This window comes from Saimiri boliviensis, chromosome 13, assembly GCF_048565385.1.
Source record: "Saimiri boliviensis isolate mSaiBol1 chromosome 13, mSaiBol1.pri, whole genome shotgun sequence".
NCBI classification, from domain to species: Eukaryota; Metazoa; Chordata; class Mammalia; order Primates; family Cebidae; genus Saimiri; species Saimiri boliviensis.
Window position 1 is genome coordinate 18,385,232 of NC_133461.1, and position 72,089 is coordinate 18,457,320.

Sequence of the window (72,089 nt, forward strand, 5' to 3'; positions counted from 1 at the left end):
GAAAGCATTAGAAACATCTAAGAGACAAAGGAATTCTTTAATGTGTGAAATAACAACACAAACTATGAATCTTATTACCACTAAAAAAATTCCTACTTTGCCTTTTTTAGGCTTTAGTTTATCTAACAATCACTGTACTCCTTAGATAATTCATGTTGCGGGTGCAACTGACTGTGGGCAATAAAAGAATTTACCAAGACACTTGTGTATACAGAAAGGCAGATTTATTAGAGAAAGTGCCAAGATATGTTGTGAGAGTGCAATGGGCAGCACAGTACAGAAGGGGCTGTCTGCAAGGAGGCAGGGGCCGGGGAGGAGTTTCATGGGATAGTGCTGAGAGGGCTACATGCAGGTCAGCTAGTGTTTCTGAGACTGTATGTGGAGTGAGATATTTGGGAACAGGATATTGTGTCAGCAAGTTGCTTGTGGTTAGCCATCTCTCAGAACAATTGTTCGCCACTTGGGTCTACTTCCTTTTTGTTGCTTATTTTACCAGGACTCTACACTTCCTACCATTCTTCATTTATATATATATATATATATATATATATATATATATATATATATATATATATTTTTTTTTTTTTTTTTTTTTTTTTTTTTTTTTTTTTGAGATGGAGTCTCACTCTGCCACCAGGCCATAGTGCAGTGGTGCAATCTTGGCTCACTGCAACCTCTGCCCTCCGGGTTCAAGTGATTCTTCTGCCTCAGCCTCCCGAGTAGCTGGGATTGCAGAGGCACACCAGCACACCCAGCTAATTTTTGTATTTTCAGTAGAGATGAGGTTTCACCATGTTGGCCAGGATGCGAACTTGTGATCTGCCTGCCTTGCCTCCCAACGTGCTGGAATTACAGGGGGGGCAGATTTCTCTGAGATATAATTCACATACCATATTGTAACCCAGGGTCCCCATTTTCAGGTACACACTGTGAAGAATAACCCATTTGTCACTGTTGCACATTAAGTTTTTGTTGTTTCAAAAAGTCCCAAGAAGAAGCCCAACCTTGGAAAAACAAAAACCAGTTGGATTCAGAGATGCCTAAGTAGGAGATAAACTTTTGATGAATGCTCCTTGTTCCCATATTCAAAACCCAGCCCAAGTTGGAGCTTATTTACCATTTTCTATCCACATGACATATGTAGAAGCATAATCAGTGACGGCTGCGCCTGCACTGTCTTTACTGCACTTCTGCATGCAAAGGGTTAGCTATTAGCCCAATAAAAGCCCAGCTTTCACCTTTGTTTGGAGAGGTACTGCTTTGGGGAATTATTTCCATGTCCTCCTTAGTTGTTGCAAATAATACAGTCTTTTAAAATTTTTCTTGGTTGTAGTCACTGAGTGGATTGAACCTACCCATGTGTGAGTTATAGTACAACTTACCACTTAAAGTGTACAATTTAATACTTTTTAGTATATTCACTGATCTAATCAATCATTATTACTGTCATGGAAATTTTTGCAGAAACAAGGAATTCATACATTTTCACACACACAAGTACTTCACATTCAAAAACCCAGAGCCTCTATTGAATGCCTGCATAATATTAGGTATGCTGAATACCATACTTTTTTTTTTGCAAAAGTTAAAGATTTTAAAATAATCTCGGTTTCTTATGCTAAAGCCAAAGTTGTACAAACAGGTCAAGGAAGACTATTCAAGTCTATGGCAACATGAGAGAGAGAGTCCAGAACTCAGTTTGAGCTCACCTGTGATGAAACAAAGGGCTGGAGACTCTTCAAGAGATGGAGTAGGAAGATGATAGGGCATCTATGTTTGCTAATTGGCGTTACTCAAAGGAAAAAATAAACATTTCCGTATCTTCATGGCAGAAGGTAGTTTTACAACTTGCTGTCCACTAAGGTTGGACTTCTACCTTCTGACAGAAACTGGGAGATGAAGGAGCTATCTTCCCTTTTGATGACATTTCAAAGGAATGGTCCCAGGTTCTTCAAAAAGTCCTGCCACGTAAAACTGGCAAGGAAATTTTTAAAAGTTACATCTCAAAGGAGCAGAGAAAGAATTTATGTATTTTATAAATTAAATCTCATAAGCAAAAGAAGGTCAGGCTAGAGACAGGAACATGTCTATCTAAGGGTTAGTCAACCTTGAGGGGGTACACCTTCAGGCTACCACTTTATTCAAAAATCTAGTGTAATAGGGTACTGTTGTCCCCTTCAAGATGGAACTGACTGAACCACTGTGTAGCATTTTTATCTGTAAAGAGTCCTCTGAGTGTGAGTTCACAGGACCCGGTAAGACAGGTCAGAGCAATTGAGTGATTTGCAGGCCGATTGTTAATCTGGCAGATCAGATTCTTCTTTTCACTTCCCGCTATCCAATCCCACCCCCCAAAACAGAATTATAGATGGAGTCATTACATTTAGAAAAGTCAGATGTTTGAACTCTGACTTTGCTAATTGAAGTTTTAGTATCCACTACAAAATTCATATATCTCTACCTTGCCTTTTGCTGACACCTGCTGGCACTTTCATGAAAATATACTGAAATTGGGCTATTAAAAAAAGTCATCGTGGAAAAAGACAGCCGGGTGTCCACTTCTAGCCTGACAGAATGACGGGTACTCTTCTTGCCCTCCCGTCACGAGGAACTATAAAATCGTGCAAAATATGAGGCAGTGGTTTTCTTGCATTGAACAAAAGACAGTGCAAAACCCTGCTCTTTAAGAAGAATCTATGTATAAACCACATTGATCACCCTTTCTGCCTGGGGCACTTTCAGTGGACTTTGCCAGGAGGTGCAGCTCAAGTGGATGGGGTCTTGCTGAAGCAGCTGGGATTTGGCAAAGTAGTGTATAACAGAAGAGGCAGTTGCATAGAGGGAGGCTGGGGAAGTCTGAGTGTGGGTTCTCAGCAGGTCTCCTGGGCTGAGCTGTGTGGTTGTGCTGGAAGAGATCCTATGAGGCTTAACAGTGAGCTGTTGCTGTGAAGCTCCCAGGGACTGTGACTCCCAGTCCAGGAAGGGTGAAGCAGCTCTCTTGAGCACCTTGGACATTCAAATGAGACTCAATAAAGGAAAGGTTTTAAAACCAAGGATCAAGCTCCAAAATAAGGACATATGCCTAAGGATTAAGTTAGAACTAAAATTGATTACCATAATAAAGAACAAAATCAAGCCTGACAAGCTCAAATGTAGCCCCAGTAACTGAAATGCCTGCCAGAGCAAAACTCAGCACCCTTAAATGAAGCTGACATGATCCCTTCTCATACTCCAAGGCCTTGAGAATTTCAGGTTAAGTTATAAGGATTGAGGTTTAGAATGCAAAAATATTTGAACCAGAGGTGATTTTACCCTCAATTAAAGCAATAGAATCTGAAAAGGATTGAGAGCCCATGATCTGCTCACCCAATTGCCCAATTCCTGATAGGGAATTCTGAGTCTTAAGAAGCAATTTGAGAGAAGTGCAAAGTGAGTGGTATGCAAAGCACTTTAATTCTGCAGAGTATGGTACAGCTCAAGGTACAGTAATCCTTGGGGAATAAGGATGGTGCTATGAAAGGCCCAATAATGAAAGGAGCTTATGGAAATGCTGTATAGCAGGAGATTAAAGAATGGGTTGACTTCAAAATTGGGTTGCATTACAAGTAACTTTAGTTAGTTGAAGTCTCAGCATCTTTATTAAAATGCAATACTGGAACGTATATAATGAGTGAAAGGTCATGCTGTCTTTATTCTTTACACCAGGGATATTGTCAAAGCCTGCCCTTTTCCTAGTTTTAATTGATCATGCTAAGTAACGGCGTACCTGGAGGGCAGCAAGAGATCACTCCTCTGGTTAAGAGCATGGTTGTAGTAGGAGTATTATTTCCCACTAAATCCTCTTTTAACAGTCCTATCTGGTCATTATGTAAAGCAGACACTCTGGAAGTTGAGTAGAAGATTAAACAAGATGGTATCTTCATTTGCTTCAGCTGTATTCTATATAGAAAAGACTGTTCAGGAAGGGTGAGAGAACCAAGAAGGGGCTGGCATGTCTTTACAGACCTAGGTAATGCCTTCCTTTCAATACAGAATTGCAGTCTAGCTAGGATCTGTCTGCATTCTTTTGAATGGAAAGAAGTATACTTTTGCTGTTTTCCCAAAGGGATATGTGAAATTATGGGCATGTTGCCATAATTAATTAAGGATAAACTTGGAAATGACAACCATTAAGGACCAGTTAGCGCATTACATTGGAAATGACATGATAAATGCTTCCTTCTTAGAGGAATAAGTAAAGGGCGTTAAGAACTGTAGTGACTTATTTGACAAATAAAGGCTGACTGATAAAAACAGTTAAAATTCAAGGTCCATTAAAATTTCTTGAATTACACAGGTTGGAACAAACAGGAACATTGTCATTTGGGGTTTAGGGTATGGACTTTGGCTTTAAACTACAGATCTATTCTGACAGCTTTATTTTGTAAATGAGAAAAGTGATACTTAGACAGTGACATTTACAGAGATACTTGAAGGCTGAGGAGAGTCTAAAATTTAAGTGCTGTCACTACTGGTGTAGTAAATGAGTTTTTAATTAGTATTGTGAAATATTTCAGTATCATGGAGAAAATAATTTAACAAATACCCATTCACCAATTATGCAGATAAACATTTATTTTTCATATTTACTTAAGGTTACTTAATATAACATCCCACATGCTATTAAATATAACATCCCATATGCTATTAAAAATATCCTTTGAGGCTGGGCGTGGTGGCTCACACCTGTAATCCCAGCACTTTGGAAGGCTGAGGTGAGGGAACATGAGGTCAAGAATGGAGACCATCCTGTCCAACATAGTGAAACCCTATCTCTACTAAAAATGCAAAATTTAGCTGGGCATGATGCTGCATGCCTGTAGTCCCAGTTACTCAGGAGGCTGAGGCAAGAGAATCCCTTGAACCTGGTAGGCGGAGTTTGCAGTGAGCCAAGATCAAGCCACTGCACTCCAGCCTGGCAAAAGAGTGAGACTCTGTCTCAAATAATAATAGTAATAATAAAAGAAAGAAGAAAGAAGAAGAAGAAAGAAGAAGGAGGAGGAGGAGGAGGGGGAGGAAGTAGAAATGAGGAAGGAGGAAGGAAGAAGGAGGAGGAGGAGGAGGAGGAGGAGTAGGAGGAGGAGGAGGAGAAAATTGTTAATCCTAAAACTGTGTATCTTGTCTACCCACATTTTTTCTTTTTTATTATGTATGTGTGGATTCTGACTTTCAGTTCTAGTCATCTAGAGATTTGTTGACCTACACTTGTGCCAATATCCCAGTATCTGGATTACTTGACTTTTATAGTAAATTTTATTATTCTATAAGGCAAGTTATTCTTCTTTATACTTCAGAATGACTTGACTATTTCTGGTAAATCCTTTGTAAGAAGTTTGAAATCAAATTGTAAAGTTTCAAAAACTAAACACAAAACACCTGTTGATGATTGGATTAAAATTGCTTTGAATTTCTAGGTTGATTAAAGGAACATTCTATTGTAGATAGTAAGTCTTCTTTCAGTTGATCATAATCTGCTAACCATGATTTGATGGCATTTTCTTTTTTTAAAAAAAATTATTCATTATACTTTAAATTCTGGGGTACATGTAAAGATCGTGCAGGTTTGTTATGTAGGTATACACATGCCATGGTGGTGGTTTGCTGCATCTATTGCCCGTCACCAACACTACGTATTTCTCCTAATGTTAGCCCTCCCCAATGTCCTCACCCTCTGATATTCCTCCCCATGCCCCCGACACCCCAGGCCCTGGTCCATCTGTTCTCATTATTTAACATCCACTTATGAGTGAGAACATGTGGTGTTTGGTTTTCTATTCTTCTGTCAGTTTGCTGAGATCGATGGTTTCCAGTCTCATACATGTTCTTGTAAAAGACATGAACTTATCCTTTTATATGGCTGCATAGTATTACATGGTATATATGACAGATTTTCTTTAACATGTCATTGATGGGCATTTGGGTTGGTCCCCAGTCTTTGCTATTGTGAACAGTGCCACCATAAACATATGTGTGCATGTGTCTTTATAACAGAATGATCTATAATCCTTTAGATATATACCCAGTAATGGGATTGCTGGCTCAAATGATATTTCTAGTTCTAGATCCTTGAGGAATAGCCACACTGTTTTCCACAATGGTTGAACTAATTTACACTCCCACCAACCATGTAAAAGCGTTCCTATTTTTCCACATCCTCTCCAGCATCTGTTTACCAATTTTTTAATGATCACTATTCTAACTGGTGAAGGGGGTATCTTAATGTGGTTTTGATTTGCATTTCTCTGTGATGAGGAGCATTTTTTCATGTTTGTTGGCTGCAAAAATATCTTCTTTTGAGAAGCACCTGTTCATATCCTTCACCCACTTTTTGATGGGGTTGTATTTTTTTTTTTCTTGTAAATTTGATTAAGTTCTCTGTATATTCTGGATATTAGCCCTTTGTCAGATGGGTATACTGTAAATATTTTTTCCCATTCTCTTGGTCAGTTCACTCTAATGATAGTTTCTTTTGCTATGCAAAAGCTCTTAAGTTAAATTAGATCCCATTTATCTATTGTGGCTTTTGTTGCCATTGCTTTTGGTGTTTTAGGCTTGAAGTCCTTGCAATGCCTATGTACTGAGTGATATTGCCTAGGTTTTATTCTAGAGTTTTTATGGTGTTAGGTCTCATGTTTAATCTTTAATCCATCTGGTGTTAATTTTTGTATAAAGTGTAAGGAAGAGATCCAGTTTCAGCTTTCAGCATGTGGCTAGCCAGTTTACCCAACACCATTTATTAAATGGGGAATCCTTTCCCCATTTCTTTTTTTTTCAGGTTTGTCAAAGATTGTGTGGTTGCAGTTGTGTGGCATTCTTTCTAAGGCCTCCGTACTCTTCCATTGTTCTATATCTCTGTTTTGGTATCAGTACCTTGATGTTTTTATTATAGTAACCTTGTAATACAGTTTGAAGTTAGGTAGCATGATTCCTCCAGCTTTGTTTTATTTGCCTAGAATTGTCTTGGCTATACAGGCTCTTTTTTGGTTTCATATGAAGTTTAAGGTATTTTTCTCCAAGTCTGTGAAAGAAGTCATTGGTAGCTTGACGGGAATAGCATTGAATCTATAAATTACTTTGGGCAGTATGGCCATTTCATTCTTCCTAACCATAAGCATGAAATGTTTTTCCATCTGTTTGTGTCCTATTTCCTTGAGCAGTGGTTTATAGTTCTCCTTGAAGAGGTTCTTCACACCCCTTATTAGTTGTGTTCCTAGGTATTTTATTCTCTTTGTAGCAATTGTGAATGGTAGTTCACTCGTGATTTGGCTTCCTGTTTGTCTGTTATTCGTGTATAGAAATGCTTGTGATTTTTGCAGATTGATTTTGTATCCTGAGACTTCACTGAAATTGCTTATCAGCTTAAGGAGATTTTGGGCTGAGATGATGGGATTTTCTAACTACACAATCATGCAATCTGCAAACAGGAGCAATTTGACATCCTCTCTTCCTATTCAAATACCCTTTATTTCTTTCTCTTGCCTAATGGCGCTATCCAGAATTTCCAATACTATGTTGAATAGGAGTGGTGAGAGAGGGCATCCTTGTCTTATGCCAGGGAACGCTTCCAGGTTTTGCCCATTCAGTATGATATTGGCTGTGGGTTTGTGATAAATAGCTCTTATTATTTTGAGATATGGTCCATCAATACTTAGTTTATTTTTAGTACAAAGGGATGTTGAATTTTGTCAAAGGCCTTCTCGCCATCTATTGAGATAATCATGTGGTTTTTGTCTTTTGTTCTGTTTATGTGATGGATTATGTTTACAGATTTGCTGATGGTGAACCAGCCTTGCATGTCTGGGAGGAAGCCTACTTGATCGTGACGGATAAGCTTTTTGATGTGCTGTTGGATTCGGTTTACCAGTATGTTATTGAAGATTTTTGCATGAATGTTCATCATGAATATTAGCCTGAAATTTTCTTTTTTAGCTGTGTATCTGCCAGGTTTTGGTATCAGGATGATGATGGTCTCATAAAATGCATTAGGGAGCATTCTCTCTTTTTGTATTGTTTGGAATAGTTTCAGAAGGAATGGCACCAGCTCCTCTTTGTACCTCTAGTAAAATTCATCTGTGATCCTGTCTGGTCCTGGACTTTTTTTGGTTGGTAGGCTATTAATTGCTGCCTCAAATTCATACCTTGTTATTGGTCTGTTCAGGAATTCAGCTTCTTCCTGGTTTAGTCTTGGGAGGATGTAAGTGTCCAGGGATTTATCCATTTCTCCTAGATTTACTGCTTTATTTGCATAGAAGTGTTTGTAGTAAACTCAGATGATAGTTTGTATTTCTGTGGGATTAGTGGTGATTTCCCCTTTGTCATTTTTTTATTGCATCTGTTTGAATCTTCTCTCTCTTCTTTTTTATTAGTCTGGCTAGAGGTCTGTTTTGTTGATATTTTAAAAAAAAACCAGCTCCTGGATTTATTGATTTTTTTTTTTTTTTTTTTTTTTTTGAGACGGAGTTTCGCTCTTGTTACCCAGGCTGGAGTGCAATGGCGCGATCTCGGCTCACCGCAACCTCCGCCTCCTGGGTTCAGGCAATTCTCCTGCCTCAGCCTCCCGAGTAGCTGGGATTACAGGCACGCACCACCGTGCCCAGCTAATTTTTTGTATTTTTAGTAGAGACGGGGTTTCACCATGTTGACCAGGATGGTCTCGATCTCTCGACCTTGTGATCCACCCACCTCGGCCTCCCAAAGTGCTGGGATTACAGGCTTGAGCCACCGCGCCCGGCCCTGGATTTATTGATTTTTGAAGGTTTTTTTGTGTCTCTATCACTTCAGTTCTGTTTTGATCTTAGTTATTTCTTGCCTTCTGCTAGCTTTTGAATTTTTTTGATCTTGTTCCTCTAGTTCTTTTAATTGTGACCTTAGGGTGTTGATTTTACATCTTCCCTTGCTTCTCTGATGGGAATTTAGTGCTATAAATTTCCCTCTAGACGATGCTTCAAATGTATCCCAGAGATTCTGGTATGTTGTGTTTTCATTCTCATTGCTATCGAAGAATATCTTTATTTCTGCCTTCGTTTCATTATTTATTCAGTAGTCATTCAGGATCAGGTTGTTTAGTTTCTATAGTAGTTGTGCTTTTTTAAGTGAGTTTTTTAATCCTGAGTTCTAATTTGATTGCACTATGGTCTGAGAGACTATTTGTTATGATTTCCATTCTTTTGGATTTGCTGAGGAGTGTTTCACTTCAAATTATGTGGTCAATTTTAGAATAAGTGCGATGTGGTGCTGAGAAGACGGTATATTCTGTGGTTTGGGGGTGGAGAGTTCTGTAGAAGTCTATTAGGTCTGCTTGGTCCAGTTCTGAGTTCAAGTCCTGGATCCTTGTTAATTTTCTGTCTTCTTGATCTATTATTGACAATGGGGTGTTAAAGTCTCCCACCATTATTATGTGGGAGTCTAATTCTCTTTGTAGGTCACTAAAATTTGCAAACTTGCTTTATGAATCTGGGTGCTCCTGTATTGGTGCATATATGTTTAGGATCCTCAGCTCTTCTTGTTGCATTAATCCCTTTACCATTATGTAATGCCCTTCTTTGTCTCTATTGATCTTTGTTGGTTTAATGTCTGTTTTATCAGAGACTAGGATTGCAATCCCTCCTTTTTTGTTGTTGTTGTTCTCCATTTGCTTGGTAAATCTCCCTTTCTCCCTTTATTTTGAGTCTGTGCATGTCTTGGCATTTGAGATGGGTTTCTTGAATACAGAACACCAATGGGTCTTGACTTTTTATCCAATTTGCCAGCCAAAAGTCTGTCTTTTGATTTGGGCATTTAGCCCATTTACATTTAAGGTTAATATTGTTATGTGTGAATTTGATCCTGCCATTTTGATGCTAGCTGGTTGTTTTGCCCGTTAGTTGATGTAGTTTCTTCATAGTGTAGATGGTCTTTACAATTTGATATGTTTTTGCAGTGGCTGGAATTGGTTGTTCCTTTCCATGTTTGCTGCTTCTTTCAGGAGGTCTTGTAGGGCAGAGCTCTTTGTCACCTGGTGGTGACAAAATCTCTCAGCAGTTGCTCGCCTATAAGGATTTTATTTCTCCTTCATTTTTGAAGTTTAGTTTGGCTGGATATGAAATTCTGGGTTGAAAATTCTTTTCTTTTAGGATGTTGGATATTGGCCCCCACTCTCTTCTGGCTTGTAGGGTTTCTGCTGAGTGATCCACTGTGAGTCTGATGGGCTTCCCTTTGTGGGTGACCTGACCTTTCCCTCTGGCTGCTGTTAGCATTTTTTTCCTTCATTTCAACCCTGGTGAATATGACAATTATGTGCCTTGGGTTTGCTCTTTTCAAGGAATACCTTTGTGCTGTTCTCTGTAGTTCTTGTATTTGAATGTTTCTTGTATTTGAATGTTGGCCTGCCTTGCTAGTTTGGGGAAGTTCTCCTGGATAATATCCTGAAGAGTGTTTTCCAACTTGGTTTCATTCTCCCTGTGACTTTCAGGTACACCGATCAAACTAAGATTTGGTCTTTTCACATAATCCCATATTCCTGGGAGGCTTTGTTCATTTCATTCTTTTTTCTCTAATCTTGCTTTCTTGCTTTATTTCATTGAGTTTATCTTCAATTTCTGATACCTTTTCTTCTGCTTGATTGTTTTGGCTATTGAAAATTGTCTATACTTCATGAAGTTCTTCTGCTGTGTTTTTCAGCTCCATCAAGTCATTTGTGTTCTTCTCTACACTGGTTATTCTAGTTAGCATTTCATGTAACCTTTTTCAAGGTTGTTAGTTTCCTTGCATTGGGTTAGAACATGCTCCTTTAGCTCGGAGGAGAAGTTTGTTGTTACCCACATTCTGAAGGCTGCTTCTGTCAATTCATCAAACTCATTCTCCATCCAGTTTGGTTCCCTTGTTGGTGAGGGGTTGTGATCCCTTAGAAGAGAAGAGGTGTTCTGGCTTTTGGCAATTTCAGCCTTTTTGCACTGGTTCTTTTCCATGTTTGTGGATTTATCTACCTTTGGTCTTTGAAGTTGGTGACTTTTGTATGGCATTTCTGATATTTTCTACCTAAAACTTAAATCCAGATTTCATAGATCATGGTGTTAACATATTCGTTGTTCAGAGATAAAGCTCTTTTGGTCACTTGGATAGTTTACTTACTTCAAGTAAATAATCTTTCACCAGTTGTTGTGGTAGAACACAATGTTGTATCCAGTAAATGTGTAGTATGATGTCTTGATCTAAATATGTACAGTCTTTGAAAATATTTACTTATTTGTTTATTATTGTATTCACATTTTATTCTTCATTTATATTTATGTTCAACTACTTTAACTTGCATTTATCTATGAAATTATAATATGGAAGGAGTTGTTTATTGAAATGTCCATTAAAACTTAAGTCTATGTAATTTGATATTTAATTTTCACAACATAACATTTACTAAAATAGTGAACACACACACACAAATGTATATGTATATGTATATGTATATGTATATGTATATGTATATGTATATATAAAACTAAATGTATTGTCTCAAGAAACTAGCCAATTCCTTGATGGCCATTCTAAGGATAGAATTTAATGAGGTCAGGCTTTCCATTTAACTTTATTGGGATATAGACCAATGATTCAACTTTAAGTGCATTTTTGAATCATCAGGGATACGTAAAAAATGACACTATGATCACACTCTTAAAATTCTAACTTGATTTGTCTTTGAGAAGTCCATACATCTGTACTTTTTAAAATCACCCTGGAAGAAACACTGGGCTTGACCAACATGCAAGTATTATGACCCAGAGTTAACAAACTACCAACAGAAAAACAAGGTCACAACACCCAAAGCACTGAACCTCAGCCAAGTAATTTTTGTCTAATTGAGTACAGCAGAAAACTGCTAAATGATTGAGGAGAATGTCATAAAAACGTTGGCACCATAATGTGCTGAAGGTAATCAAAGTCATTATATTTTAAAATTCTGGTTTGCTTCCTAATTATACACCCACTTAAAACCTTGGAATTCAGTATATTACATGACTTCTTTAGGGCCATATCCAAGTAATTAAGAATGAAAATTTGCTTCTGATTACATGTAATTATGTGTAGTGTATGTACTGCATGTTCTTTGTATGAAACTTTCATGCATTCTCTACCATTTCTCTTGAACAGATGAGAAATGTCCCATTGCATAAAATGTAGAGAATAACTACCCGCTACAATTCGAAATTGTAACATCCTATATGATTATCAAAACCTTGATACATTACCTTTATGTAACCAAGCACATGAAACTCATTGATATACTGGGCATCACTATACTCTTATTATTACCAGAAATAGAATAAAACACCATCCCCAATCAGAAGAAATTATGGTGTAGTGAAAGAAGTAGATAGTCAAGCATATCATTTCAAGGCAATGTATTCAGTACTATCAGTGAACATATGTGAATTATATTTTTGATGCTCATGTCATTGGCACTAGTTACAAAGTGAAATTCTAGAACTATTTTGCCATTGTAGAGTGGAATATAAGAAATATATTTTATTGAAAGGGGAATTATGATTTGGGAAGAAATTCCTATGAGTGATCTAAACCAGTAATAGGAATATATATATGTAAAGACAATTAGGAGTCTTGGCTCAGATGACCGTCTCCAAAAGTCAACTGAGCAAGGGCTTTCTCTTTTGCTTTAGGTAAACAAAATGATCAAACTGGTAATAATTGTGTACTGAGCATTGTGTACTCAGTGAAGAACATGGTATGAATTTTTGTAGCTGGAAGAAACAATAGCCTAGAAGGGTCACTGGATCAAGGGCAGGTTGTTCACTAGGGTTTGATATCATAGCACGTGAGATAGAAGAAAACCATCATTCTCAGCAAACCAACACAAGAGCAGAAAATCAAACACCACATGTTCTCACTCATAGTTGGGTGTTGAACAATGAGAACACATGGACACAGGGAGGGGAGCACTACACACTGAGGTCTGTTGGGGAGAAATAGGGGAGGGACAGTGGCAAGTGGGGAGAGATAGCATGGGGAGAAATGCCAGATATAGGTGATGGGGAAGAAGGCAGCAAATCACACTGCCACGAGTGTATCTATGCAACAATCTTGCATGTTCTTCACATGTACCCCAAAACCTAAAATGCAATAAAAAAATTCAGGGAAAAAAAAAGAAAAGAAGGACAACTTACTTTAAAGGAGTGCTCAAACTGAGCCTTTTGGAGCAACATGTTGCACTGCCATTTTCTGTTAGATACATCATACTACAAAATATGTAATTGTGTTTCTTAAAAGCCATGGTTAATAGTTTTCCTCTTTCCACATTTTTGATGTCATGGCAACAAATGTAGAAGGCTCATTGATTGACCAATCACTTGAAATTAAGAAAAGAAGTATTGATCCAAACTTCACTATTTTCTGAGAAGAATCAGTCAGAAGCCCATCAAATGAGATCCTATTAACACTGATTTCGCACAGATTTTTGTAACTCAGCTATTTTCATATTTGAGATCTTGTGCCAAAACAGATGTGAAATTTTCCATGTGGCTTTTGTTGTAAAATATAAAACCCCTTTAATCATATTTGTAAAATCAATTTTTCTCTTTCTCTCCTTCATGCCTAATGAGCAGCTTCATTTATTTCTTTTCTTATATCTTATTAATGAGTCTACTGTGATGGAATATTTGTTTATCAATAGATCATTATAAATTTCATGTTCAGCAATAGAAGTAATTACAAATACCTATGCCCTGAACACAATGGAAATGGCATATAAAACCCATTTTTGGAGAACTTCCTGGAGAAATCCACCATGAATTTTTGGATTCTAACATGTTTGTCATCTTGGAGTTTTTGCCTATGGTACATAGTAAACATAAAGTCTGTTTATGTTATAAGCCATGACAATGAAAACATATGGTGTGATAAGTAACAACTGTATTTTCCTCTGATTTGCTGTTGGAGTCTCTGTCTCTGGAAAGTGGCTATGAACTCTATCCTTGCCTTGGCAGGGCTCCAGGGATTTGGTCAAGGATGCTTCCAGTATGCCTATCACTGGATACTTATTATCCTGGCAGGTGGCCCAATGACTGTGTGTATGACTTGTGACCATGTGCTCCTCTCAGAGGAATCTTGTATATACTGGCAGACATCTTTGTGGCTCTTGTCTGATCTATGCCCAGTTTATTCCTACCAAAATAGCCACTCTGTAGGAGATCCCTAACCAGGGAAGAAGTTAGGTTCTGGTTATGTCAGTCAGGTGAGATACAGAAGAGGCAATTCAACAAACAGAAGTAGCTTTTATTTATAGCTCCCAGAAAGTAAAGGACAGCATACCTCATAGAACCAATGGAGCAAAGGGAGGGCCATCAGGGATATGCCTGGTGAACCAGTAGGTGGGAAGTGAGAGAGAAAGAGCAAAGGTCCTCTGGGCTAAAGCGTTTGATCAGGTCCTGGGCATTACTCAAGCATGTTTCCCTCAGGGAGTTCTAAAATTGGTGGGTTTATAACAAGCAGGCATGAGTTCTCTAGAGTCATGCCATGACTGAGATGTGGTCACTGTGGCATATCTGTGCATCTCTTGCTGCATGTGGGGGCCAGTAAAGTTGTGTCTTGCTGTCCCATAGGGAAGTGGCCACCAGGAGGCAGGTGTATAATGCCATTATCTGTGTCAGTCACACTGAAGAACTGGGAGGTGGTGGAAAACTCGAAACCGTCAAGGGTGAAGAAGTCTTGCCTCTGGCATGAGAAAGTTAAAAATATATTTAAAATCAATGCTGAGGCAATATAAAATTACAGAAATTCACTATAAGCATGGTGAATCCCAATTTAGTAACAGAGCAACAGGATAATATGTTTTAAATATTTTCTGGTATATGTTATTTTGTAAATTTTAGTGTCTCTAGTTAACCATCTAAACATTGAATTAAGTAATGATATTATTTCAGAAAGAGGGAGAGTGCAACCTAGAACAAAGTCATCATTACTTTGAGTTTTCCTAAGTGCTTTTTATTTAATTTTAAAAATTAAAACAATAAAATTTACTTTGTGGAGTACAGTTCTATGGGCTTTGACAAAGACATAGAGTAATGTATCAACCACCACAATCCTGATACAGAATAGTTCCATTACCCCCAGATTGCTTCAGGCTGTCCCTTTAGATACAACCCTTTCCCCTCAACCTCTAGCCCTGCCCCTGGAATCTACTTATCTGATACCTGTCCCTATAACTTTGCCTTTTTCAGAATGTCATATAATGCGATCAGATAGTATGTAATTGTTCACATCTAATTCTTTCACTAAGCAAAATGCATTCAACAGTCATCCATATTGTTCACGGAATCAATAGTCTGTCCTGCTGAGAGTGTACAATGGCATGTGTACCACTATTTTTTTATCCTTTTACTGGTTGAAGAACATGTGGATTGTTTTGAGGTTTTCTATGATAAGAAATACAGCTATGATAAACTAACATTTGGGTCCAGGATTTATATAAACATAGCTGTGTATTCCAATTAGCTAAATAACAAAAATGGGATTTCTGGGTCATATAGTAAGTATATGCTCAATATTTATAAGAAAAGGTCAAACTGCTTTCCAAAACAGCTGCACTATTTTGTACTCCCACCAGCCACATGTGAGAGTTACAACTGGTCTTCATTCTTGTCAGTTCTTAGTATTGCCAGTTTTTTTTTTTTTCATTCTACTATGCAGTGATATCTCATTGTGATTTTAATATGTTTTGAGCTAATTAATAATTACATTGAGCATATTTTCATAGTTTTATTGCTATCCATATGTAGTCTTTGATAAATCTGTTAAAAATAAGCATATTTTCTGGTCTTATTGCTATCTATATGTTATCTTGGATGAATTAGTCAAAATCTTTTGCTTATTTTTAAACATCAGGTTCCGTCTTTTCTTGTTGAGTTTTGAAAGTTCTTACATAATCTGTAAACAAGTTTTTGTCAACAAGGGTATTTGTAAACTATTTTCTGCAGTATGTGCCTTGTCTTCTCATTCTAACAGTGTTTCCACAGAGCTGAAGTTTTTAATTTTGATAAAGCCCAAATCTGGGGAAGATTATACTAAGAATTTTTTTTAATCTGACTTAGAGTCCTTTTTTCTAGATTTTCTTCTAAAAGTTATAATTTTATATTTTACACTTAGATTTATGGCCCATTTGACTTCATTTTTGCACAAGTTGTGAGTTATGGATCAAGATTCCTTTTTAGGCATGACATTTCTCAGTTGATTTGTCTTTGAATCTTTGTCAAAAATTAATTTACTATACTTGTGTGGGTTTATTTCTAGACTGTATATTCTTCTCAGTGAGATGAGTGCCTATCCTTTTGAAAGTATCCTTTTTGCCTTGATTACTGTAGCTTTATGGGAAGTCTTGCAGTGGGATAACATGAATTCAGTCAAAGCACTTAGTTTGGCAGTAATTATACAATTCAGAGAAGTCTGGGGTACTCAGGTATAGCATTGATAGTATAGACAAAAAGTCTAAAATAAAGTACAGTCATGTGATGAAAAAGAGCAGAAACAACCCTTTTCTGGGCTAGGGGATGGACTATAAAAGGGATTGAAAAATGACTGAAGTTCAGACACAGAAGAATTGCCTTATTCACCCCTCCACTACAAACTAGGATAAAACTGAAGGTAGAATGGTAAATGGAGAGGGCAGAAAAATCCCAACTGGTCAGGGGCAGGGCCAAAAAACAAAAGCTGTTGCGTATTTTGTTATGTTTTAAATCTTGGTTTTAAAACCAGCTCCTCCTAGTGTGGTGTGGGGAAAGCAGCTGAGACTTCCAAAGAGGTCTGTGGAAGTGTTAAATGACGCAAGGGCACAGCATGCAGGGTTTTCCAATAATTGGAGGCACGTCCCAGTGAAAGCATTCACATTACTTCCAATGCAAAACAGAGAGGTCCACATTATACAGAAAGAGCAGAGCCTACATTATTTGCTTTCTACTGCCCCTGTAAAGCAGTGTGATTAAATATTATTTCTACTCATAATGAGATTACTTTCAGGATGAATATGAAAAGAAGAAGGAAAACGGATGTAGAATCCTAGGATTTTAAGTTTTTATTTGGAAGGGGGCTAAAGTACTTCAAATTTTCAAACTTACATTATTTACTAATGGAAAAAATAAGATACAAATGTAGGTTAAAATATAAGAATGTTAAACAAATTATGTTGTGAAACACAAGTTTATGACTAATTTCATACTTAATAAAATATTAAATCTGGATAATCTATGATAATTGATAATAGGATAGGAGATGGCAGTGGTTAACATGGAATTTGTTCATTTATTTTATTTTTAAGACGAGGTTTTCTCTCTCACCCAGGCTGTAGTTCCATGGTATAATCAAAGCTCACTGTAACTCCAAATTCCTGGGATCAAGTAATCCTTCTGCCTCAGCCTCCCTAGAGGCTGAAACTGTAGGTGTGCACCACCACACCCAGCTTTTATTTTTTTTTCAACTATTATTATTTTTGTAGAGACAGGATGTCAGTATGTTGCCCAGGCTGGTCTCAAACTCCTGACTTCAAGGAGTCCTCCTGCCTCCGCCTCCAAAAGCACAATATATCCATGTTTATGGTCATGGTATGCATGGAAAAAGCAGCTCTGTTGTGGTTAAGATGTGGTTCTGCTTGAAAGTAGAAATTCTGATAATTTGAGGTTACAAAAATCATAAATTATGGCCATAATGAGGTCTTTGTCATGGTTCTTATTTCTCTATTGCTGTCAGACTATATGAAAATAAGAGCTTTTTCCTTCCATATTGTAAATGAGTAAAGAAAACACCATCAAAGTTACATTTCTGCTTAATTTCATTATTTGGCAAATTTGATAAAATTCACATTCTGTTTTCATATTCATTTAGAGTTATCTATACTATTATGTAGCATGCAGATGAGTGACAATTCAGGCAATAAATAAAGGGCTATAAGAAGATACTGGCATCCTTCTTAACAGAGGAAGAGACTCTATGTAAGTGACACAGTGTTCAGTTGTCACAGTATTGGAGGTAGGAGGAGTTTACATTGGCTTATGTAGTGAGTATGTTGGAGACTCTCTTGGACTCCAGGCCTGCTGAATAGTAGCTAGTGTTCCCAATCCTGCTTCTGCAATGGGAGAGTCTTTGCAAAAACATCAAGCCTGGCAAAGCCCTGGAGAACCCATGTCAGAAGATCCTGCACTGATCCCAGCAGCTCAGTCATTTAAAATATTTACAGATTATTTTGATTTGAGCCAATACTGGAAAGGATTATGCCAAATTCTAGGATGTGTCAGCAAACTTTAATTAACTAAAGAGATGGGTTGTAATGGGAGCTAAAGAAAGCACAAATTGAAACTTGTCTTGACATTGATGTATGTGCTACATCTTATTATCTGTTTAAGAACATTCTACTGGTTCCCAATATTCCATAAATAAAAATGTTCAGTCCTCTCTAGCTCTTGAAAATTTTTTTAAAAAGCAATTAAGTAAATTCAGATTAAAGCCACAATGGGATACTACCTTACACACGTTAGAAGCACTGAAATAAAAATAACTAAAAATTCCAAGTGTCAGAAAAGATATGAAGCAATGGGAATGCTCATACTTTGCTGTGGGAATTTGAAATAGTACAGCGACTATAAAATGGTTTGGCAATTTTTATAAAGTTAAACATGTATTTATTATATGACCCAGGAAACTGACTTCTTGTTAATTACCCTATACAAATTAACATTTTTGTTAATAGGAAATCTGTACAAGAATGTTCATATATAGGCATGGTAAACTGCTTTTTTACTTATCATTTTTACATACTTTGAAGTACTTAGTCTTTTTTCTGTACTGCCATTTTAGCTAACTCCAAAATTGAGGTGTCTTTCTTTCATAAAAAATAAAAATAAAAAACATTTTTTTTCCTTACATAACAGTTGTGTTGCAGTATAATTTACTAACACTCACCTTTTTAAAGTGCACAATTAATGGTTTCCAGTTTGTTCAAAGAGTTGTGCACCTGTAATCACTATCTAATTTTCCAGCACTTTTTTCATCACCAAAAGAACTTACTAGCAGTCATTTCCCACTCTCCCCTACCCCAAGCACCTGAAAACATTAATCTTCCTGTGTTTATGGATTTGCTTATTCTGGACATGTCAAAATCATATAAGATGTGAACATTTGTGCTTGGCTTTTATCACTTAGCATAATGCTTTCAAGGCTTATACATGTTATAGCATGTATCAATACTCTATTCCTTTCTATTGCCAAGTATAATCCACATTACTCCACCACATTTTGCTTATTCATTCATCATTAAATGGGCATTTGGGTTTTTCCACTGTTTGGTTATCATGAATAATGCTAGTATAAACAGTCATGTCCACATTTTTACATGAACATAAGATTTTATTTCTTTTGGAGTTGAAATCCTAAGAGTCAAACTGCTGGTTCATATGGGAACTCTATGTTTAACATTTTGATGAAATGCCAACTGATTTTCAAAGTCACTGAACCATTTTATTTCTCTACCCAAAATAGAGGAGGGTTCCACTTTCTTCTACATTCTCCTAAACCCTTGATACCGTTTGTCTTTTTATTTTAGTCATCCTAATGGGTATGAAGTGATGTCTTATTGTGGTTTCTATTTACATTTCTTTAACGGTAATGATATTGATCATCTTTTCATGCACTTGTGTATCTTCTTTAGAAAAATGTTTGGTCAAATGAATTTGAAATCCTTACCAAATTTTACCCAAGAAAACATAGCTGGGATTTTGATAGGAACTCTGTTGTATCTGTAGATTAATTTGTGGAGTACAGCATTTTTAAGAAATTTGCCTTCTGATAATTAACATGGATTTATTTCTGTTTCTTTAGGTCTTTAATTTCTTTCAGTAATGTTTTGCAGTTTACCGTGTGCTTCTTTTGTTCTTTTGTTAAATGTATTGTTATTAACTTCATTGCTTTTGGTTCTATTGTACATAGAAGAAAAGTCTTAATTTCACTTTCAGTTTGCTAACTACTAGCGTTTAGAAATGAAATTGATTTTGGTATTTTAATTTTGTATGGTCTTTAAATACTTTTAAATTTTTAGTCTTAATTTGAGCAAGTATTGACTTCAGTAGGTCTGAATCCCAAGCTTCTGCTTTAACTAAGATAATATTATACAAAGAATTATAAGGAGATTAAGGAAACAATAAACCATTAGTTCTTTTGACTATGATGCCTGCAATACTTTGACATAGTTTTCCTGTGCGAATTTTAGATTACCTAAGTCTATAACACATGTACTCTTCCAAAAAAGGAGAAACAGCTTAAATTTTTATAATTTTTAAGTAAGTTCTAAATGTAACAAGTAAGTAATAACATTAATCAGGTCCCTTAGAGCTACTTTTACTTAGACATGATCACATTTAGTTGTGTGCATTTTTGTGAGGGCTTGTAAATGTGTGAATCAATCAATAGTAATATAGCTTCACTTGGTCCCTCCTATATTCCAGGTCCTACTCTGAGTCCTTCCTTACTCAATGAGGAGTCTAAAGACCTTTTATGGACTTGGAGCTAGATGGTGAAAGGTAAGCATAAAATCAAAATCAAAATGATGCAAAATTGTGCCTGTTTTATAAGGGAAAAAAATCACAGAACTATTCGTCATTTTGAAAATAAAGAAAAAGTAGAGGCCACATTTAATCAAGCTATACAATATCCTTCTATAATTGGCATTGTCACATATTTTCATTGTATTTCTTGGTAGCATTTAACTGTTCAATGAAGAGTTATTGTAACCAAAATTGAGCACTGTTGAACTGTCACAGTAAATCGTCTGTTCAAAGGAACATTTAATTTATAACACAGTTACTGAATGTACTTGCTGTAATTATAGAATGATCAGTCCATAGGATTTGAAAGGGGCTGAATAATGTTGACTTTCGAAGTTATCCATAAATCACTGAAATGAAATACATGTGCTAAAGTTAACAATGTTGAATGAGGTTATTAAACTTTTAATTATGTCAGTTACTCCCTGAGAAGTGTGATCTGGGCAAACAGAATTAATGTATAGTCTGCATTATGTCATACTTTCAGCTCTTGATTAAGCAAGGGATAATTTGGATACAATTTCACTTCCATTTCTGTTTGCTTCTAAATGATTTGAGGTACAAGAATAGGGAAAATGAGACTTGGAACTACTGAGTGTACTATCTGTGAAAGATTGAATGTGTCATAAAATATTTCCAAGGGACAGCAGTGGTAAAATGGTCCCAAACAGAACTGCAGGGTTGCCAGGAGAAATTTCAAAGCTAATAGTTCCAATTACTGTTTGTACTGTGAGGTATCTGCTGCAGCCAAGATGACTTGGTCTGCCTGGGAACACAGGATCCAGCTCAGCAAATGTAACATCCATTGTTTTGATCCAAATGTGTTTCTTGCTGTCTCCATGAGCTTTGAAACAGAGAACACTGAATTCAAAACCCTACCACCAAAAACAAAACAAAAACCACCTTCAAAGCATGTGTTCATAGTTTGTCAAATTGTGATATTAATAATATTAACATGTATTGTGGGCTTACTATATGCCAGGCAGTTTTAAGAACTTAAAATATACAAACCAGTTCACTGAATTCTCATACAACCTGTGAAGAAGTACTACTATTATCAATTATACTAATGGGGAAAGTGAATACAGAGAGAAATTGTTAGTAAGGAGCAAAGCTAGGATTTGATTCCAGGAAGGCTGATTCCAGAATTTGTGTTAACCTCTTTGTTATATACTTTTTTGTATTTATAAGCTTTGTGACTATACTTAATTTTTTTTTGATGTTTTCTAATTTTTTTATTATACCTTAAGTTCTGGGGTACATGTGCAGATCACACAGGATTGTTACATAGGTATACACATGGCATGGTGGTTTGCTGCATCCATTCCCGTCATCTACATCAGATATTTCTTCTAATGTTAGCCCTCCCCAATCCTCCCATCCCCTGACATCCCTCCCCCTAGCCTCCTCACTCCCCAACAGGCCCTGGTGTGTGATGTTCCCCTCCCTGTATCCATTTGTTCTCATTGTTCAACACCCACTTATGACTGAGAACGTGAAGTGTGTGGTTTTCTGTTCTTGTGTCAGTTTGCTGAGAATGATGGTTTCCAGCTTCATCCTTGTCCCTGCAAAGGGACACATTTTCTTTATCCAGTCTATCATTAATCGGCGTTTGGGTTGGTTCCAAATCTTTGCTATTGTGAACAGTGCTCAATAAACATACGTGTGGATGTGTCTTTATAATAAAATGATTTGTAATCCTTTGGGTATATATACCCAGTAATGAGATTGCTGGGCCAAATGGTATTTCTATTTCTAGATCCTTGAGGAATTGCCAAGACTGTTTTCCACAATGGTTGAACTAATATACACTCCCACCAACCATGTAAAAGCATTCCTATTTCTCCCTATCCTCTCCAGCATCTGTTGTCTCCAGATGTTTTAATGATTGATTGCCATTCAAACTGGCATGAGATGGTATCTCAATGTGGTTTTGATTTGCATTTCTCTAATGACCAGTGATGAGCTTTTTTTCTTATGTTTGTTGGATGCAAAAATGTCTCCTTCTAAAAGTGTCTGTTCATATTCTTCACCCACTTTTCGATGAGGTGTTTTTTTTTTCTTGTAAATTTCTTTAAGTTCTCTGTAGATTCTGGTTATTAGCCCTTTGTCAGATGGGTAGATTGCAAAATTTTTTTCCCATTCTGTTGCTTGCCAGTACACTCTAATGATAATTTCTTTTGCTGTGCAGAAGCTCTTAAGTTTAATTAGATCCTATTTGTCTGTTTTGGTTTTTGTTGCCATTGCTTTTGGTGTTTTAGTCATGAAGTCCTTGCCTATGCCTATGTTTTGAATGGTACAGCCTAGGTTTTCTTCTAGGGTTTTTATGGTGTTAGGTCTTATGTTTAAGTCTTTAATCCATCTGGAGTTAATTTTTGTATAACGTGTAAGGAAGGGATCCAGTTTCAGCTTTCTGCATATGGCTAGTCAGTTTTCCCAACACTATTTATTAAATAAATAGGGAATCCTTTCACTATTGCTTGTTTTTGTCAGGTTTGTCATAGATGAGTGGCATTATTTCTGAGGCTTCTGTTCTGTTCCATGAATCTGTATCTCTGTTTTGATTACTAGAGCTTTGTAGTATAGTTTGAAGTCAGGTAGCATGATGCCTCCAGCTTTGTTTATTTAGCTTAGGATTGTCCTGGCTATTCTCATTAGGTTCCTTGTTATTAACAGGACACTACTGAATAAATCAGGTTATAGATTTCAAGAAATTATACCTCCTTAACTCAGCATTAATATTGGAATAAAGCATTGTTTTAAGTAGCTTATACAATCCTCATAATGTATGCATTATGTAGTGTTATGATTTACTATATTATTTAAAAGAGGTTTTTAAAGAAATACGAATATCTATATAATTTAGAATATAGGAACAAAGAAACATGAGATGTACTTTTTAGAAGAAATTATTTAATATGTGTTTGATAAAATTTCTGTAATGATAGGAATTTATGCAAAGTACATAGCAAAGATACCGATGTATGTTTCTGACAATGCATACATCATTTGCAACAATTCCTCCTGTCCAGAGTGGAAATTTTTACCAAGGGATACAGTGCATTTAGATAAATAGCTATTTTCTATATTTCACAGAGACACGGGCTATCAAATTCTGTAGCATAATCAATTTTATGTTTCCTTTGAGAAAAACTTTGGTAAAATAATAATTGAAAAGAATTTCTATTCCAGTCTATGTTTTTATTTCTTAAATATGGAAGTTCTAATATATTTAACTGGAATGAATACCATCTCTATTGCTTAAATGAATTCTTAGAGGAAAAAAGGGCACAATGCCTTCTGCAATAAGGAGGCATGACAATATTTGGTTGTATATATGTATATATACTTATATTTAAGTCTCTAACTCTAATGTAGTTAAATTGTAAATATGAAAAATGAACACAACCAAGGTGACTCAGATTTTATAACATGCTTAACCTAATTATTTGGTTTTATCGTCTCAATGGTCCTGGGAGGTAGCAACTAATATTATTTCTACTACTTCAGGTCCAGAGAAAAGAGAGCTTTTTAAATCAAATGATTTGACAAACAGCTCAGCTGGTAGGTAGTGTTCATGAATTGCAGCAAAGCATGTGGCAGATTTTTTGCCCTCTACACTTGAGAAGAAATATGGCCAGCTTCAAATTTTGATTTTATTACTTATCAACATCATGATGTTAGCTACATTATTTAAACTTTAAGCCTTAGCCTTCACATTTATGAAGTGGAGACAATAAATCCTTTAAATCATAGTGTTAATCAAGAATTAAATGAGACTGTACAAGTTAGCAAACCATGTGACATATAAGGGAAGTGTTCATTTAATGTTTGCTGTGGCTAATGTATTTCTGGATAATAACAAAAGGGTGTCATTACAGTTGATCTTTAGGGACATTAAAATGATGTTACAGAAAAAAATGAGTTAAATTAGAAGCCTGATATAAGCTATAGCATTTCTGAATAAAAATGCAAGACTTAAAAGGCATATATGTCAGGCTGGTTATCTCCTTTCCTCTCTCTGCTCCAAAATATAGAACATTTATATATGCTAATTGTTTAAAAAGGAGAAACATCTTATATATTTTATTCTTGACAGAGATGAAATACTCCAAGATACTGAAAATAATTTCAATACAAGAAGTCTTTATTCAGTTACTTCAGGAACATAAAATACATATTAAGGTACTAAATATCTGCAATGGAATTTCTCTTCTTTTCATAAGAGGAGAGGTTTTTGTCTTTTACTTACTGATGTATCCTAAGCACACCAAGAAAGTACCTGACATTTAACAAGTACTAAATATTTATTGAATTAAAGCAAATAAATATATTAACAAATGAGTGCATGTGTGCACGTGTGTGTATAAACTGGATTCCCTTTCATCTTACATAGCATAGAATAAGAATTAGAAGATCTTATTCATAACATTTCTCATTCATAACATTTTCAGTATTCCTTTCTTATAATCTTTGGGAATAGCATTTTTAAGTTGATGTTTACATGGGATATTCAAGTTCACAATGAAACATCATAAAATCCTTTCCAAGCCTTTCAATTTTATCAGTAAGATAGTCAGCATCTGTTGTCTTGTGGTGGGATTAGAAAAGTAATATTGAAAAAAAATTTGCTTTGTCTCCACATAGCTGGTAGCTTATCATGACTGTGCCTTCCATCATCATCTGTGCTTTAATCTTTGGAGCACTCTGTGTGTAAATATTATTATAAAGAAATTTTACAAATAAGTACTCTTCCATATTCCAGATGGCTACATAACTATCATTAGCGTCACATAAATTGTAGGCAATTTAAAACCATCAGGGATAGTTTTTAAGAAGTAGCTTCATACAAAAAAAAGCAGCATATTCTATATTCATGTTGCAGCTCTCATTACCTCATGATTTACAATTACCAACCATACAGTAATATAAGGTTTCTAGAATGCATTAAAGAAAGGCATGTGCCATTTCCTTGTATATGATGATTCAAATAGTACCTGGGAAAGAGGTAAAATGAAATAGGGAATGGAAAAATGTCATGTTTTAGTATTTGCATTATTTGAATCATTATTGTGTTTCTTGAGTTTTTCTACAAAGCAATGATTTTGCAGCAGATATGGTTTCTTTGTAAAGCTCTGTTTAATTATCTTGTTCTGCTCCTAAAATGGCATCATGCAGGTGGCTTTAGAGCACCTTAAAACAACCTTAGGCTACTGTTATAGGGCAAAGTGACACCAACTCTCAGAAAAGCCAAAGGGGGCATTCTGTAAGTACTCAATCTGCAGCTCTTCTAATGGTACTACAGAAGCAAATATACATATATACATATATTATGTATATTTATGTATGTGTATATGTATGTATACATACAATTTCATATGTAAATACACACAATACAATCTCATATATATGTGTGTATATATAATACACATACAATTCTATCCTTCACTGTCAGAGTTTTAATTTCGTGTATTTCTCTAATATTTTATTCAATATAACAAAACTATATTGGGTATTTACTGTCTTCAATATTGTTAGAAATTTTTTCATAGTCTTGGCTTGCCCTCCAGTCAGGATCACGTGTAAAGCTCTAGGAGCCATCTTGCCTCTGACTAACTCAATTGGTGATAGCTACCCTAGTGGAAGGTTACTTTATATTTTTAGAAAAATATAAGAGCTTCACTTAGTCCTTGCCTCAAACCGTAGCGTATTTACATAAGAGTATGGTGAAAAACAAAAAGGAAAACAAAAGCTCAATTTTCTCTTAACAGCCCCAGTGAAATTTACTAATAATGACAGAAAAAACTGATGGCCTTAAACACTAATGTCAGACTACTTTTGTTCAACTTATCCTAGGGCAACTCAAATTATATAAAATATGTAGCTGTACTAACAATATAATTCAGAAAGTGGTGGTAATATTATAAAATAAGTATTATGATGCATGCTTAAGATTAGGCAAAAACTCATATTAAATATAAGGATAAATAGCATATAGTGGTGATAATATCCCCTTTAATTATGAAGGTGAAGATTATTCTCATTGTATGACATTCATTTGAATTCTTTTCAGTACTGATAAGGAATCTATAATATCTCTCAGATTCTTGCCCAGATGGCTTATGATAAGTATTTTACATTTGATAACATTTAAGTATCTATTCTATTTTTCTGTGGAATTGTAGTTATTTATATTTTGAATCTCTCCCACTAAGCTTTCAAGCCAACTGAGGACAAGTATTCTTTATTACTCATTTTGTAACTCTCAACTCCTACTGATATACCAGGAAAATATTAACTAATGAATAAACTAACCAAAGGGTACAAACTTCAGCTGATTGCATTTAGGCATTGAAATATTTTTTCAATATGTAACTAATGACTGGATTAATCTGCAAAATGACTGATGGGGTGATTCGTACAGTTCAGTGAGCCTCGTACAATTATTAAACCAGTAGCTTGGGACCATGTGACTACCAATCCATTAACCAAACTAAATAGACCCATTAAAAGTCAGTATTAAAATTAGAATTAAAACCACCACACAGCAAAATTAAAAACGAAAACAAAACACTTACCTTTTGGAGTTCTTGATCTCTTTCAAAACTGTTTGGGATATATTTAAGCCTTGCTGGGAAATGCCAGAAGCACAGATTGATGAACTCAGGCTAAATCAAAGAAAAATATTTTATAAGTATTCATAAAAGCTCCACCTAATTCTTTAGTGACTTCATTATTTTAGAAGTATTTTGATTTATTTCACTTAAGGTTTATATATTTAAATATAGGTTTTTTCTGTGCTTAGTACATGTCAGGGCCTAGATTCATAGGTAAAAGAAGTGGCTACTTTCCTCAGAGAGGGCCTAGTCTGGCATAGGATCTGCTTGTTTCTCCAATCAACTCTCCCATCATAATTCTTGAGGATTTTCACACCTGTGTGACACCTTACCCATATTCTGGTCTACAAATTCCTTCAAACTTCTATTTATCCATGACATGATCATTATTTCAAGTATTTTAAACAAATAATGGTAGTGTCAGTTTTGTATTTGAGAAAGATCACTCAAGTTGAAGTATGGCTACTTGACTTGAGAGAGTATGATTGAAGATCAAAGAATATTAGTAAATAGGTTATCATAATTCAGGAGAAAATGAAAGGGACTTCACTGAAGCCATAAGTGTAGTAGAGATAGAAGTGTTTCAATTTCCAAAAGCTTCAGGGGAAAGAACTGACAAGTATGAGGATTAATGCCAGGCTTTCAAGATGAATTTAAGGTTTCTGGCTTGAATTAGACAAAGGGTGGAAGGGAAGTTAAGTCACCTGTCAAAGCTTGTTTCAGAGAGAAAATTAAACTGTAAGATGCTGTGTAGTAATAAAAGCAAACTAAGTTTTGTTTCCACTCAAAGCAGAGAAATAAATATTAAGATAATAATAGAGAGACAATTTAGAAGATAGACAAGTCACCTTTGTTTCTTAATAGTTGTGAGAATTTAATTAGATCCCATTTGTCTATTAGGCTTTTGTTGCCAATGCTTTGGGTGTTTTAGCCATGAGGTCCTTGCCTATGCCTATGTCCTGAATGGTATTGCCTAAGTTTTCTTCTGAGGTTTTTATGGTGTTATGTCTTATGTTTAAGTCTTTAATCTATCTGGAGTTAATTTTAGTGTAAGGTGTCAGAAAGGAGTCCAGTTTCTGCTTTCTGCACATGGCTACTCAGTTTTCCCAACACCATTTATTAAACAGAAAATCCTTTCCCCATTGCTTGCTTTTGTGAGGTCAAAGATCAGATCGTTGCAGATGTGTGGCATTGCCTCTGAGGCAGCTTTTTGCTTTGTGGTTGCATTCAGTTTGCCAGTATTTTATTGAAGATATTTGCATCCATGTTCATCATGGATATTGGCCTGACGTTTTCGTTTCTTGTTGAGTTTCTGCCAGGTTTTGGTATCAGGATGATGTTGGTCTCATAAAATGAGTTGGGGAGGATTCCCTCTTTTGTACTGTTTGGAATAATTTCAACAGGAATGGTACCAGCTCCTCTTTTTATGTCTGGTAGAATTCAGCTGTAAACCCATCTGGACCTTGACTTTTTTTGGTTGGTAGGCTATTAATTGCTGCCTCAACTTCAGCCCTTGTTATTGGTCTACTCAGGGGTTTCAACTTCTTCCTGGTTTAGTCTTGGGACAATGCAAGTGTCCAGAAATGTATCAATTTTTTCCAGATTTACTGGTTTGTGTGCATAGAGTTGTTTATAGTAATCTTCGATGGTAGTTTTTATTCCTGTGGAAATGACGATGATGTCCCCTTTATCGTATCTATTTGATTCTTCTCTCTTTTCTTTTTTATTAGTCTGGCTAGCAGGCTCTTTTGTTGATCTTTTCAACAAACCCAGTTCCTGGATTTGTTGATTTTTTTGAAGGATTTTTTTGTGTGTGTCTCTATCTCCTTCAGTTCTGCTCTGATATTATTTCTTGTCTTCTGCTAGCTTTTGAGTTTTTTGATCTTGCTCCTCTAGCTCTTTCAATTTTGATGATAGGGTGTCAATTTCAGATGTTTCCTTGCTCCTCATGTGGGCATTTATTGCTATGAATTTCCCTCTAGACACTGCTTCAAATGTGTCCCAGAGATTCTGGTACACTGTGTCTTTGTTTTTGTTTGTTTTGAAGAACGTCTTTTTTTAAGGCTTCATTTCATTGTTTATCCAGTTGACATTCAGGAGCCAGTTGTTCTGTTTCCATGAAGTTGTTTGGTTTTGAGTTAGTTTCTTAATCTTGAGTTCTAATTTGATTGCACTGTGGTCCGAGAGATGGTTTGTTATGATTTCTGTTCTTTTGCATTTGCTGTGGAGTGACTTACTTCCAATTATGTGGTCAGTTTTAGAGTAAGTGTGATGTGGTGCTGAGAAGAATGTATATTCTGTGGATTTGTGGTTGAGAGTTCTGTAAATGTCTATTAAATTGGCTTGGTCCAGATCTGAGTTCAAGTCCTGGATTTCCCTCGTGATTTTCTGTCTCTTTGATCCGCCTAATACTGACAGTGAAGTGTTAAATTCTCCCACTATTATTGTGCAGGAGTCTAAGTCTCTTTGTAGGTCATTAAGGACTTGCTTTATGTATCTGGGTGCTCCTGTATTGGGTGCATATATATTTAGAATAGTTAGCTCTTCTTGTTGTATCGATCCTTTTACCATTATGTAATGCCACTCTTGTGTCTCTTAATTTTTGTTGTTGGTTTAAAGTCCATTTTATCAGAGACTAGGATTGCCACCCCTAGTTTTTTGTTTTTTTCTTTTTGCTCTCCATTTGCTTGGTAAATCTCCATCCACTTATTTTGAGTCTATGTGTGTCTTAGCACATGAGATGGATCTCCTGAATACAGCACACCAATGGTTCTTGGCTTTTTATCCAATTTGCCAGTCTGTGTCTTTTGATTGGGGCATTTAGTCCATTTACATTTAATGTCAATATTGTTATGTGTTAATCTGACCCTGCCATTTGTTACTGGTTGGTTGTTTTGCCCTTTGGTTGGCATAATTTTTTCATTGCTTCATTGGTCTTTACCATTTGGTTCTTTCATGCAGTGGCCTCTGCTGGTTTTTCCTTTCTGTGTTTAGTGCTTCCTTCAGGAGCTCTTGTAGGGCAGTTCAAGTAGTGATGAAATCTCTCAGCAATTGCTTGTCCATACAGGATTTTATTTATCCTTCACTTATGAAGCTTAGTTTGGCTGGATATGAAATTCTGAGTTGAAAGTTCTTTTCTTTAAGGATCTTGAATATTGGCCCCCACTCCCTTCTGGCTTGTAGAGTTTCTGTGGAGACATCTGCTGTGAGTCTGATGGGCTTCCCTTTGTGGGTGATCTGATCTCTCTGGCTGCCCTTAGCATTTTTTCCTTCATTTCAACCCTGGTGAATGTGACAGTGTATCTTGGGGTTGCCCTTCTAGAGGAGTATCATTGTGGTGTTCTCTGGATTTCCTGTTTTTAAATGTTGGCCTGCTTTGCAAGGTTTGGGGGGGGGGGTTCTCCTGGATAATATCCTGAAGTGTTTTCCAGCCTGGATTCATTCTGCCCGTCATCTTCTGGTACACTGTTCAAGGGTCGATTAGGTCTTTTCACATAATCCCATATTTCTTGGAGACTTTGCTAATCTCTTTTCACTGTTTTTTTTCCCTCTAATCTAGCCTTCTCATTTTATTTCATTGAGTTGATCTTCAATCTCTGATATCCTTTCTTCTACTTGATCTATTCAGCGATTGAAACTTGCGTATGCTTCATGAAGTTCTCGTACTGTGTTTTTCAGCTCCATCAAGTTGTTTCTGTTCTTCTCTATGCTGGTTAGTTTCTTTGCATTGGGTTAGAACATGTTCCTTTAACTCAGAGAAGTTTGTTATTACCCACCTTCTGAAGTCTGCTGCTGTCAATTCGTCCAATTCATTCTCCATCCTGCTCTGTTCCTTGCTGGTGAGGAGTTGTGATCTCCTGGTAGGGGAGAGGTGTTCTGGTTTTTATGATTTCATCTTTCTTGTGCAGGTTTCTTCCCATCTTGCTAGATTTATACAGCTTTGATCTCAGGTAGCTGCTTGGGGAGGCGTCCTTTCCTTTGTCTGCCTGCAGAGGCACTGCTGGGCTGCCACAGATTTAGTGGAGCTGCTGTATATTTTTCCTGTGTCTTATATTTACTCAGGAAAATTAGGCTGGTTTCTACAATGGCGGCTGCCCTTCCCCCCACCAAGGTCAATCATTCCTGTTCGCGCTCTAACTGATGTTCAGAGTGTAAAACTCAAGTCAGAGTTTTTTTGGCCTGCTAGGCTTTTTGGGGTGGGGGGACACCCATCTTGCCATATGGCCTTTTTCCCTGCTTTCAGTTCCTCTTCTTTCTGGGGGACAGGTAGCTCCTCCACCCCCACCCCCCAGCTTTCTGGCTTTCTTGGCATCAGCCAGTGCTTCCACCTAGATCTTTACCAATAGCCCTGTTCAGGCAGCTCACTGAGGGTTTTCAGCCTAGCAAAGATCTCCTGTTCTATAGGTTGTAGAGGGCATGGGCAGAGTGCTGTATTTGAACAGAAGTCCCAGAGGGGGAGATCCTCTGGTCCTCCAGACAGTTGCACATACCTCCTGGGTAGGGCAGTGCCCCACTTTGCCTCAACTGGCTCTATGTGGTTTATACCCACTGTCCAACCAGACCAACAAAATGAACCTGGTACCTTGTTTGGGATTGTGGAGACCACTTGGCTTCTGTGTCTCTTCTTGCTGGGAGCTGCCTCTTATTCGGCCATCTGGGCGCCCCCCCCCCGAAAGTAAAATTTTTAGAAAAACCTTTACATGAAGCAATATTGCAGAAAGTTTGTACATAAATTATGTAGAAGCCAACAGATTTTATATATTGGCATAAGAATTACACCCCATTAATAGCTCCACTATATTGAATCTACAGTCTAAAACTATGTTAAATTTCATATTTAATAACAAAATAAGTGCACAATTAATATGAAGATTGCTAGTATATTTCTGTCAAAATATTTTAACAATAATTATATAAAATTAGATTGTCATTTTACAGTCTGCAGTTTTTAACAAGTAGCAAAATATTACTCAAAGTTTTTATAAAATTGTATTATCTCACCTACTAGTAATTTTCATGTCATCTCACAAAATTTCAACTTACTTGCCAGGCTATATCCGCATTCCTTGAAATCTGTGTGCAGAGAAAAAAATGATGTTTGTTTTAACAGAATATTTGGAGCCAGAGTGTTTTCTTGCAATGAAAAATAACCATGAAAGATTTTTTACTGCTATAGTTTATAATACAGACTCTTTTAAAATCTTTTATTTGAGGTCACAGGAATAATTCTATGATTTGTAAAATGGGTGGGGATTGAATGCTTTTAATTCATTAGAGAGTTAACTGACAGATGGTTGTAATGTATTTGTGTGTAAACATCACCTGCTTTAGTACTTTATGAAAGTATAATGTAAAAAAAGAAAAAAGGAATGGGCTTCAACTCCCCTTAGACAATTAAAGTTTTATCTGCAAGACTGTATTAGTTACATAACATTCTAGGGTAGAAAATTTTTTTAATGCATGGGAATATTAATAGTATGGGTCACATCCTTATAATACAAGAATTACCTTTTACTTTTGTATTAAAACTGTATAATTTAAAATAATCCATAATGATTATCATTGTGAACCCCATTACCAGGTATACAATTTCTCAAGCATTTATCAAGTATCAGCTTATCTCAGGATTTGCAACTGTTGAGTAATGTGCTGGTCAACATTATTTTTATTCATTAAACAAGTTTTACAAAGGACATGAAAATATTGATAATTCACATAACAAAAGCATCTGAAAATACATTAGTCTCTACCCCAGGTGCAATTTATAAACAGATTAACTCTTAATTCACTCTAATAATAGAAAAATATTGTAAACTGTCAAAGTCTGTTGACAACTTTCAAACTTGATGTGGGCTAGTTTTTACAACTTGATTTCACTAGAGCCTGTAACCAGAAACAAAGCCAAAAAAGGTCACTGTAATTTCAAAAATGCTTCCTCTTTTGCTTTCTTTCTACTTTCTATGGAGTTGATCTATGATTGTGGAAATGGCATATAAGTAGAAAAAGAAGGAATAAAAGCTCCATGTCCACAACTATGTTTTCTTTTTTTCAATGACCTGCTTCTTTGCTCTAGTAATTTCACTATCTTCTTTTAAAGATCATCCCATTATCTTAATTCAGAAAAGAGGAGCTCAGTCTCATGACTACTGAACATCTACTCATCTCTGTTAATAAACCCAGCCATGTTATTCTAGCACGTGTACTATATGTGAGTTTACCCTCCTCTCTCCTTAGCATTGATAGGATTGCATCCTGCAATATTTCCTACCTCCCCCCTCTATTCTCATCCTTACCTGTTCCTCACTCCCGAACATTATAAACATTAGCAACCTAGCTTTAAAATGGCTCAAATAATTACACCTCCAAGGAAATGGATTTTGGGCCATAAAGCCCTCTTTAGTTATCATTCCACTTATTTCCCTTTAATCCTAGCACTTGGCAATTAGACCTTTGTTTACAGACAGGCTGAACATAAAATTAACTCTCTCAATGCTCAAAGGGAAAGTAACTTTTTTGAATTTTTATTTTAGCCTAACTTTACACATTTTTAGCACATATATAAATTGAACTTGAAACCACTCAAAAATTTTCTTTGCAAAGTGCCTAAGTGCTTTCTTATATTGTGCTACATTAGATAAAACTAAAAGAGAGAGTAATACTTTTCTCTTAGAATACTTTTCTCTTAGGATTGATAATAAAACCTATAGATCCCTTTTAGGTTGTTGTTTCTTCTTTTTCTTACACATTTTTTCATTGGCCCCCTCCTGTGTTTCATACAGGGTTAAAAATTATCCATGTGTTGAAATCTGAAATAGTGGTTTAATCTAAAATTTTATTAAAACTATAAACCCACAGATCCCAGAAAGTTCAACAAATCCCAAGGTGGATAAAGAGACCAAAAACTACACCAGAATTTACATATCAACTTGCTGAAAACAAATAGAAGTTTAAAAATATTACATCAGGGGATCCAAGATGGTCGATTAGGAGCAGCTCTGGATTGCAGCTCCCAGGAAGAGCATGGAGGGTGAGTCGATGCCACATTTCCAGATGGATTTTTATTGCCCACAGACCATGAGATTCCCGGTGGAGGAGCCCCATAAGTCACCAGCATGGCTGTTTTGGCCAGCGCAGTGGGTGTCCACATAGAATACCCACATGGGTCCAGGTGCCCTTTCAGCTGACAACTGGAGTGCCTGGGAGACAGAGTTACCTGTTCAACTGATATAAAGGGGACTGAAACAGGGATCTAGGCCAGGAGATTCCCCGGGAAAAAAGTGCCACAAGTCTCCAGCAGCTGTTTAAGCCAGCGCAACGGGTATCCACACAAGAAATCACAAAAATCTGGGCATCGTTTCAACTGGTGACTGGAACATCTAGGAGACAGAGTCCCCGTTCAACTGAAAAAAAGGGGTCTGAGGCAGGGAGCTAGGTGATCAGGCTTGGTTGGTCCCACCCCCACAAGCACCAGCAATCTGAAACACTCTGGATTGAGAGTTTCACAGCAAGCACAACTGAACCTGGGACCATCCGGCTCTGTGGGGCAGGGGCATCCAGCATTACCGAGGCATTCCACAACTACTGAGGTAGTCCACCATTGCCAATGCAGTTCTAACTATACCCCTATAAACAGGACTGCAGGGAAGTTTATACGGAAGCTGAGTGGAGCCCACAGCAGCTCAGCAAAGCCTCTGCAGGTAGACTGTGACTAGGCTGCCACCTCAATGGGCAGGGCAGCCTTGAAAAAAGGCAGCAGCATGACAGAAACTTACAAATAAAGCCCTACCTACCCAGGACAGAGTACCTGGGAAAAAAGGGGGGTTATGAGTTCTACTGCAGCAGATTTAAATGTACATGCCCAGCAGCTCTGAATGGAACAACAGAGCTCACAGCTCAGCACTTGAGCTCCTATAAAAGACAGATTGTCTCCTCAAGCAGCTCCCTGACCCCTGTATATCCAAAGAGTCACCTCATAAAGGAGAACTCAGACTGACATCTGGTGGGTATCTTTCTGGGACAAAGATAGCAGAAGAAGAAACTGGCAGCAACCCTTACTGTTCTGCAGCCACTGCAGGTGATCCCCAGGCAAGCAGGGCCTAGAGTGGACCTCAAACAGTCCTACAGCAGAGGGGCCTGACAGAAGGAAAAATAAGAAACAGAAAGAAATAACTTCATCATCAATAAACTGGACATTACACCGCTCTAAAATTGACCACATAATCGGAAGTAAATCACTCCTCAGCAAATGCAAAAGAACAGAAATCATAACACACAGTCTCTCAGACCACAGTGCAATCAAGTTATAACTCAGAATTCAGAAACTAACTCATAACTGCACAGCTTCTTGGAAACTGAACAACTGGCTCTTGAATGTTGACTGGATAAACAATGAAATGAAGGCAGAGATAAAGATGTTCTTCAAAACCAAGCAGAATGAAGGCACAATGTACCAGAATCTCTGGGAAACATTTAAAGCAGTGTCTGGAGAAAAATATATAGCAATAAATGTCCATATGAGAAGCAAGGAAAGATCTAAAATTGATACCCTGTCATCAAAATTGAAAGAGCAAGATCAAGAAAACTCAAAAACTAGCAGAAGACAAGAAATAACTAAGATCAGAGCAGAACTGAAGGAGATAGACTCAAAAAAACCCTTCAAAAAATAGTAAATCTGGGAGCTGTTTTTTCGAAAAGATCAACAAAATATACCACTAGCCAGATTAATAAAAAAGAAAAGAGAGAATTAAATAGATGCAATAAAAAATGATAAAGGGGATATCACCACAGATTCCACAGAAATACAAACTACCATCAGAGATTATTACAAACAACTCTATGCACATAAACCAGTAAACCTGGAAGAAATGGATAAATTCATGGACACCTGCACCCTCCCAAGGCTAAACCAGGAAGAAGTCAAAACCCTGAATAGACGAGGCAGCAATTAAGAGCCTATCAACCAAAAAAAGCCCGGGTCCAGATGGGTTCACAGCCGAATTCTCCCAGACATACAAAGAGGAGCTGGTACCATTCCTTTTGAAACTATTCCAAACAATCCAAAAAGAGCATCTTTCCCAAATTATTTTTTAAGACCAACATCATCCTGATCCAAAACCCGGCAGAGACTCAACAAGAAAAGAAAATGTCAGGCCACTGTCCATGATGAACATAGATGCAAAAATCTTCAATAAAATACTGCAAACTGGTTGCAACAGCACATCAAAAAGTTTATCCACCATGATCAAGTAGGATTCATCCCAGGGATGCAAGGCTGGTTCAACATACGCAAGTCTATAAATGTAATTCACCATCTAAACAGAACCAAAGACAAAAACCACATATCTCAATTGATTCAGAGAAGGCCTTTGACAAAACTCAGCAGCCCTTTATGCTAAAAACTCTCAATAAACTAGGTATTTGTGGAACATATCTCAAAATAATGAAAGCTATTTACGAAAAACCAACAGCCAATATCATACTGAATGGGCAAAAACTGGTAACATTCCCTTTGAAATCTGACACTAGACAAGGATGCCCTCTCTCACGACTCCTATTCAATATACTATTGAAAGTTCTAGCCAGAGCAATCAGGCAAGAAAAATAAATAAAGGGTATTCAATTAGGAAAGGAGGAAGTCAAATTGTTTCTATTTACAGATGACATGATTGTATATTTAGAACACCCCATTGTCTCAGCCCAAAATCTCCTGAAACTGATAAGCAATTTCAGCAAAGTCTCAGGATACAAAATCAATGTGCAAAAATCACAAGCATTCCTATACACCAGTAACAGACTTAAAGAAAGCCAAATCAAGAATGAACTGCCCTTCACAATTACAACAAAGAGAATAAAATACCTAGCAATACAACTAACACAGAATGTAAAGCACCTCTTCAAGGAGAACTACAAACCACCGCTCAACAAAATAAGAGAGGACACAAACAGATGGAGAAACATTCCATGCTCATGGTTAGGAAGAATCAGTATCGTGAAAATGGTCATACTGCCCAAAGTAATTTACAGATTTAACTCTATCCCCATCAAGCTACCAATGACCTTCTTCACAGAACTGGAATAAAACACCTTAAACTCCATACAGAACCAAAAGAGAGCCTGCATAGCCAAGTCAATTCTAAGCAAAAAGAACAAATCTGGAGGCATCACACTACCTGACTTCAAACTATACTACAAGGCTACAGTAATCAAAACAGCATGGTACTGGTACCAAAACAGAGATATAGACCAATGGAACAGAACAGAGGCTTCAGAGGCAACTCCACACATCTACAACAGTCTGATCTTTGACAAACCTGACAAAAACAAGCAATGGGGAAAGGATTCCCTGTTTAATAAATGGTGTTGGGAAAACTGGGTAGCCATGTGCAGAAAGCAGAAACTGGACCCCTTCCTGGCACCTTACACTAAAATTAACTCCAGGTGGATTAAAGACTGAAACATAAGACCTAACACCATAAAAGCCCTAGAAGAAAATCTAGGCAAAACCGTTTAGGGCACAGGCATAGGCAAGGACTTCATGACTAAAACACCAAAAGCATTGGAAACAAAAGCCAAAATAGACAAATGGGACCTAATCAAATTCCACAGCTTCTGCACAGCAAAAGAAACAGTCATTAGAGTGAATTGGCAACCAACAAAATGGGAAAATTTTTTGCAATCTACCCATCTGACAAAGGGCTAATATCCAGAATCTACAAAGAACTAAAACAGATTCACAAGAAAAAAACAAGCCCATTCAAAAGTGAGTGAAGGATATGAACAGACACTTTACAAAAGAAGACATATATGAGGCCAACAAACATATGAAAAAATGCTCATCATCACTGGTCATTAGAGAAATGCAAATCAAATCTGTGTTGAGATACCATCTCACACCAGTTAGAATGGCGATCATTAAAATATCTGGAGACAACAGATGCTGGAGTGGATGTGGAGAAATAGGAACACTTCTACACTGTTGGTGGGACCATTGTGGAAGATAGTATGGTGATTCCTAAAGGACCTAGAAATAGAAATTCCATTTGACCCAGCAATAACCTTACAGGGTATATATCCAAAGGATTATAAATCATTCTATTATAAGGACACATGCACAGGAATGTTCACTGCAGCACTGTTTACAATAGCAAAGACTTGGAACCAACCCAAATGCCCATTGACGATAGACTGGACAGGGAAGATGTGGCACATATACACCATGGAATACTATGCAGCCATAAAAAACTATGAGTTTGTGTCCTTTGTAGGGACATGGATGAACCTGGAAACCATCATTCTCAGCAAACTTACACAGAATGGAAAATCAAACCCCACAGGTTCTCACTCATAGGTGGGTGTTGAACAATGAGAACACATGGACACAGGGAGGGGAGCATCGCACACTGGGGTCTGTGGCGGGGGAACTTGAGGAGGGACAGCTGGGGGTGGGGAGTTGGGGAGGAATAGCATGAGGAGAAATGCCAGATATATGTGATGCGGAGGAAGGCAGCAAACCACACTGCAGTGTATGTACCCATGCAGCGATCTTGCATGCTCTTCACATGTACCCCAAAACCTAAAATGCAATAAAAATATTTTTAAAAAATAAAAAAAATTTTACATCAGCTAGAAAAAAAAAGTTCAGGTGACTAAAGTTAAAAGAATATTTAAAGTGCTTTAAAAGTTTAAAGAAAACGAAACCACTGAAAACTAGAATTCTGTATTACATTTTACATCACAAACTATAGTGAATTAATTTGTAAGTAGCAGTACACAAGACATTAAAGAATGTTATTTGGACCAACTCAAAACAATAAAAAGATTATTATTAAACTATGCTCTCCATAAAAGAATTAACAATGTTACAAATAATAAATCTATGATAACAATTAGGAGATTTTTTCTTATTACAAAACTCTGTAAAACAATTCATCATTTGAAGTCCCAAACAGAAAGGTAATTGTACTAGCTTTCTCTTCAGATGCATCAAAAAAAACCCAATAATATGAAGACATAAGAAAGAGGAATGCCTGTTGGATTTGGTAGGATGGTGAATATTGGTTGTATTTGCCAGAAAAAGTTTCAGTGAACTAGTAAGAGAAGAAACCAGTATGTGGTAGGCTGATAATGATGGCAATTTCCAGACATACATCTAATTATCAGCATTCACTTCCCACCTTACCTTTTCAAAGTCCTATCATAATTACATTTAATAGAAAATAAAGTAACATTAGATAACTTTTAAGAAGGTGATATGTAATCTGCATACAGAGCTGCAGAGATATAAACAGCCTGCCTGAAATAACTCTGGAAAGTTACAAGTCTTGGAAACACGGGATAGTGCAAAAAGTGAGGGTAAACTGAGTAAGAAAAATCTCTTAGAAAATAAAAGATGGCAATGGAGGAATATAAAGTATCTTTGAAAAAACATTTTAGAAAGTAGAAAAGAAAGGCAAACAAATGCAAGAGAGGAAGAAAACAGATGATTGATTGACTATTGGTAGATACTGAACCCCAAGATTCTCCTCCTTGTAAAACCAAAATCACCATTCTCTTCCACTTCTACCTCTGCATTCCCAACTCCTAGGGAATACTTAAGTTTTATGCCCTTAGGAAGTGAACTTGTGAGATTTTAAAGTGACCACATATATTAAAAGCAAGGGTGAAGCAAGGGGCTACAAACTGAGAAATTCAGTGTAACTCATACTGAAGTCTGTTTCCACTGATATGCTTCCAAAAGCACCAACAAACATAACTTCCCTCTTTCCCCAGGAACCTCCAAATGACCCAAAACCAAGAAAGTTGAAGAGGCTTCCTCATCAAGTAAAAGAATTCAGAGAAAATGTTTCAAGATGCTCTACTGGAAAAGCTGACCAGGTGCGTATAGCTAATTTCTCTAATTGTCATTCTCACTCTTACATTCAAAACTTCAACAATGAACATACAACACAACTAATTATGACCAGCTGAGAAGGAAGTGAGTCTAAAATAATCAAATAAGAAACTGAGAACATGCTTTAAAAAAAAAGTAAAAGAGAAAAAACACAAACAACTCATAATTAATATTTGCAAAGAAACAAGAGGTCACCAGATATCCACAACACAAGAACCATAGCCAAAACAAATAAAGCAGGGTAAGAAAAATCTCTTAGAAAATAAAAGATGGCAATGGAGGAATATAGAGTATCTTTAAAAAAAATGTTCTAGAAAGTAGAAAAGAAAGGCAAACAAATGCAAGAGAGGAAGAAAAATGAGGGAATTAAAGATCAAACAAGGAGGTCTCAGGATCCAGATGATGGGGGTTACAAATGGTAAAACTTGAAGATAAGTAATTACAAATGTTATTAAAGCTATAAGATAGTAGTTATATCTAAGAATCCTAAGTAACCATAATCACATTTTAATTTAATTTTAGAAAATCAGGAATGAAAAGACGTAATCGTGCTAGCTGCTGGAAGGAGAATAGAGTAAGAAGCAGAATGGCATCAGAAGCAATGTTGAAAGTAAAGGACAAGAAAACAATGCCTTCAAAATTCTGAGACTATACTATTAGCATTCTGTACGATTTGCATTTTGTGAAGCAGAGTGCAGTGGGGAACTAAATTATCGAACGCATGGCATTGGTTTTTCTCAGAAGAGTTCTGATTCATGTTTATGGTTCCAGTATTATTTTTAATAGTCTCTCTCCAACTTACAAATTGTTAAGGTGATAAAAGAAGCTTTATAGGCTTTCACCTTTACCCCAAGTTCTAATTTTTTTCTAATGGTCAATTCCAAAATTAACTTTCTTCTTACATCCTCACCTCAAACCATCCTTTGAGCATTCAAATAGGGTAGAGAGAGAGGTAAAGGACTCAACAATATGGCAGCCCTGATGAGGTTCCTTTGCTCTTGCTTTGACCATTAGGCATCTTGGACTTGTCATTCAGGTGGATGAACAGGGAAAATCCACAAATAGCATGAAAGAAGAAACACCACAGACAGCCTAGCCTCAAGCTTGATTTCCCCAATGGAATGTTAGAGACTAGGACAAAAGGAGAGGCTTAAAATGTGCTTTGGTGACATGAGTTCACAGTGCTCTGCTTCTTTCTTGCCTTGGGTAGCCCATTGGTCAAAGAAGAAAGACATGGAGAATGGCATCTCTTTCTTCCAAACCTTCAGCCCAAAGGCAGAGTCACTCAGATACCCAGAAATAGATACTTTTTAATAGGTAGCATATATACCATTGATAATGTGTGTGTTTAGAAATAACCAACTGATAACCAACTGAGTGGCCATGCAATCATGCCTCCTAAGTACATGTTAAGCCTTTGCTCTTGTCTTGTCCACCAACATCCCACTGACCAAACCAAGGTTGAGCTTCGGCTTCCTATGTTTCTTCTTTCAAGCTATTTGTGGATTTCCCCTGCTTATACACCAGAATGACAATAACTAAATTTCTAATGACAGAATCTTTCATATTTTCTACTGCCAGAATCACTTAAGTGTCTAATGATAATATATGTTAAAGCCCAAACTACAATTAAAAATAATTTATCCGCCGGGCGCGGTGGCTCAAGCCTGTAATCCCAGCACTTTGGGAGGCCGAGGCGGGTGGATCACAAGGTCAAGAGATCGAGACCATCCTGGTCAACATGGTGAAACCCCGTCTCTACTAAAAATACAAAAAAAAATTAGCTGGGCATGGTGGTGCGTGCCTGTAATCCCAGCTACTCAGGAGGCTGAGGCAGGAGAATTGCCTGAACCCAGGAGGCGGAGGTTGCGGTGAGCCGGGATCCTGCCATTGCACTCCAGCCTGGGTAACAAGAGCGAAACTACGTCTCAAAAAAAAAAAAAAAAAAAAAAAAAAAAAATAATTTATCCTCAGAAAGATTTATGAGAAAAGAATGTCTATAGAACTAACATTTTAAGTTAGAGATTAGCATCCCAAATGCAATTAACTATTGTTTTAATTTAGAAACATAATTACAATGCAAAAGGTCATATTTTCATTCTTGGAAACACAATAGGCAAAAAATGAAAAAGATACATACACATACATTAGGCTCTGTGGATGCTTTAACATTTCCCTTTCAGAGTAAAATGCAAGAGAATTTAAACAATTAAATCCATCAAATGACCATTTAAATTATTATGGAAAAAATTTTATATGCCTGCTTATATTACAGTTGAAATTATCTTGGAAAGTGTTTTCAAATTAAGGAGACATTATTATTTTTAGAATTGTTTTATTCTATTTAATCAAATGTAAGTTTTATTGATCTTTATTCTTCAGGTTAGATACTATTCAAGAGTTGTGATGTGAGGAAATTGACCCATTTTTTATCTAGTTACATGTTAAATATTTACAAACTTGAATTAACTTCTCATAGAAAAATATTCATGTAATATATTGTCTATAAAAATCACTAAATGTAAATGCTATATATTATTTTAAATAATGTATCAGTGGATTCTTAATGAATTTAAAATAAACCTTTATTTAACATATTGTTGAAAAGTAACATTGGGTTACTAGCCATAGACTACTTTGATTTAATACGGAAAAAGAAAACTGAAAAGTAAAACTTTGAAATTTGAAAAATGTAAATGATTGACTTTGTATCACTTCAGTTTTGTATCATAGACATTAATAAAAGTTTAATATTCTGTGCCATGAAGTTGAAAATAAGAATAAAACGTAAAAGTTGCATACTGAAGGAGAAAGATAGGTTGTCTCAAGGGAAAACACTTATTCACTTGTTAGACATGTAAGCTAAGCTAGCCACTTTTTCATGGAACACCACATTTACCTCCAAAAAAACAAACTATGATCATTTAGATTTATGTATTTGGCAGACTGTTTTTTATTTTTATTTTTATTTTAGAAATGAACAAAGTGAATCTTTCAGTACAAGCGAAAGAAGTTATATTTGTTTGATAAAATTTGAACTTTCAAGCAAATTTAGAAAAATTTGGTCTGCTACTGTGAGCTTGACAGCTCCCAATAAATAAAGATTTTCTTTAACATAAACAGTGATACTACTAGAAAATCTCCATTGGTCATTAAATTTTTATTTTCCAAATGACCAGTGCATATTACAAGTCATGCATTTCAAAGTGCAAGGTGAACCAATGGATTGTAATATAAAAACAGGAACAAAAAGTACAGTGGTATACTTTCAAATTCCACACTTCAATTAACTTTTAGGAAACTACCACTTCTCATTTTTTTGTGTGTATCGAAGAAAAATAACCACAATTATATTAAAAGACTATTAAAATATGCCTGCTTTTTCCAATTACATAAGTTTTTCAGCTGGATTTTATTTTTAATTGGTACATAATAGATGTACATACTTTTGGAGTACATGTAATACATTCACATAACTTATAAAGATTAAATAAGTGTAATTGGGATATTTATCACCTTACATATTTGTCTTTTATCATAAAATCATTCAAGTTATTTTCTTCTAGCTATTTTGAAATATAAAATTGATTATTGTAAACTGTAGTCATTCTGCTGTTCTATCCAACACAAGGTCTTACTTATTCTATGAAATCATCTGTGGTTTTAAACTATTAATAAACGTCTCTTTATCCTCCCCTCCTGTCTACCCTTGCTGGTCTCTAATAACCACGAATCCACTCTCTATCTTCAAGAGATCCATGTCCACATATTAGGGAAAATGAAATATTTGCTTTTAATACTTGGCTTTATTCACGTAATATAATGACCACTAATTCCACTCATGTTGCTACAAATGATAGGATGGATGTTTTATGGATGAATAATATTCCATCGTGTGTGTATGTACACACCACGTTTTCTTTGTTCATTCATCCATTGAGGTACATTCAGGTTGATTCCATATTTTGGCTACTGTGAATAATGCTGCTATAAACATGGGTATGCAGGTATTCTTCAATATACTGATTTCCTTTCCTTTCTTTGGGGTACACACCCAGTAGCAGAATTACTGAATCATATGACAGTCCTGTTTTAGTTTTTTGACTAAAACGAATCATATAGTAATTGTTTTTAGTTTTATAGTTTTCATATGGTGTTTTCCAAATCTCCATACAGTTTTTGATAGTGGCTGTACTAATTTACATTACCACCAACAGTGTACAGTTGTACACTAATTCACATTACCACCAACAGTTCCCCTTTCTCCAGCTTCCTCATCAGCATCTGTTATTCACTGTCTTTTTAATAAAAGCTACTTTAACTGGGGCAAGATGGTATCTCCTTGTGGTTTTAATTTGCATTTTTCTGATGATTAGTAATTTTGAGCTTTTTATTTATATATATCTGTTGGTTACATGTATGCCTTCTTTTGAGAAAATGTCTTCTTTTACTCATATTTTAATTGGATTAATTAATTTTTTGAGAGGGAGTTTCACTCTGTCACCTAGGTTTAAGTGCAGTGGCACAATCTCCACTCACTGCAACCTCTGCCTCCCAGGTTCAAGCCATTCTTCTGCCTCAAACTCCTGAGTAGCTGTGACTGCAGATGTGCACCACCAGGCCCAGCTAATTTTTTTTTAATGTATTTTTAGTGGAGACATGGTTTCACCATATTGACCAGGCTGACCTCGAACTCCTGACCTCATTATCTACCCACCTCAGCCTCCCAAAATGCTGGAGTTGCAGGCATGAACCACCAGGCCTGGCCTGTTTTATTATTTAGATACTTCTACTGACACATTTTGAAACATTCAGAACCCAAAAACAGACATGAGAATCCAAGTGATTTCTATTAAGCCAAACATGTAAAAATCTTCTATTAAGCTAGATTTAGCAATGTACAACACTGTTATCCTTCTTGCCATTTTTGTTTTTGTTTTAGGAAATGAAATCATTTTTATAAAACCATAGTATTTATGTATGTCACCCAAGCTGGTACAGTGGCATGATCTTGGCTCACTGAAACCTCTACTTCTGTGATTCAAGCAATTCTCCTATCTCTGCCTAATAGCTGGGACTACACATGCATGCCACCACACTCAGCTAATTTTTGTATTTTTAGTACAGATGGACTTTCATCATGTTGGTCAGGCTAGTCTTGAACAAACTCCTTACCTCAGGTGATCCACCCGCCGCAGCCTCTTAAAGTGCTGGGATTACAAGCATCAGCCACTGCACCCAGCCAATTTTAAATAAATTTAAAAATGCATTTTTAAATCATCAATTTTAATTTATAATATTTCTAACACAGCCAAAATTCTTAGATGTAACTCACATAAAACAAAATTCTTTACGATCTTAAAGGGATCCTAAGACCAAAATGTATTAAAACTACTGCTTATAGAGTGCTTCCTTCATAATGTAACAGTTGTCCATGTGAAAGTACTCTAAAGTAGAAAATAGAAATTTTAATAATATTCTTATTTAAAAGGAAACAGTAAGTTAAATGTTTCTTTTCTTAAGGAGTCTTATTTTTTAATAATATACTGGTGTTACCACTCTGCCTAGTGTTTGCATTTGTATCTCAGATAATCATCGTTAAACATAAAAAGGAAAATAATATCTGGATATCACAAAATAACCCAATATCACAAATTGGTTCATGAATATTTAATTAGTACATTAATTGATCTACAGATAAGTAAGGCTTGCAGAATAAATGAATAAACTCGTAAATATTCCCTGAATTTTCTATGTGGTCTTTTGTAGAAGGCAGTAGATGTATTATGAAAAAAAATTGCTCCATAAATATTAATACATGACATATTAACAGTTGAGAAAAATGCCCTTTTATTATAATCGCTGGCCATTGCTACTCTAATAATAATCAAAGATGAAAAGTGGAGATTTGCATAACTGAACACCATTTGAAAATGTGATATTAGCTTGATTGATGTTTATGTATCTGAAAACTTTAAAATTCTCAGACATGGTGATGATTAACCAGGAAAAAGCAGATTATGACACATTTATCTTTGATCTCTCTAGTTTAAATGGAGTAAGGATGCAGCTCGATTCCCCTATTAACTCTCATTTACTTAGTCTCCTGTGTGTTGTACATATACAAGATAGCATGGTCTTGTATTTATGTCCAAAATACATGTATTTCTTTGTGAAAGTTTGCTTTATTGAAATAAAGGGTGATTAAAAGTGAATTAAAGATTGTTTCTTTATTTTGCTATTTTCACAGTGTGCATGCCTCCCCCAAATTGTCTTTTATCATGTTAAGTACTACTTATTCCGGGCGTCCCCAGACTTTTTACACAGGGGCGAGTTCACTGTCCCTCAGACCGTTGGAGGGCCGCCACATACTGTGCTCCTCTCACTGACCACCAATGAAAGAGGTGCCCCTTCCTGAAGTATGGCGGGGGGCCGGATAAATGGCCTGAGGGGGCCACAGTTTGGGGATGCCTGACTTATTTCTACAAGACTCCCTTAAATAATTCCTAATACCATAAGGTTAAATATTTTTTATTTCCTCAGTATTGGCATAGAAAAGTTTAAGGTTTTTTTTTGGGGGGGGGGGAGGAGGTGGGGAATTATCAAATATCTTACAATCTTTTTCTTTTTTTAATTTGTAGAGACAAATTCTTATCACATTGCCCAGGCTGGTCTTGAACTCCTGGCCTCAAACAGTCTTCCCACCTTGGCCTCCCAATGTGCAGGGATTACACGAATGAACCACCTTTCTCAGCCTGATTTTTAATATACATTCTATCTCATTAACTACATTATCAGTTCCTTGAAATAAACTAGCACTGTACTTCCTTGGCTTTGTTCGTATTGATATGGCGCGAAGCTGAGAATTTAGCAGATGACTATTTTATGTTAACCTAAGTGACTCAAATGACCCAAGCAAGTTCTGTCAGCTCAACTCAAGTATCCTGGTGAGAGAACCCAAGATTAAACTTTATCTGAGGGAAGTTGGGAACCAAAAATACCATATTCACATTTTATATTATTACATAAGAACTTAAGTACCTTACTTCCTATTGGAAAATAAAATACATAAGTCTACATTCTATAGCCCTAATTACCAAATATTACCTTATATGAAGAAATAAACTATTAGCAATGTGACCCAGAATGAAACTTCAGCATAATTTCAAGTGAAATCCTTACAATTTACTCCCATTTCCTCTAATTTTTTTATAGTAAGTGATATTAATCTCTCTACTCTGAAAGGATGAAATGAGTAATAAAAGGGCATATGCCACCCTAAAAATACTGCTTTAATATTCAGTGATAATGTTTTTGTTGTAAATTTAAAAATTATGTTGGCTCAATTTGTGAAGACTGATATTTTTTATAATACTCTAACAAAAAGTAGTTTCAAGACTTCTAACCTGTTTATTCTTGTATCTTTCTCACATCTACTAATGACAACCCATTCCCCTCCTCATAAGTACTAGTTTGAGTTTCCTGAAAACAGATTCTGAGACAAAGACTTGACTGCAGGTAGTTGATTTGAAAGGTAATCCCAGGAATTAGAAGAGATCATAGGGAAAGTGAGATGAAACAAATCTCAACAGTTAATACCGTGGGAAACTGGGACCCAGTCCTTTTGGTGACACTCGAAGGAAACATAAAGAATAAACCTTGGCATTGTCCCATGTCGATCTACTGAATGTTACCCACTGTAGGCATATTTGATCTCTGGCTTTCAGGGATGTATTGATCACAAATTTGGCTCACAAGAATGTACCCCCATCAAAAAAGAGTCCATGGTACTTCGAGTGAGATGCTTTCATTATACAGAAACTTATTGTAGGTGAACCCCATTGTGGACCAAGCAATTAAGAGGTGATACCTCTGTAATATCTGTCACATCAATGTTCCAGGTTTTAAAATCAACTTTTAATGATATCTTTACCTCATTAATCTCATAAATTGTCAATAATATCTGAATAGCTTCCTAACTGAATTCCCTTCTTGTAATTACGTTCCCGTCTAATCCTATAAGCAGACAGGGAGGGTCAGCCTGTTTTACAACTTTGCAGCCTTTTTCCCCCCTCAAACCCTGCGTGGAACGTGGTCACGCAGTTGATTGGAATCAGTTCCTCACAAATCCCATGAACTTAAACAGATAAACGTGAGTGAACTTTCCACAATACCATGCTGAGATCTCCACCCTGAGAGGAGCTATAGCTTCATTACTGTAACATGTGATGCAAGTACTGGCAAGACTCACTGCATTGTGCAACTGGGACCCCTTCTCTACAGGTAATGACTCACCCTCTCCCCACTTCATCATCCATAGGACCCTCCTGTCACTTTTCCTAAAGCAGATAGGGCTTTGGAGAATATTCCCAGGGCTCTCTTTAGTGTGGCAAGTAACAAAAGTATTAATCAAACCTGCATTCTCATGGAGAGTTGCCTGTTACTCACCAGGCAAATGAACCCGGTTTTTTCTAGGTAACAATCCTACGATCCACACCAAGTGAGTGCTATTTACATTCATGCATTTATTTATCAAAAGACATTTATTGGGTGCCTGTAATGGATCAAGCAAATAGGTCCTCAACTGGCCATTCCAGACCTGGCCAATTATAAGTCCCATGTTCATTGTCATTCATCCAGGATTGATATATACCACGGAGAATTTTTCTTTTTCTTTTTTTTTTTTTTTTTTTTTTTTGAGACGGAGTTTCTCTCTTGTTACCCAGGCTGGAGTGCAATGGCGCGATCTCGGCTCGCCGCAACCTCCGCCTCCCGGGATCAGGCAATTCTCCTGCCTCAGCCTCCTGAGTAGCTGGGATTACAGGCACACGCCACCATGCCCAGCTAATTTTTTTGTATTTTTTAGTAGAGACGGGGTTTCACCATGTTGACCAGGATGGTCTCGATCTCTCGACCTAGTGATCCACCCGCCTCGGCCTCCCAAAGTGCTGGGATTACAGGCTTGAGCCACCGCGCCCGGCTGGAGAATATTTTAAACTGGGACACATACTGAAACCTTTTTACCTTGCTAAGCTACAAATGTCTGACCACCCCAGACTACTAGTATTGTGTAACATGCCACGTGAAGTTGCTGGAGTGAATAAAGCTGAGAATCAGAGAAAATCAAGATCATAGGCAGAGCAAAGATTCAATTGATTCCCAGTTCTGATTCCTGAGGAACTTGAGAATGGCCTTTTCTGGAATGCTTCCCTCTGTTCTGTGAAATGTCCTTCCAACATCCTCTCCACACCACTTCTTTATTATTATTACTAACCTAATTCAAATTGAAATTATACCATTTGTAAGCAAAACAATCCTGCAATGCTAAATAATTTAAATTAACTTAAAAGTATTTTCTCTAAAACTGAAAAAAAAAAAAGATAAAGTAAAATCTTGAGTTTGGAAAGAGCACTGTATCACATATATCTTTAACATGAATATATTCAATTGTGATATTAAAGAAGAGTAAAATATCAGAATACAAAATGTGAGAATAAGGATTAAATTGATGCTAAAGTAAAATACAATGTCAACTCTCCTTAATTATATATTCTAAAATTAATAGGCAAAATGCACCAGCTCTTTGATCAATGAGATCAATGAGATCTTATTGATCAATGAGATATTATTAGCAAGACTTTCTTCTTATATAATTATAAATAAATACATTATCTTAAAGCAAGCATCTTATGAATAGAGTCTAAATCAACTGGACTATTTATGACAAAATAGAATATGTAAGTACTTCCAAAATCCTAAATGGTCATTTGAGCCTTGGTTATCAAACCTTCCATTATATCCTTTACTCTCTCCAGAAGTACTTTGGTAGAGAACCTTGACAATATTGCTACAGGAAATAAGAAACTATCATGGAATTGACATAATCATATTTGTGTTTCAGAATTGTCAGGGTTGCAGGTTTATAGAGACTAGAATAAGAAGAGGCACGTAATGATGGCTACTACCATTAAAAGAGGGTAGTGGGCTACATTGCACGTTTATTAAGATTGATAAATCAGTATGCCTGCAGTACATACTGTGCAAACTTGTGGGATTATCTAAATGCCTATTATGTTTTAAGTAACATCAGGGCTGTAACTTGCTCCTTTTTGTTGCCATTGTACAGCACTGCACTGAAAAAATATATATTAATTGTAAATTATTTTTCTCCCCCAAAAGGTCTAAGTTCCTTGAGGGTTGAGACTTTATTTTTGTGGCCTTATCACTCAAAATCACTGCTTGGCAGATAATAGACTATATATCCATATATGTGCATGTGATTGGTCTATAATAGAAATAAATATACATATGTATTTGTATATATGTACATATGCATAGTTAATCATTGAAAGGATCAATGACCACTCTAAAGTTCCTAATAAAATTATTTAGAAAATCATTTTGGATATTTATAAAAATAATACAGAGCTCAAGGGATGAGATGTTTTACTTAATCAAATGTGGAAACATTTTATTTAAGAACTTGACTTAGGAAATGGTTCTGTGCTATTTTATTTTCTGGATCAAAGTTAATCACATTTAATTATTATTTTCTCTCATGAAAATTTTCATTTCCTCCAATAATGAGAAAAAATTGAAAATGTTACAGTAATTTGAACGTTTATTCATGTATAGAAAATGATAATGAACTTAAATATATAGAATGCAAATGAGAAATAAATGATATAAAAGAACACTGAAAATGGCCAAATATACTATTTTGACAATTTTACATTTTCATATTCTACTTTGATGTAAATAAAATAGACTCCAACTTACTGTTTAAAAAGAAAAGGAGGGAAGGGAGAAACAGGAAGGGAGAGAGGAGAGAAAGTGCAAACTTTACACCAACTGCTTACGTATTCTTAGACATGTCACTTTAACCTACAGGGGACTTGCCAATCTATGAAATGGGCTTTTTTTTTTTTTTCTTCACAGTGTGATCACGAGGTTCATACATAATAATGGGAGTGAAAGTTATTGTTAAGTAATATAAGATGTATTAATCCCTTGCTCCAGTCCTCATGTGCAGCCGCTTTCATTGGGATCACTGCCCATTCAGCGAGCCTTACATTTCTTCCTAAAGGCTAGCTCCTATCACTTGATACTAGCCGTTAGTTTTAATTTTAAAGTATAAAAAGAGGACTATTTTTCAGCAAATGTCAGAGTCTTTAGAGGAAATAAGCATTAACTCTCATAAAAACAGCATGTCTTTCCCACCACTGGTCATGTTCAGATTATTGCATGTCCCACCTATTCCTTCCTTCAGACTGGCTGACTGTCCTCTGATGCAGTGTTAATAGCCCCTTCTCTCTACACTGTGACAGAAAGCTATGGATCTACAGCTAAGCTTCCTAAACAAGTACAAGTTGAAGAAACACCCTGGATCTAACCTACTCTTTGAAGATAATGAACACTGCACTGTACAGACCAACTACTAGTGTCCAGTTCTAAGACAAGACCCAGAATTTCCAAACTGTAGTGTCCTTCACAGCAATATGACCAGTCAGCCTGTCTCCACTTCAATTTGATTATACAATAATTTAAATGATGCAAAGATACTGAATAATTTTGTTTGAACAAGGAATTTATCAGACTAATAGCAATATTATACGTTTAAGTTTGAAAAGAGGATTTACAAGTAGGTATACCCTAAGAGAACAGAGATTTTAATTTATTTGTATTTATCTGACAGCAGATTATGAAGTAAGACAACCAGAGAGGCAAATTTTTAGAGACTAAAGGCCATAGCAACCATCTCTATGCTACCAAAAGTTACTTTTAATAATTTTTATAATGATAGAAAACAGAATTACTATAATTTCACTTAATATGTCATAGATAACTCAATGTCTACATATAGATTTGAATATTAATTTTAAACAAAAAGAAAAAAATTTAAACATAAAAATCTAATATGCTAAAAGTAGTTAAATATATTATTCTACACAATTATTGATTTAGGAATTATTAACATAATTACAGAGATAATGTAAAAATATAGGTGGCATTTTTCTAATCTGGTTTGTTTTTAAAGTCAAAAAATTAAATTCTTTTTTAACATTGTTATTTCAAGATTTTTAAAAGGCACACAGTGAGAAGAATTAGGCAATAATGAGAATGGTGTGATTCAGCTTGATGTCTAATCATTTAGAACTTGTAATTTTCCATATAATTTTGTCATATTTTCAAATATTCCTAAAAATCACAATTTTAAAATCTGAAAAGTGGTATTATATAAATTATTTCTGTTGTATATAAAATTGAAAGGATACATTAATCTTTAAAAATAATTGATTTTGCCTATAGAAGGAAAGGAAGCAGCTCCCTCTTCTTCCCTCCTTCAAAAGGTCTCCTTGAAGACATAATTGGCTTGAACCCTTTCTCTAAACCATGGAACATAGATAAATCTCTTCACGGAATAGAATAGCCCAGATTCCATTTTAACAATGTAGATTTCTCATACCCTCTTGAAATATAAAAATATATCCTCAGAGGTAAAGTGGGAGCCCATCTCAAGGTGTAACCATTGGTTTTGGAGGAATGTAAGTTTTATTATTCTTTTGGAGGAGCTCAATTAACTAAACAAATAGCTGTTTGAATTCTCTAGTGAACTTTTTCCCACTTTGCTACATAAATGGTGCAGAATTTTTATCCTATCTCTGTAGCCTTCTGTGGGCTACCTACAAGTGTGTCTTCTCTTTTGCTAATTCAACAAATAACGAGTTTTATTTCTATATAGACGTAGAGAGGTCTATCTTTGTTGGTAAGATTTTTAATTCCCAACAAGATAAATGGCTGAAAATAACATTTGTTTCATACAGGGGAAAAAAAACTGAATCAAAATTTTTCCTCTTATGTAATGTTTAATGTTCAAATTCCTTGTAATAAGCTAAGCGTATTTGAGGTCAAGGCAGAATCAGATATTAGCAGTTGTAGCCTGTAGGAAGGAAGAGACTCCTGGGCCAAGAAGAAGTAGAATTCAAGGGGCTGGGGTAGTTACAAGGACAAAAAAAATTTTTTAAAGTGGGGGTGGGGGCTTTGGGCTCAGTTCAGGCAGGTTTCAATAACAAGTCGACTAAAATAGTATGGCAGTAAACAGTCCCTTCATCTAGTAACCCAGCCAGTTGCTTCAAATATAAGCAATATAATCCAATAACCTGCAAGGATAGATAATATACACAGTAGAGTCCAGATTTAAAGAAGGGTTTCAGCCCAGTGCAACTGTAGTAAATCTAATGAATTGTGTTATTCCCATTGTTAAAAATAATAGTGCCTTCTGATATGAGTAACATCTAGATAACTTAAAAAGTCCCCTATTAAAAGCCACCTGAAGTTCTAAATAAAATACAAAATTCATACCTTACATTGTATAGCTGACATGAAAATAAGAGAAATTTCCAGGAGTCAAAATAGACAGCCTGTGGAGACAGCTGATTTAAAGAAGAAATGGAAAAACTTTCTCTTTATTTCTGCAAAGACTGAGTATTTGATTTTTTTACTCTGAGCCAAAATCAAGGTAATGGAATTTAAACTGTGTTATTTAAGATGTCCTGTTTAAGGTTCCTTCATGACTTTCAGGGTTGGCTTCTTCAACCACACTTAGCAAAAGGCCTAACAGATATGACAAGCCTGCCTTCATTATTTGAAAGGCCTCTTTGAAAGCTTCTCTTTGAACTCCCAGAAAGCAATGATTCCTCACAAAAATCCTTGTGGTTCAACCTGAAGACATAGTGAGATCCACGTCTGTGACTGAGCCTTAGTGGGCTTTGCACATGAGTTACCTAGGACTTCCAATGTTTGCCTGCATTCTCTTTTTCTTATTGCACCATATACTTTGCTTTTAAGTATAAGCATTATATGAGTATGGTTGGTAGAATCTGATGAGTTATTTCAAAACTGGGGAAGTCTTTGCAGATATGAAAAAAAACAGTGATAAGGATATGAGTTAGCTGTGGTGTTATTGGAAACAAAGTTTAGAGGAAGTGGTCTTTGCTCATCTCAGAAACCAACAACTTGAGTGTTAGCACAGTGGTAGGGATAGAGTCTTGCTAAGACAGCAAGTTGAAATGGACACCAACTTCTAAAGCTGACACCCTCAGAAACTTTTGCTCTAGATGAACTAGAAATTATCTGCCCCCAAATTTTGGAAGACAACAGCTTATCTTTTTCAGCATGGACTCTTGGTAAGAGAAAAAAAAAGTGTCTTCTCTGAGTTCAGAACCACAGGCTTATTTTGGTTTAGGGTTTAAATTCACATGACAGCAAAAGCAACAAAAAAAATCTATAATATCCCCTTAAACAAAGATATAACTGAAAAGGACTTGGCAGAGACACAAAACTCCTCAAGATGGAGATAGCCTAATCAGAGTCATGCAGTATTCCCAAATTAAGCTTCATAGAAAATGAATCCCAGTCTCAAATTGTAAAATACATGGGGAAACAGTCTACCATGAGTGATATTATTATACAATATATAAAAATATAAAAATATATATACATATATTATATATATAATATATGTAAATATGTATATATTACATACATATATTTATAAATATATAATATATAAACATATTTATAAATATATGTATGTATATAATATATAATACAATGTATTAAAAGATCTCAAGAAATTTAATAATTGAATTATTAAAGATTTTTCAAAAGGAATCAAAATGATTAAACACTACCAAAAATAACCAGATACCCAGAATAACCAGAAGTGAATCTATAGTCACTGAAAATCAAGTGGAAAATTGAACAATCTATTCAATACAGTTTACCTCATGATGAATTATCTCAAAATAGGTCTGATGACACTCAGAATAGGCAATACAGAGACACAGAAATGAAAACTACAACAGTGATATAAAGAGGTGTAAAATGTAAAATGTGAAATTTTAAATACATCAAGGAAATTAACCAGAAGCCTAGAATAAAGAGAAATATGAAAATAAAGTACTATAAGAGATCATGGCTGTCATTCTGGAAAGTGAGGTATGAGTTCTAATCACAATGAACAAATAGTCATAAGCAGGATTTAAATACACAAGCAAGCGAAACTCACAATTTACTAAATGTGATAAGGTATAGCAGTTCTCAAGCTTTTTGGTTTTAGTTCTATTTTGCTCTTATTAAAAAAAAAAAAACAAACACTAATAAGCCTCTTCCATGTTAACACAACCAACACATTTTCCAAAACTATCAAAAAGGATGATACTGTTTTACATTTTTGCAAACTCTTTAACATATGGCTTAAGAGAAGTTATGCAGATTTGCATCATTGTTATACCTTCAATCTATTGACATATAACAGTTATACAACCTCAGAAAAATCTCCACTGTATTCTCATCAGAGAATAGCAAAAGACATTCTATTCTTATTATGAACATATTTTTCAACTCATGAATTCTTTAACTCCTGACAAAGTGAAACTAAGGAACAAAAAAGATAAAAGAGAGACCTCAATAACAATCTGACAGCACAAAGCAAAACTAAACAAACAGGTAGAATAATTTATCCACTAAAAGACAGTGATAAGAAACCATAGGAGAAAATCTTTGTGATCTTCAGTTAGGCCAGAGTTCTTAGATATGTAATATCAAAAGTATAATAGATAAAAGAAAAACACTGATAAATTTAATTTCATTTAAAAATTTAAAACTTTGCACTTAAAAAGACAATATTAAAATTTAAAATTTCTACTTACATGAAATATTTCCAAATTGTCATATTCAAATAACATTTGAAAATATAAATAATACTTACAACTCAGTAGGAAAAACAACTCAATTTTAAAAAAAGAGAAAATATTTGAATAGCTATTTCTCTAAAGATATATGAATGGTGAATGAACACATAAAAAGATGTTCAACATAATTAGTCATTATAGAAGTTCAAATTGACACTTCTGTAATGACTAATTATAATAACAAGCCATATTACTTCACACGTCCTTGAATAGCTATAATTAAAAAGACCGTAACAAATGTTGGTGAGAAGGTAGAGAAACAGAAACCCTCATACAATGCTAGTAGAAATGTAACAGAAAGCAGCCACATTGAAAAAAGAAACAGTTTATAGTTTCTTAAAAAGTTAGACATAAATTTACCATAAGACCTAGCAACAGCACTCATAGACATTTGCCTGAAAGAAAGGTAGGCTCATGTCTACATAAAGGTATATAGCATTCACTGCAGCACTATCCATAATAGCTGAAAAGAATTTTTTAGGGGAAATGGAAGATAGGCTAAAACTAGATTTTGTGGAAGTTACTCAGTTCTGTAAATTCACTATACGCATGAATTACACACTTAAAATTCGTGAATTTTATGGTACAGAAATTGTACCCAATAAAACTCTAAAAAAAAAAAGTTAATGGCATATCCAATTTGGTTAAATTAGATAAAAGGCAAAATCCACATGTGTTATTAACCAGATACATACCTAGAACATAAGATACCAAATATTGAAAATTAAAGGAAGGTGATGGAAAGCTAGAGAGGACAACCATAAGTAAGCTGCTGTAATTAAATTAGTATCAGAAAAGCAGATTTTAGGATAAAAGCAAACTATAGAGACATTTCTAGGATTTATTTTATCACTGTTTTTGTTCATAATTTTCTTTGGGTCCTAGAGTACATAGTAAGACAAAGTAAGTTACAAAATGTTTACTACTCCCAGATAATACCCTTGTCTATCTGGAAAATAAAGTCAAATATACTTAAAAAAAATGAGCACTAATAGTCCTTTGCTGGATTTAAATCTATAGGAATCAATTATGTTCCAATGTACCACAAATAACTTAAAAAATAAAATTAAAAAAGTTATTATTTATAATAACAAAACTACTATGTTGGAAGAAAACAAATGAAATGATTCTATTGCTCTAAATATAATAAAAATTTGTTGAAAGCCATAAGAAAAGATCGAAATAAATAGAATTATTCACCACACTCATAGGATGATTTAATTTCATGATACCAAGTTTTCTTAAATTCATCTACAGATTTATCAAATTTTCATCAAAATTTTAATTTGACCAGCTTATTTTAAAATGTGCAAAACAAAAGATCAATTATGGCCAAGATAATATAAAAGGGCAAAAAGACAATGGGATTTATCCTGAAATATATAGTTATTACAAAATTACCATTATAGAAATGCAGACTGTTGCAGAGACACACAGGACAGGGAGCTTAGAACTATACCTATATGAAAACTTGATTTGCCATTGAAGAGACATTGTACATTAGTAGAGAAAAAAATCAGCTATTTAGTAATATGATGCTGAGACAGTCATTCATATAGAAATATTTTTAATGTTTGATCTTTTATGCAAGACACAAATAAGATACAGAACTGGTTAAATACTTCAGTATAAAATAAAAAGTTATATTTTACTATAACTTATTATATTAAGACAATCCACAGAACAAAAAATCTAATGGCCAATAAAAGTGAAAAATTACTCATTCTTATTAATGATCTGACAAAGGGCAAGTGAAAATGGATAGATGATAAGTCTTTGCATTCTGATCAAATTGGTAGAAATTTTAAAACCTGGAAATACCAAGTGTTGGCAAGGGAAAGAAAGAAAAGGGAATTTTATGCCCTTCTGCTGGAATTGCAAAATAATATACCCATTTGGAGAAACAGTATAGTAATATATAATAAACTTGAAAATGTTTATACGCATAACCTATGACTTAGTAACTCTCTTTCTAGGTATATCTTAATAATTCTAAATCAAACTAAATTCACATGGGAAACTTTAAAATAATGCTGATTCCCAAGCCATTCTGTAGAACTATTATGTTAGAATTTCCAGAGCAGGGGAGATTCCGGCACCAGAATTTTGTTAACACTACTTCCCAGGTGATTTCAGTATGCAGTCTAAGATAAGAACTTCTGTCTTAGAGAAACATCAACATTCATGTGCAACTTATATTAGAATTTTTATAGGATCATCAACTGAAATCATATAAATATATGTATAGTATTATCCAAACATCATCTATACAGAGTGAAATAAATAATACTGGTATGTTCATCTCATATAGATAAAATTAATCAATGGGAATTCCAAGTTTGGACTGAATAAATCTTATGCAAAATGAATATATATTCGCAGTTTCCTTTGTTTTTAAATTTTTTTTAATGGTGTGGGAATTACAAACGAAAAATTCAAGAGAGTGGAAGAGGAGGATGGAGGATGGAGAGAAGCCCATAGTCAGTATCAACTAAATAGGAAATATTTCATTTCTTAGGGGAAAAAAAAAGGGTCTGAAGCAGGGGGAAGGGAGAAGGTAAGTGAATATGGGGAGGTTGGATTTATGGGTGTTTGTTTTATATTTTGCTTAACTTACATTTATGTTAAATATATTCTTTTCACATATCAAATATTATATCAAAATTGTAAAAGGCATTAAACAAAATGATCAGTGTTAAGATTGGTAGTGTATATGTAGATATTCCCTAGTCTATATTCCGTTATGTTTAAAGTGGTCTATATTTTAAAAATTACTCTTCTTAAACAAATAAATAGGAAGATGAGGCCAAGAAATTGAGTCAGGATCTATTTCCCTAAGATCAAGCCCTCATGTTGGGATTGCTGTGGACTGACTGTGAAAAGGTACATTCCAAATTTTCAGTTTGCATATAGGACACATTGTATATTAATTGAAATATCGATCCACATACAGCCCTCCTTTGGTATCCAGGGGGCATTGGTTCCATGACTTTCAGAACACCAAAATTTGAGGATTTTCAAGCCCTTATATAAGATGGCCATTTGGCTTTCTTCAGAAAATTAGAAAAAATACTTTAAAATTCATATGGAATCAGAAATGGATCCATATAGCCAAGACAAACATAAGCAAAAAGAACAAAGCTGGAGGCATCATGCTACCTGACTTCAAACTAGACTACAAGACTATAGTAATCAAAACAGCATGGTACTGGTACCAAAACAGAGATATAGACCAATGGAACAGAACAGAAGCCTCAGAAATAATGCCACACGTCTATAACCATCTGATCTTTTGCAGATCTGACAAGAACAAGCAATGGGAAAAGGATTCTGTATTTAATAAATGGTGTTGGGAAAACTGGCTAGCCATATGCCAAAAACTGAAATTGGACACCTTCCTTACACCTTATACAAATATTAACTCAAGATGGATTAAAGACTTCAACATAAGACCTAAAACCACAAAATCCCTAGAAGAAAACCTAGACAATACCATTCAGGATAAAGGCATGGGTAAAGACTTCATAACGAAAACACCAAAAGCAATGGCAACAGGAGCCAAAATTGACAAATGGGATCTAATTAAACTATACAGCTTTGGCACAGCACAAGAAACTATCATCAGAGTGAACAGGCAACCTACAGAATGGGAGAAAATTTTTCCAATTCATCTATCTGACAAAGGGCTAATATCCAGAATCTACAAGGAACTTAAAAAAATTTAGAAGAAAAATCAATTCTATCACTAAGTGGACAAAGGATATGAACAGACACTTCTTCAAAGATGACATTTATACAACCAATAAACATATTAAAAAAACTCATAATCACTGGTCATTAGAGAAATGCAAATCAAAACCACACTGAGAGACCATCTCATGCCACTTAGAATGGCAGTAAGTAAAAAAATAGTAGACAACAGATGCTGGAGAGGATGTGGAGAAATAGGAACACTTTTACATGGTTGGTGGAGTATAAATCAGTTCAACCATTGTGGAAGACAGTGTGGCAATCCTTCAAGGATCTAGAACCAGAAAAACCATTTGACCCAGCAATCCTATTACTGGGTATATACCCAGAGGATTATAAATCATTCTACTATAAAGACACATGCACATGTATGTTTATTGCAGCACTATTTGCAATAGCAAAGACTTGGAACCAACCCAAATGCCCATCAATGATAGACTACATAAAGAAAATGTGGCACACAGACACCATGAAATACTATGCAGCCATAAAAAGGATGAGTTCATATCCTTTGCAGGGACACAGATGAAGCTGGAAACCATCATTCTCAGCAAACTAACACAAGAACGGAAAACTAAACATACTTGTAAGTGGGAGTTGAACAATGAGAACACATGGACACAGGGAGGGGAACATCACTCACTGGGGCCTGTTCATGGGTGGGGTGATAGGGGAGGGATAACATTAGGAGAAATACCTAATGTAGGTGATGGGTTGATGGGTGCAGCAAACCACCATGGCATGTGTATACCTATATAACAAACCTGAATGTTCTGCACATGTATCCTACAATGTAAAGTATAATAAAAAGTAAACAAAAGAAAAATAAGATGGTCATAGTATTTGCACATAAACTATGCACATATTTCCATATATTTTAAATCATCTCTGGATAACAGATAATACTTGATGCAATGTAATGTTATGGAAATTGTTATACTACATTTTTATTTGTATCTTTATTGTTGTATTGTTATTTAAATTTTTTCAGATATTTTCAGTTTGTTGAATCTACAGATGCAGAACCCAGATATGTAACTGTCAACTCTAAAATTTTAATTTATACTACAAAGCAAAAAGCAAAATAAAAACATATTATATATTACTCAGTTATTTAAACTTCTTAGGCTTAATACAAGTTCCATGCTAGAAAAGAATTCAGAACAATTCCTTCATTTCCTCAATGGCTCAAGGATTTTGGTTTTCAAATTTATATTTCTGTAAAACATTTGGGTCAATAATTCACAGGAGGGATTAATTTAATACTACTGAATAGGCAAATTGGAAGTAGTTTTTATATTTTGTCACCCAGACAAAATATAATCTTTAACAATTTCTCTTTATTCTTCTCTTAATCCATAAGCACAACTGCTTAAGGAAGCCAGAGGGCCCTGATGTCACAATCAGCCTTCTGACCCTATGCTGGATATCAGAGGGAGTCCAGACCCGTATAGGTGACCTCCAGTTACCTTTCCATCATTAACATGTCATCATAATACTAAAAACCCCTCCCCTAAGAGAAAATGGCTATTTTGTTTACATGAGACATATGAAGAAGCATGCTTATGAACTGTGTCTGCTCATGGGGAACTCCTCCCTCTGCGTGCCTGCAGACCTCCCTTGCCTGGCAGCAACCCTTCAAAACTCCCATATCTCCCATTGCCCAGAGAGAAGTTGGCTTTAGATCATGAGCTCCCCTGTCCCATTCGTTGGCAACTGGATGAAACCTAATTGCCTCTCCAAATGGACAGTCTTTCTTTGTGGTGTATATAAAGAAAGAACACAGCTTACAGTGACATTATTATTAACTATAAAGTGGATGATAGTGTAATTTGTAAGTTGGAAAATAAGGCTTCCAGTGACTTCAGAACCAAGAATATTAAAGTCTTTGGAGTCTATCCTGGTCTCCACCATTTAATGATACGAGTAAGTGAGGAATAGGCTAAAGATGGCATTGAAGGAAAAGTTTGTTTATCTATTCTGAGTTCTGTTAACTCTTATCACAAACAAGTTGATTTATGAGAGTCAGGATTGAACTCAGACATGATTTTAAAAGTTGTGATGGAACATTTTCCTGATTACTGTGAGTTGCATTAAATGAAATTGAGATGGCGTCTGTAACAGAATAATTAAATGGAAAAATGACTTCAATTAATTAGATGTATTACATGGTAAAAAGAAAAGAAAATAGTGAGAGCAAATACTCTGTTCTCAAAACTGGGTTAAAGGAAAAGTTTCTTATTACAATTTGAAGACGTAATTTTCTTCTTAAATTTGTGAAGGGCCGGGCGCGGTGGCTCAAGCCTGTAATCCCAGCACTTTGGGAGGCCAAGGCGGGTGGATCACAAGGTCGAGAGATCGAGACCAACCTGGTCAACATGGTGAAACCCCGTCTCTACTAAAAATATAAAAAATTAGCTGGGCATGGTGGCGCGTGCCTGTAATCCCAGCTACTCAGGAGGCTGAGGCAGGAGAATTGCATGAACCCAGGAGGCGGAGGTTGCGGTGAGCCGAGATCACGCCATTGCACTCCAGCCTGGGTGACAAGAGCAAAACTCCGTCTCAAAACAAAAAAAAAATTTGTGAAGAATTATATGTCACTGTCTTTGGAAAACATTAAAGTGAAACTCATCTTGTCTTCCTGTTTCTTTTATGCTATATTGCAGCTCTCTGAAAATGAGACCTCTGATCATAAAATTGCTTTCAATCATTCTACCATAATTAGTACCATGACTATTTATTTCCAGCCTATACAGACACACACACAAATACACATACATACATACATACACATATATGTATATATATATACACGTCTTTATATATATACACACATATATATAAATATATATATATATATATGTATATACACCTGTCTACATATACACACACATATATACGTACGTATACACAGAGAGAACATATTTGTGCATATATAGAGAGAGGAGTGTCTTTATATAGAAAGAGGGGTGTGTGTGTGTATTTTTTAAAGCCATTCTTCATCCTGCTATCATCCTTCTGTCTCATCTTTTTCACTCTCCCATGGGAAAAAACTTCTACTTTGACACTATTCTGTTGACAAAGTTGTCATACTTCCAATGCCAATTTTCACTTTCACAGAAAGTAGCAATTGGAAATTCAGAAGAAACCTCAACTTGGATTTTATTCAGAGTGGAATAGTTATTTTCCTCTTGACAAGCCATAGATTTGCAAAAACTGAGTGATTGGCTTTTTTATTTTTTTCAAAATCTTAAAGTAAATAACATAAAATATGTAGAGTTCCTTGCTGCTGCTGTAATCCAGAAACACTTTAATCAGTGAAATGGTGACATTTGCCTTGATTTTCTCTTGATTACCCCTATCTCATGCAATCATGTAGTCGAGAAGTTCCCACCCTACCTATTGCTTTTAGATTAATTACGGCTTTTTGTTGCCATCTAAATTTTATCAGAAAACATACAATTAAAATAAATATAATTTAAGAAACTGTGCTATAAATGAATTAGTAACTATATTTTCTTTATATTTAGAAAAGAGAAAATTTAAAAAATAGATATTTTATATACATATAATACACAGATATAATCATGATAAAATTATAACTTATTGGATCAGAGAGTCATCAGCTTTCTTTCTAGGTTAATGTTCACCAATCTAATGTAGTATACCTATCGATTTTCCCTTCCTGCTGTGTTTAAATCTTTAAAAGTGAATCATTTAAGAAATTCCTTTTGTGTTATCATTGTTCAACACAAAAGGAATTTCTTAAATGATTCACTTTTAAAGATTTAAACACAGCAGGAAGGGAAAATGCAGTAAAAAATAATAATAAATTCCTTTTATTTACAGTATGTAAAAAGCCACATAAGGATTAATTACTTATTTCTGGTTTAAAAAAGTCATTAAAAATTATTCCCCATTTAAAGCAGATGTAAGTTATCTTTAAACAGATATTTTTCTGTGTATCCTGGTTCAGGTTATTCCCACTGTCTGGAATACTTTTTTCTCTTTCTCTTGCCCAAACAACTTACACTTCAGAAACAGTTATACTCTTCTCACATTTGTGACAGTTTCCTACCTCTCCTACAGTTAATTTTACCTTCCCTACTCCTCCCAAGAGAAGCTTAACCTATCATGATCATAATGAGTCATAGTAACGGGTAAGTACATACCAAGAGATACCTCCAATAAAAATATGTTTTTTTTTCCAGGTTTGGGAAAAGCACTTGCTTTATTCTATATTTTGAACCTGTAGCATATGCCTAGCACATAATGTGTTCAGTTATGTCTCATTCAAAATAAAGACAAGAATTAATTCAGCCTCAGAACTGAATCTCTGACAGTAAGAATCTCAGCTCTCCAAATAAGCAATTGGAGGGAATTCCTATGTCATGCTGTTTTGATGCGTTTAACCTGGCTTGCTTCATTTATTCCACAGTGAATTTCCCCTCTTCCCAAACTGGTGATATAATGCAAATGTGAATGAGTCCAGATTAATTTGGACTGAAATCTTGAACCCACTTTTAAAATTAAGAGATGGGCTTTCAAAAGTTACTTAATTCTGAGGTTCAGTTTCTACATGTGTAAAATTAGAATAATATTTTCTGGCACAGTTGTTGCCAAAAAAAAAAAAAAAACCCCACAGAAACATATTTTAAGGGCTAGAACAGTACTATGCATATAGCATGATAGAATAGCAATAGTTTCCTTCCCTTTTTGTTTTTTCTCCTTCTGTTGTTTCTGTTTCTTCTCTCCAATACCCTTGAATGCCAAAGAATTCTGAGTTAGTCTGGTTGTAAATATAGATCAACCTAATCTATACTGTAAAACGTATATCAGATTTTTTTACTTAGAATGCATAGCCAATTATCATTTGCTTTCAGCCCAAAATACAAGACGGCAGAATTCTTTTCACTTTTTAGAAATCTTGAGATAAATTCCATAAGAGATATAAATATTCAGAGATTATATAAATTGAATAAAAATTAATTTACTTGAAATATTTAGTATGTATCATTTTAATTTCCAAATTTCATGTCATTACTGTTAAAAGTATTTCTGCCTAGATCAACCTTCACATTTTTAACAGTATTTCAAGTTTTATTTCAATGACTGAAAGTCTGAAGAAAAGTGGTAGAGAAATTTTCTTGAGCAATACAGACAAAGCTAAGGAAAAATATACAGAAATATTAAAAATAAAACTTAGGGATATTGCCTATTAATAAAATAACTGTACAGTGTACCCAACAGATAATAAGAACCTCCACTACTTACTTTGTCAAGGTACTCTGCGTTCAGTAGTATTCTTGACAGCCCACTAACTCTAGTCAGCTCTTTCTTTGGGCAATATCTTCTCTCAGTGTGTAATTTGGTAATAAATTTTACACATGCCTCACCTCTTTTTTCTCCTTGAGAACTGGACCACCTTTTCACTCACCCAACTTTCAAAAACAGGAATTACTCTCTTTCAGAGTTACTGTTCTTTTAAAATTTTTAATACATTTGGTTTCATCATAGCGTCAGCTGAGTTTTTCTGCAATTATAGTTAAGAATCCAGTTCTTCAAATGTCCTGCTTAAAGGTTAGATGCCTTGTATGTTTTGCCACAGAATTACTAATCACTTCTGAAAAATCAAGCAACAACTTTAGAACAGAATAACATGCTTTATTCTACCAATAATGCAAGATCTAATTCATAGATGAATGAACTCCAAGGGGAAAAATCTCTAATTTAATGGAAAAGTTATTATAGATTATATTATTAACACAGAGCTAACTTCACAATATAGAGTCTAAGAGAATTTTCTTTCTGTTCAAATATTGAGGCAAGTGCAGCAATGTGTGTCAAATTTATAATAAGAATTTCTTAACCAGTAAATCTAGAAGACATGGGTAATTCCTGGACACCTGCACCCTCCCAAGACTAAACCAAGAAGAAGTTGAATCCCTGAACAGACAAATAACAAGGTCTGAAATTGAGGCAGCAATTCATAGACTACCAACCAAAAAAAGTCCAGGACCAGATGGTTTCACAGCCAAATTCTACCAGACATACAAAGAGGAGTTGGTACCATTCCTTCTGAAACTATTCCAAACAATGCAAAAAGAGGAAATACTCCCTAACTCATTTTATGAGACCAATGTTACCCTGATACCAACCTGGCAGAGTCACAAGTGAAAAAGAAAATATCAGGCCAATATCCATGATGAACATTGATGCAAAAATCTTCTAAAATACTGGCAAAACAAATCTAACAACATATCAAAAAGCTTATCCATCACCATCAAGTCTGCTTCATCCCTGGGATGCAAGGCTGGTTCAACATACGCAAATCTATAAACATAATCCATCACATAAACAGAACAAATGACAAAAACTACATGATTATCTCAATAGATGCAGAGAAGGCCTTCAACAAAATTCAACAGCCCTTTATGCTAAAAACTCTCAATCAACTAGGTACTGATGTAACATATCTCAAAAAAATAAGAGCTATTTATGACGAACTCACAGCCAATATCATACTGAATGGGCAAAAACTAGAAGCATTCCCTCTGAAAACTGGCAAAAGACAGGGATGCTCTCTCTCACCACTCCTATTCAACATAGTATTGTAAATTCTAGCTGGGGAAATCAGGCAAGAAAAAGAAATAAAGTGTATTCAATTAGGAAAAGAGGAAGTCAAATTGTCTCTATTAGCAGACGACATGATTGTATATTTAGAAGACTCCATTGTCTCAGCCCAAAATCTCCTTAAACTGATAAGCACCTTCAGCAAAGTCTCAGAATACAAAGTTAATGTGCAAAAATCACAAGCATTCCTATACACCAATAACAGACAGAGAGCCAAATCATGAGTGAACTCCCATTCACAATTGCTACAAAGAGAATAAAATACCTAGGAGTACAACTAACAAAGAATGTAAAGGACCTCTTCAAGGAGAACTACAAACCACTGCTCAAGAAAATAAAGAGAGGACACAAACAGCTGGAAAAACATTCCATGCTCATGGTTAGGAAGAATCAATATCATGAAAACAGCCATACTGCCCAAAGTAATTTATAGATTCAATGCTATCCCCATCAAGCTACCAATGACTTTCTCCACAGAATTTGAAAAAAAAAACCACCTCACATTTCATATGGAACCAAAAAAGACCCCACATAGCCAAGACAACCCTAAGCAGAAAAATTAAAAATAATAATAATAGTAATGAAGCTGGAGTCATCATGCTACCTGACTTCAAACTATACTACAAAGCTATAGTAATCAAAACAGCATGATACTGGTACCAAAACAGATATAGAGCAATGGAATAGAACAGAGTCCTCAGAAACAATGCCACACATCTACAGTCATCTGATTTTTGACAAACCAGACAAAAACAAGCAATGCAGAAAGGATTCCCTGTTTAATAAATGGTATTGGGAAAACTGGCTAGCCATATACAGAAAGCTGAAACTGTACACCTGCCTTACATCTTACACAAAAATTAACTCCAGATGGATTAAAGATTTAAACATAAGACCTAACACCATAAAAGCCTTAAAAGAAAACCTAGGCAATACCATTTAGGACATAGGCATGGTCAAGGACTTCATAACTAAAACACCAAAAGCAATGGAAACAAAAGCCAAAATAGACAAATGGGATCTAATTAAACTCCAGAGCCTCTGCACAACAAAAGAAACTTTCACTAGAGTGAACCAGCAACAAACAGAATAGGAAAAATTTTTGGCAATCTACCCATCTGACAAAGAGCTAATATCCACAATCTATGGAGAACTTAAATTTACAAGAATAAAAAACAAATAACCCCATGAAAAAGTGGGCAAAGAATATGAACGAGCATTTCTCAAAAGATAACATTTATGTGGCCAACAAACTATGAAAAAAAGCTCATCATCACTGATCACTAGAGAAATGCAAATCAAAACCACAATGAGATACCATCTCATGCCAGTTAGAATGGTGATCGTTAAAAAATCAGGAGACAACAGATGCTGGGGAGGATGTGGAGAAATAGGAACACTCTTACATTGTTGGTGGGAGTGTGAATTAGTTCAACCATTATGGAATACAGTGTGGTGATTCCTCAAGGATCTAGAACCAGAACTAGCATTTGACCCAGCAATCCCATTACTGAGTATGTATCCAAAAGGACTATAAATCATTCTATTTTATAAAGACATATGTACACCTATGTTTATTGCAGCACTGTACACAATAGCAAAGACTTGGAACCAACCCAAATGCCCCTCAGTGATAGACTGGATAAAGAAAATGTGGCATATATACACAATAGAATACTATGCAGCCATAAAAATGGGTGAGTTGATGTCCTTTGCAGGGGCATAGATGAAGCTGGAAACCATCATTCTCGGCAAAGTGACAGAAGAACAGAAAACCAAACACTGCATATTCTCATTCATAAGTGGGAGTTTAACAGTGAGGACACATGGACACAGAGGTGGTGGGAACATAACACACTGTGACCTGTTGAGGGGTGGGGGCCTAGGGGAGGGAAATTTGGGGGTGGGGTTATTGGGGAGGGTTAACAGGTGAAATACAAAATATAGATGATGGGGTCATGGCATGTGTATACCTATGTAACACACCTACACGTTCTGCACATGTACCCCAGAAATTAAAGTATAATAATTTTAAAAAGAAAAAAATAACAATAATTTCCATTATTAACATAACAATCTCCAGTTCCATCATGTTGTTGCGAATAGGATCTCATTCTTTTACTCTGTTATGTATATGTACTACATGTTCTTTATCCATTCATCTGTTGATGGACACAGGTTGCTTTCAAATCTTAGCTATTATGAACAGTGCTGAAACAAACATGGGAATGCAGATATCCCTTCAATATACTGATTTCCTTTCTTTTGGGTATATGCCCAGCAGTGGGATAATTGGATCATATGGTAGCTCTATTTTTAGTTTTCTGCAGAATCTCTAAACTATTCTCCATAGTGGTTGTACAGATTTGCATCCCACCAATATCCCTCCTTTTCTCCACATCCTCACTGGATTTTTTTATTGCCTGTCTTTTGGATGTGAGCCATTTAAGCTGGGGTGGGATACAATGAGATGATATCTTATAGTGCAGCTTTGATTTGCATCTCTCTGATGATCATTGACGTTGAGTGCTTTTTCATATGCCTGTTTGTCATCTGTATGTCTTCTTTTGAGAAATGTCTATTCAAATCTTTTGCCCATGTTTTGATCAAATTGTTGGAGATTTTCTTACAGAGTTATTTAAGATCCACATACATTCTGGTTATTAATCCCTTGTTAGATGGGTAGTTTGAAAATATTTTTTCCCATTCTGTGGGTTGTCTCTTCACTCTGTTGATTGGTTCCTTTGCTGTGTTAGGGTTGGAAAAGGGGTGGCATCAGCAATTCAGGATAGTTTTTTCTATCTGTTTGATGTCTCTTTCAGTGTAATATGATGTTAAAACCAGGAACTCTGAGTGTTCACCTGATTTTTGGCTCTTCTGAAGAGCCAGTGGTGTTTTTGCAGGGGGTTTGATCTGTGGAGCCTTCTATTTCATCATCTATTGCTCTGTCTCCTCCACAGGAAAAAATCTTTAAAGCTGTTTTAATTTGGAAATTATATAATATGGTTGAAATCTATGAAAGCATGTATAAAGAAAAAGACAGATTTCAGCTACTTCAAATTTTTAAACAACTAATATAAAAAGGTACATTAATAAATTTAAAAATGTAAAATAAAAGAACTCACAAGTAGTCAACAATGATTAGAAATAATCATACAGGCCAGGCACGGTGGCTACACCTGTAATCCCAGCATTTTGGAAGGCCAGGGAGGGTGGATCACCTGAGGTCAGGAGTTCAAGACCAGCCTGGCCAACATGGTAAAATGTCATCTCTACCAAAAATACCAAAAATTAGCCAAGGGCAGTGGTGCACACCTGTAATCCCAGCTACTCATAAGGCCAAGACAGGAGAATTGCTTGAACCCTGGAGGTGGAGACTGCAGTAAGCCAAGATTACACCATTGCACTCCAGCCTGGGCAACAAAAGCAAAACTCCGTCGAAAGAAAGAGCAAAATTCCATAGCAAGAAAGAAGAAAGAAAAGAAAAGAAAAGAAAGGAAGGAAAGAAAGAGAAATGAAAGAAAGAGAGAGAGAAGGAAATGGGGAAAAGGAAGGAAGGAACAAAGGAAGGAAGGAAGGGGGCGGAGAGAGGGAAGAAATAATGAATCATACAATATAGCAATGATCTTATGCCAACAAATTTGAGAATTTATATAAGATGAGCAATTTCCACATAAAAACTAAAATTCTCTTGACAAGAAAACAAGCTTGAATGAGTTATAAATATTAAATAACTAAAATAATATATTAGAAATATAACCACAGTGGAGCGTGGTGGCTCATGTCTGTAATCCCAGCACTTTGGGAGGCTGAGGCAGGCGAATCATCTGAGGTCTGGAGCTCGAGACCAGCCTGACCAACATGGAAAAACCCTGTCTCTACTGAAAATACAAAATTAGCTGGGTGCGGTGGTGCATGCCTGTAATCCCAGCTACTTGGGAGGCTGAGGCAGGAGAGTCACTTGAACCCAGGAGGCAGAGTTTGCAGTGAGCAGAGATAGTGTCATTGCACTCCAGCCTGGGCAAGAAGAGCAAAACTCCACCTCAAAACACACACACACACACACACATACACACACACACACACACACACACACACACACACACTACTTGGAGAATAGGTTTTACTGGCAAACTGCTAAAACACAAGGGAACAAAAATCAAGGAACACTAATTCTAAACAGCTTATTTTACAGCCTAGATGATGGAGGAACAATGTTGAATTTATTTTATCCCAACTCTAGCTTTGATACCAAAACCAAACCAAGGACTGCAAATGAAATAAAAACTATAAACCAATCTCACTAAAAGACATGTAAGATGACAATATATAATTAACACATAGTTGTCTGCATTGTTTAAAACAGGAAAAATATTTTCACTTTTTTAAAATCCTCAGATATTATCACATTAACAGAGTAAAATAGAAAAGTCACATAATTTTCAAATAATAAAAATAACTGATAATATTTAATATCCATTAATAATAAACCACTCAACAAAGGAATGACTTCAAGTAGATTAATTGCATGCCTCAAAAACCTATATAGAAAATCACGTAACTTATCACAAGAAGTATTTTTAAGTGACAAAGTAAGTGAAAATTTTTGTGATCACTACATGTATCATTTTGAACTCAAAGTCTGGTTTCAGCAAAGATGCTAGACATTACATCACTATCATGCTTTAAATTACCTAAAAACAATATGCAAGACCTATAGGAGAAAAAGTGTAAAATTTGAACAATTATCAGGCCCTTAAGTAGCTACTGCATTCATGCCTGGGCAAACATAGTGGGATCCTCATCTCTAAATAATAATAGTATTAACATATCAAAGCAATTAACACTTCGTACACCCAGACATTTCATAGAGGTGATGAGAAGTGGGGAATCATGTATTTAGTTATCTGTTTGTGTAAAGAAAATACCAACCAAACTAGTAGTAAACAGGCATTTTCATATGCCTATTTCATATGCGTTGAGAAAACAAAATTAAATAAGAAAAATGTAAAAAAAAAAAAAGCTTACAGTTATGAGGCAAAATGTGGAGAATGGGTTCAGTCTGAATGTATCATATTCATCTGATAGATATATGTATTACAGGGACGGAATTGGTAACCATTTATTGTGCGCATTGAATATAATGAATATAGTAACATTGTGACAGTAGAGAGGACAACTCACATAAAATGGAAGTTAAGATTAGAAAGAAAATGTTTCCTGAGAATGGCAGAACCCAGCCTTATTTTGTAGGTGAAGTGTGGGGTGTTGTGCTTTTTATAAAAAGAACAAATAGCAAAGACTTGAAGAAAATTGCATTTTGTTTGAGAAGCAATGGAAATTAATTCATTTGGCTTTACATTTTTTAATGAGAAAAAAATAGTTGAGGTAACCAGTGAAGGACAATATTGCATACAAATAAAGATGTCAACTGAGTATGCTCCTATCAGCAGTTACACTGTAGTAATCAATTGATTATGTTTATATCAGAAGTCAAATTTGAAGAACGCTTGCATTTCGAGATGCCTGAGAAAAGGTATTGGAGCAAAGACAAGGAAAAAGAAATTTGAAAGTGTAAAATATGAGAGGAAAATTTTGGGGATGGGAAGGCTCTAGAGTGAGCATAAGCATGTACAATTTAATTCATTCTGTTGTTTAAATCAAGAAAATATCTTTTTTTTTTTAATCCTGAATCCATAAGAGCAGGATCTAAGTTGCTAAATCAGTGGGTAGAGGGAGATTCTACATTCCTAGACAGACAGAGCTTCTGAATTTACATCTCACTCTGAATTTACAACAGCAGGAGTGAGCAACAGGTGCAAGTGGTAGGAGGATG

General features: G+C 35.5%; 1 long non-coding RNA gene across 1 annotated transcript; it reads left to right on the forward strand.

The window, feature by feature from the left end:
- The first annotated feature begins 20,500 nt into the window (after nucleotides 1-20,500).
- Nucleotides 20,501-41,079, forward strand: LOC141580929 (uncharacterized). The gene is made up of 3 exons (XR_012513354.1): nucleotides 20,501-20,585; nucleotides 39,995-40,099; nucleotides 40,638-41,079. It is a non-coding gene; the product is annotated as an uncharacterized LOC141580929 (long non-coding RNA).
- Nucleotides 41,080-72,089: the final 31,010 nt, after the last annotated feature.